We start from the raw sequence: 72,089 nt of genomic DNA on the forward strand, positions 1-72,089 counted from the left end.
GTCCTTGCGCTTTGCACCATGTGTGCTTAACCCGCTGTGCTACCACCCAACTTCCTTTTTTTTTTTTTTTAACCAGAGTATTGCACAGCTCTGTCTTATAGAGGTGCAGGGACTGAACCTGAGACCTTGGAGCCTCAGGCATGGAAGTCTTTTAAAGACTCATTATGCTATTTCTCCTGCTCTTTCCTTTTGATAAGAACAGAACAAAATTAAGAGGGAAGTGAGAGATGGTGAGAAATAGAAACACCTGCAGCATTGCTTCACTGCTTGTGAAACATCCCCTCCCCCGCAGGTGGGGATGGGGGTTGAACCTAGGTCCTTGAGTATGGTAATGTGTGTTCTCTACAATGTGTGCCACTTCCTGACCCTCCCTTTTTATTATTTATTTATTTACTTATTTCCTTTTTGTTGCCCCTGTTGTTTTTATTGTGGTTGTAGTCATTATTGTTATTGATGTCGTCATTGTTGGATAGGACAGAGAGAAATGGAGAGAAGAAGGGAAGACAGAGAGGGGGAGAGAAAGACAGACACCTGCAGACCTGCTTCACCACCTGTGAAACGACCCCCCTGCAGGTGGGGAGCCGGGGACTTGAACCAGGATCCTCATGCCGGTCCTTGCGCTTTGCACCACATGTGCTTAACCCACTGTACTATCGCCTGACTCCCTATTCTTATTTATTTATTTATTTATTTGTGTCCCTCTCCCTCCCTATTCTTATATTTTTAAAGAAAGAGGCAGAGGGAATGAAAGAGACTACAATGTCAAAACTTCCTTCAGTGCAGTGGGGGCTGAGCTCAAATCTGGGCTGTGCACACAGCGAGGCAGTGCAGTATCCAAGTGAGCCATTTTGTCTGTCAGATGATAAGGTATACTTAGTGTCAAAATTTAAAAGTGGGAACCAAACACACTCATCCAAAAAGATCTGTGTTTACCTATGTTTATAGCAGCACAATTTGTAGGAGCCAAAACCTGGAAGCCACCCAGGTGTCCAACAGATGAGAAGCTGAGAAAGTTGTGGTCTATATACACAATCGAATACTACTCAGCTACTAAAGATAATGAATTCGGGGTGGGGGTAGAGAGCATAATGGCTATGCAAAGAGACTCTTTTGCCTGAAGCTCCAAAGTCCCAGGTTCAATCACCCATACCACCAAAAACCAGAGCTCAGCAGTGCTCTAGTAAAAATAAATAAATAAATAAATAAAATGAATTCATTTTCTTCACCTCATCTTGGATGGAGCTTGAAGGAATCATGTTAAGTGAGTTAAGCCAGAAAGAGAAGGTGAAAATGGGATGATCTCACCCATAGACAGAAGTTGAAAAACAAGAACAGAAAAGGAAGAGAGAGAAAGAGAAAGAGAGGGGAGAGAAAGAGAAAGAGAAACAGAGAGAGCCCACAGCACCAAAGCTTCTTTCAATGTGCTAGGAACCAGGCTTAAACCTGGGTCACCCCCATGGACTGTGAACACATTCTGATAGGGACTTGGAGGTTATACAGGCTCCTGTGCTTAATATGAATAGATAATGGGCCCTGGGTCAGATTGATGTGATCAATAGTTAACTGGGTTTATGTATTTTCTTCAAGTTTGGGAGAGACTCTCAGGCCTGATTCAACTTTCTAGTTCTATTCTCAACTCAACTCTGACACTGTCTTTCCAAACAGTATTTTTACCTTCAGTAAAATGATCATAGTCATGAACCCCTAGAAACCTACCTAAAATAAACTTCCTAGCTTCTACCAGTCCTAAAACTGCTATTCCCATCTGCTCTATTCTTAGTTTATGGTTCTTGTTTACTAAACATTTTGTCCTGCTTTACATCTTACTGCCTTTGAGACACCAAGTTGCAGATGCTACTATGATTCTGCCCTGACCTCACCAAGGTGTCCTAGAATCTCACCTCTCCATAGCCTAAGGGAAAGATAGAAACAGGCTGCGGGTATGGATATACCTGTCAATAACCATGTCCAGTGGAGAAGCAGTTACAGAAGCCAGAACTCTCTGTATCTCAAAAAGATTTTTTGATCCATATTCTCAGACAGGGAGATATGTTAGGTGAATATGACCAAAGGGCTCTGAATCCCACCCAGTTCCATCTCCAGCTAACAAAAAACAAACAAAAGAATGCAGGGGAGCCTGGCAGTGGGTCTCCTTGTTGAGTGCACACACTGCATGCATAAGGACCCAGGTTTGAGCCCCCCACTTCCCACCTTCTGGGGAGATGCTTCAAGAGTGGTAAAGCAGTGCTGCAGGTGTTTTTATCTCCCTCCCCCCACTAAATTTCTCTCTGTCCTATTACAAAAAAAAAGACCTGGGAGAAAGAAAGATAATTGGTTAGAAAGGGACCCTGGGAACCTTGGAAGAGAGAGTAGCTTGTCAGAAAGGCTAATTCCCAAAGTTTTATACTGTAATCACTTGAGGAATTTGTCAGACTTCACATTCCTGGCCTCTACCTCAGATCTACTTAATCAGAATCTCTAAGGGTGGGCTCAAGATGTTTAAACAAGCTTTTAAATGACTTTTTCAGAGTCTGAGACAATTACATTTGACTAGTGGTTTCTAAACTGAGTTCTAGGTTCCTAGGGGATTGTGGAGTTGTGAGGAGAGAATCTTCGTCTCCATAAACAGAAGTTTGCCTGTAAGAAAATATGTAAATAACATGCTTTGGATGTGGGCTATCAGTCTTTTTAAAGTCAGAGGAATAAAAAATGGCTCACCTCCTGTTACAAAGAAGAAAAAAATAAGGGGGTCGGGTAGTAGCACAGTGAGTTAAGCGCACGTGACACAAAGCGCAAGGACCGGCTCGAACCCTCAGCTCCCCACCTACAGGGGAGTTGCTTCACAGGCAGTGAAGCAGGTCTGCAGGTATCTGTCTTTCTCTCCCCCTCTCTGTCTTCCCCTCCTCTCTCCATTTCTTTTTGTCCTGTCCAACAACGACATCAATAACAGTGATAATAATAACCACAACAATGATAAAACAACCAGGGCAACAAAAGGGAAAAAATGGCCTCCAGGAGCAGTGGATTCATGGTGCAGACACCAAGCCCCAGCAATAACCCTGGAGGCAAAAGAAAAAAGCTGAAGAACTCTGTTCATTGAGTCACTAGAGGACCGGTGCCAGCACTGGGCTCTCTGGCTGAGAGCACTGGGTAGGGTTGTTGCTATTGTTTTAATGTAGCTATTTTATTTTCATTTTTTTCTTTATTGGGGGAATTAATGGGCTACAGTTGACAGTAAAAATACAAAAGTTGGTTAAGCACACACATTACAGTACACAAGGACCCAATTTCAAGCTCCTTCATGAGTGGTGAAGCAGAGCCGCAGGTGTCTCTCTGTCTCTTTCCTTCTCTACCTCCTCCTACTTCCCTCTCAGTTTCTCTGTCTCTGGCCAACAATAAATAAAAAAATAATTTAAAAAGAGTATCTTTCCACTTCTTTGTGTCCTTTTCTATTTCCTTGAATTGTGACTCATAATTTTCAGTATACAAATTTTTCACTTCTTTTGTTAGGCTTATTCTTAGATACTTTATTGTTTTAGTTGCTGTAGTAAGAGGGACTGATTTTAGATTTCTTTTTCTTTGGGGACTCAGTGTTTGCATAAAGGATTATCACTGGCTTTTGTATGTTAACACCTTACTGTATTGTCTGATAATTTCTAGGAGTTACCTGCTAGATTATTTAGGTTTTTCTTTTTCTTTTTCTTTCTTCTCCTTCTCCTCCTTCTTTTTATTGCTTCCAGGGTTATTGCTGGGGCTCAGTGCCTGCACTACAAATCTAATGCTCCTGGAGGCCATTTTCCCCATTTTTGTTGCCCTTGTTACTGTTGTCATTGCTGCTATTATTGTTGTTGGACAGAACAGAGAGAAATGGAGAGAGGAGAGGAGACAGAGAGGAGAGGAAGACAGACACCTGCAGACCTGCTTCACCACTTGTGAAGTGACCCTCCTGCAGGTGGGGAGCCGGGGGCTCCAACCAGGACCCTTGCATGGGTCCTTGCACTTTGCGCCACGTGTGTTTAACACGCTACACTACCGCCCTACCCCCTTTTTAAAAAAGACTTTCTTTTTCTTTTCTTACCTTTTTAAAATTTGTTAGAACAGAGAAAAACTGAGAGGGGGAGGGGATGGAGAAGGAGAGAGACAGACAGACACCTGCAGTACTGCTTCACCACTCTTCCTTCCCCTGCAGGTGGGGACCAGGGGTTTAGGCCTGAGTCCTTGTGTATGGTAACACATGCACTCAGCTAGGTGTACCACCACCAGATACCTCTTTAGGTTCTTCATATCATCTGCAAATAGAGACAGTTCTGACTCCTTCTCTTGCAGTCTGTATCTCTTTAATTACTTGCCCTTGCCTGATTGCTATGGCAAGAACATTCACCACTGTGTTGAATAGTAATGGTGATAGTGGGCAGCCCTGTCTAGTACCTGATCTGAGGGGAAATGCTTTCAGTTTCTTATCATTGATTGTGATGTTGGCTGTATATGGACTCCATTAGGTTAAAGAATTTTCCATCTCTTCTCATTTTTTGTAGTGCTTTGATCAAGAAAGAGAATGCTGGATTTTTGTCAAAAGCTTTCTCTACGTATTAAGATAATCATGTGGTTTTCGGTTTTTCTTTTTATTGATATGGTGGATCACATTGATTGATTTACATATATTGAACGAGCCTTGCATCCCTGGGATAAATCCCACCTGGTTATGATGTACAATCTTTTTAATATACTGCTATATCCAGTTGTCTAGAATTTTGTTCAGTATTTTAGTTTCTATGTTCATCAGAGATATTGGTCTGTGGTTTTCTTTTTTGTGTTGTGTCTCTCCTTTTGTTATCAGGGTGATGTTGGCTTCATAGATGGTAGAAGAGAATATTTCTGTGTCTTCAATATTTTGGAAGAGCTTTAAAAAGTAGAGGTATTAACTCTTCCTTGAAAGTTTTGTAGAATTCATTTGTAAAACCATCTGATCCAGGACTTTTATTGTTGAGAAGGTTCTTGATAACTGTTTCAATTTTTTTTTTTGGCCGTGATTGGCGTGTTCATATTTTCTAGTAAAATATAGAAATGACACACATTTTAGTATATTGATTTTGTAACTTGTTACTTACTGTGTTGGCTTATTTTTTCTTCTCTTTCTTTTCTTTTTTACAGCTCAGCTCTGGCTTACAGTGTTGTGAGGGATTGAACCTAGGACTTTGGAGCCTCAGGCATGAGTCTCTTTGCATAACCATTATGCTATCTACCCCTACCCTCTTTCTTTCTTTTTAAAGATTTATTATTTATTGTAGGAGAGTGTGGTGTGTGCAAATTAGATACTGAACAGAGAGTGGTGATTAATCGGAGCAATAAGAGAGCAAGTGGAGGAGGGTAAGGAGTTAAGAAGGAAGATTTGGCTTACCTCTAGGCAGGAGACTGTGCATATGGAGATCTGCCGCTAACACTGAATGGATGTGGAAATGCAAATACTCTTAGCATCTGCGGCAATTAGTAATGCAAATATGAAAAACCCCTGATTGAAGCAGAACAAAGAACACCCTAGTCAATCTCTAAATTAATCAATCTGTCAGTGAAGACATTCACACTCTCCTGGTTCTGATGACAAAAAATAAACTAGGTTTCTTTGCTCTTATTTTGTCTTAGCTCAAGTAAGACCTAATTAAAATCAGTGAAGGCCACCCTAGTCTTTTGCTTCCTTGTTTATTCATTTAATTAACATGAATTTTACTGAGAGTTTACTATATGCTACTATGCCATTCCTGGGGAACAAATAAGCTTGTTCGGCATGGTGGTGCTGTTAGGAACAGAAGGGCATTCTGGGCTATCCCTATGTATATCCTTAATGGTCTATTTACATTTTTTTGGATAGAGATGGGAGAAGACCTCATATATACAGGGACCAGAGTGTGTTCTGAAAAATATTCTGGATTGAAGATTTTTTTTCCCCACTAGGGTTATCACTGGGGTCAGTGTCAGCACACAAATTCACTGCTCCTGGTAGACACCTCCCCTGCCCCCACTTTTTCCTCCTCTCTCTCCTCCCCTCTATTTTTCTTTCATTTCTTTTATTTGATCAGCCAGAGAGAAATTGAGAGGGGAGGGGAGATAGAGAGGGTTACGGTTAGAGCCTGCAGACCTGGTGGTAGTGCAGCGGGTTAAGTGCAGGTGACACAAAGTGCAAGGATCCGGGTTCAAGCCCCCGGTTTGAGCTCACCTGCAGGGGAGCTGCTTCACAGGTCTGCAGGTGTCTATCTTTCTCTCCCCCTCTCTGTCTTCCCCTCCTCTCTCCATTTCTTTCTGTCCTGTCCAACAACAATAACAACATAGTGGTGGCCGCAACACCACAATGATAAAGCAAGGGCAGCAAAAGGGAAAAAAATGGCCTCCAGGAGCAGTGGATTCATGGTGCAGGCACCGAGCCCCGGCAATAACCCTGGAGGCAAAAAAGGGGAAAAAAAAAGAGAGAAAAGAAACAAAGTCCATAAAAATGCAGACAGTAAAGGGCAGAGCCGGTTGGCTACCATCAGAGCCCACCACTGGGATGCTGGAATGTAGAAGTAGGTGTCCACCAGGAGCTTATAGATTTTTCCATTTCACCCCCAGTGCCATAGTTCTCCCTTATGGTGTACCAGGGCTCAAACCTGGGTCCTACTCACCCAGATGAAGTTTCTTGCCCACCCCCTCCCCACGTTTTAGCAGAACATACCTCTTCAAAATGTGTCCCTATAACCACAGCCACAATCAAAGCACCACTCCCCATTCTCCAAGATTACTGGGCCCCACCACCCTTGCAGACCACACCCTAGTTCTGTAGTCTGAGTCCAAGGCTTATTGAAGAATTTTTGAAAGATATTTGAATTACCCCCCCCCCCATTTGAACTAAAAGTTCTGCCTTTCTTACTCCTCTGTGCATTCTGTTCTACTGTCTACAATATCACCCCTTTTCCCTCTGTACCTGTCTTCATCTTTTGTTACCCAGTTTTATTAAATAAATCTTTCTTCCGCCCATTCCAACTCCTGCTGTTTTTCACAGTCAGTCTCTGGGCTCAGCCCAAACCTAGAGGGGCAGTAAATGGATTCAGGGTTGCTGCTCAAACAGAGATTCCCATGGAAACCAGAGAACTAAGAAAACAAAAAGGAGAGGAAGAGGCAGCCACTGCCTGACCTTTCATGCTCACTCTCCAAATTCTTTTCGCTCTTGGGCATGAAGGCAAGTGCTTATTTGTTTAACTAGTGGAAGAAAAGAACCTGTCCCCCACCCCCACCCCCACCCCAATTGTTAAGAGCCTCGCTTCTCTTTGACAGTAAGTGAAGGGAAGTGGGACATTGCCACCTGGTGGTAGAAGGACCAAATTACCTCCAAGGAGAGAGGACAAGAACGGTGAGAAGATGCGTTCATTGCAGGCTGTTAGGCAGTTGCAAAAGGAAAAGGAAGCTGCAAAGATAGAATAATCAGGAACCATTTTCTGGAATGAATTTAAATGGGATACACTTAGTATTTTACCTTTCTCACATGTATATTCATTTATTAATTTTAATATATTTATTTATTTATTTTAATTTTTAAAAAATATTTATTTTATTTATTCCCTTTTGTTGCCCTTGTTGTTTTATTGTTGTAGTTATTATTGTTGTTGTCGTTGTTGGATAGGACAGAGAGAAATGGAGAGAGGAGGGGAAGACAGAGAGGAGGAGAGAAAGATAGACACCTGCAGACCTGCTTCACCGCCTGTGAAGCGACTCCCCTGCAGGTGGGGAGCTGGGGTTCGAACTGGGATCCTTATGCCAGTCCTTGTGCTTTGCACCACCTGCGCTTAACCCGCTGTGCTACAGCCCGACTCCCATATTTATTTATTTTTAAAATTTCTTTATTGGGGGATTAATGTTTTACATTCCACAGTAAATACAATAGTTTGTACATGCATAACATTTCTCATTTTCCCACACAACAATACACCCCCCACTAGGTCCTCTATCATCCTCTTCCAGGACCTGTACTCTTATTTATTTATTTTTTAAAAGATTTAAAAAATTTTATTCATGAGAAATGATAGGAGAAAGAGAAAGAACCAGACATTACTCTGGTACATGTGTTGCTGGGGATGGGACGTGAGACCTCAAATTTGAGGGTTCAATGCCTTATCCACTGTGCCACCTCCAGACCTCTCTTACATGTTTATTTAAAATATTTAACTCAGGAAGTGGCACAGTGGATAAACCATTGAACCCTCAAATTTGAGGTCTCAGGTTCCATCCCTAGGATCACATGTGGCAGAGTGGTGCCCTAGTTCTCTCTTTATTCTCATTTATTCTCTCTTTATCCTCCTCACTTACTACTAGATAAACAAATATTTATTTTAAGTGTTTAATATAATTTTTATGTTAACAAAGTCTTTTTTGCAACCAATTCAAATATGGATATACAAGGTTTAGTCTCTCATCTCTCATTTTTATTTCTTTATAGTTTTATTTATTATTTATTGGCTAGAAACAGAAATTGAGGGTGGGGGTAGATAGCATAGTGGTTATACAAAGAGACTCTCATGCCTGGGGCTCCAAAGTCCCAGGTCCAATCCTTTATACTACCATCAGCCAGAACTGAGCAGTGCTCTGTTAAGAGAGAGAGAGAGAGAGAGAAAGAGATTAGAATCAAGAGGGAAGGGTAGATAGAGAGGGGGAGTGAGAATGATCACTGCTTTATTGTTCCAAAGTTATTCCGCTATAGGTGGGGTCCAGGGGCTTGGCCTTTGCTCATTGTGACATTTACACTGAACCAGGCGTACCACAACCTGGCCCCAAAGATTTATTTATTTACTTATTAGAACCAGAATATTTATTGCCAGGACTTCATGCTTTTAAGTCCCATGTTCTAGTCACTTTGCCAACTCCTGGGGCCACTGACATGTCTCTCTCTCTCTTTTAAGATTTACTAATTTATTAATGAGAAAGATAGGAGGAGAGAGAAAGAACCAGACATCACTCTGGTACATGTGAACTCAGGACCTCATGTTTGAGAATCTAATGCTTTATCCACGGTGCCATATCCCAGACCATGCCACTAACATCTCTTAACTACATAGTAGATATTTACTACCAAAGTGTGTGTGTGTGTGTGTGTGTGTGTGTGTGTGTGTGTGTGTGTGTGTGTGTGTGTTTCATTACTGGGGCTTTACCACTCTGGGTCAACTTTTTCATAGAGGGAGTCAGGCAGTAGCGCAGTGGGTTAAGCGCATGTGGCGCAAAGCACAAGGACCGGCTTAAGGATCCCAGTTCAATCCCCTGGCTCCCCACCTGCAGGGAAGTCCCTTCACAGGTGGTGAAGCAGGTCTGCAGGTGTCTGTCTTTCTCTTCCCCTCTCTGTCTTCCCCTCCTCTCTCCATTTCTCTCTGTCCTATCTAACAATGACAACAATAAAAGCAACAAGGACAACAAAAGGGAAAGTAAATAAATAAAAATTAAAAAAAAAAACCAAAAACTTTTTCATAGAGAGAGAGAGGTGGGGGCCCGGCAGTGGCACACCTGGTTAAGTGCACACACTACAGTTCACAAAGATCCAGGTTCAAGCTCCTGGTACCCACCTGCAGGGAGAAAGCTTCAGAAGCAGTGAAGCAGGGGCAGGTCTGCAGGTGTCTCTCTGCCTCTCTCCTTCTCTATCTTCTCCTCTCTCAATTTCTCTCTGTCTCTATCCAATAATAAACAAACAAACAAACAAACAAATAAGGGAGAGAGAGAGAGACAGACAGACAGACAGACAGACTAGACTATAGCAGTGACCCAGAAGGTGGCGCAGTGGATAAAGCACTGAACTTTTGAGCATGAGATCCTGAGAGTTCAATCTCTAGCATCATATGTGCCAGAGTGATGCTCTGGTTCTCTGTCTCCCCCCTCCTTTCTCATAAGTAAATAAATATTAAGAAAGAAAGGAAGAGAGAAAGAACTAAAGACCACAGCAAGAAATCTCTCAGTGCTGTAGTACTCCCATGTGGTAGACAAGAAAGGCTTGAATCTGAGTTGCGTAAGGCAAAGCAGGCAGCCTCTCAGGTGAAGTCTTTTACCTCCAACTCTCAATGTCTTGTCACTGCAGACTTAGTGGAATCCCAGAACAGAATGCCGTGCTTCTTGTCTTTCTTTTTTAAAATTTTATTTATTATTGGATAGAGACAGAGAGAAATTGAGAGGGGAGGGGGAAGATGGAGAGGGAGAGACACAGAGAGACAGACACCTGCAACTCTACTTCCCCACTCATGAAGCTCTTCCCTTGCAGGTGGGGACCAGGGGCTTGAACCTGGGTCCTTGTGCACTGCAGTATGTGTGTGCTTAACCAGGTGTGCCACTGCCTGGCCCCCTGTGCTTCTTTTCCTTTCCTCTTACTGGGCAGCCAAATCAGAAGTTTTATTCTACTGTTTGGTTTGTTTGTATCTAGTCTCTTGGTTCCTTCAAGGTTGTGATTTTTTCTAGTATCTCAGTGGTAGTCTCCCTCACCTCCCATTGTTACTTTTCCTTTTTGGAGCTGGAGGGGATAGAAGGAGGGGCACACCCATTTCCTTCTTTCCTCCACTTCTTCTTCTCCTTCTTCTTCTTCTCCTTCTCCTTCTCCTTCTCCTTCTCCTTCTCCTTCTCCTTCTCCTTCTTCTTCTTCTTCTTTTTTAAAGTATGTTAGACTTTTCCATTATTTTTTCTTTTCCCTTTTCTTGTCCTTTTTTTTAAAAATTGTTGTTGTAGTTATTGATGTCGTCATTGTTAGATAGGACAGAGAGAAATGGAGAGAGGAAGGGAAGACAGAGAAGGGGAGAGAAAGATAGACACCTGCAGACCTGCTTCACTGCTTGCGAAGTGACTCACCTGCAGGTGTGTGTGTGGGGCTCGAACCGATATCCTTACGCCAGTCCTTGCATTTTGTGCATGTGCACTTAGCCCGCTGTGTGACTGCCGACCCCCCTTAAAAAAATATTTATTGTGGCCCGGGAGGTGGCGCAATGGATAAGGCACTGGACTATCAAGCATGAGGTCTTGAGTTCAATCCTGGGCAGCACATGTACCAGAGTGATGTCTGGTTCTTTCTCTCTCCTATCATTTCTCATAAATAAATAAATAAATAAATAAATAAATAAATAAATAAAATCTAAAACAATTATTTGTTTATTCCCTTTTGTTGCCCTTGTTGTTTTATTGTTGTAGTTATTATTGTTGTCGTTGTTGTTGGATAGGACAGAGAGAAATGGAGAGAGGAGGGGAAGACAGAGAGGGGGAGAGAAAGATAGACACCTGCAGACCTGCTTCACTGCTTGTGAAGTGACTCCCCTGTAGGTGAGGGAGCCAGGAACTCGAACCGGGATCCTTATGCCGGTCCTTGCACTTTGTGATTTTTTTTTTTGCCTCCAAGGTTATTGCTGGGGCTCGGTGCCTGCACTACGAATCTACTGCTCCCATTTTGTTGCCCTTGTTGTTATTGTTGCCATAGCTGCTGCTGCTGTTGTTAAATAGGACAGAGAGAAATGGAGAGAGGAGGGGAAGACAGACAGACACCTGCAGACCTGCTTCATTGCCTGTGAAGTGACCCCCCTCTTCAGGTGGGGAGCCGGGGCTCGAACTGGGATTCTTATGCAGGTCCTTGCATTTTGTGCCACCTGCGCTACCGCCCGACTCCCCTCATCCCCTTTTTAAGACTTTATTAATTAATGAGAAAGGTAGGAAGAGAGAAAAAGCCAGACATCATTCTGGTACATGTGCTGCCAGGGATTGAACTCAGGACCTCATGCTTGAGAGTCCAGTGCTTAATCCATTGCACCACCTCTCGGACCACTCTTCTAGCTTCTTGATTTCCACTGCTTTCCTAAGAAAAAAATGCCAGAGGATTAGTGATGTTCTTACTGGAAGGTTGGTGCAATTTCAGAAGGGGATTAGAATTAGCAGATATCAAAAGCTAGAGACTGATGGGGGGGGCGCTAGCATAGTGGTTATACAAAGAGACTTTTATGTCTGAGGCTCCAGAGCCCCAGATTCAGTCCCAAGCACCACCATAAACCAGAGCTGAGCAGTGCTCTGGCAATATAACAACAACAACAACTATTACTACTACTACTGGCTGGAGACAGAGGCAGAAACCTAACAGGACAAGGTTGGAGAGGCTAAGGTATTGAAACCAGAGCCATTGTCTAAAAATTTTCCCACCTTAATGAAAATTTAGCAGCTTCATAAGTCTCAATTTTTTAAAACACTAATTTGGGGCTGCAGGGATAATCCAGCCTATTTGAGAATCAACTTGTATGTCTGAGATCCCAGAAGCCAAAGGTTCAATCTCTGGCTCCACCTTTTGCCAGAGATGAGCAGTGCTCTGGGCGCCACCTTTTCCCCTTATTCTTTCTCTCTCATAAAACAGACATACATATTAAAAACATTTATTTATTTTTGCCACCAGTGTTATCACTGGGGCTCAGTGCCTGGTCAACTCATCCACTTCTGTTTTCCTGATGTTCTTTTCCTTCTTTTTCTCTTTCTTTCTTTCTTATTAAAAATTTTTTTAAATATTTATTTATTTTTAAATATTTTATTTTATTTATTTATTCCCTTTTGTTGTCCTTGTTGTTTTATTGTTGTAGTTGCTATTGATGTTGTTGTTGGATAGGACAGAGAGAAATGGAGAGAGGAGGGGAAGACAGAGAGGGGGAATGAAAGACAGACACCTGCAGACCTGCTTCACCGCCTGTGAAGCGACTCCCCTGCAGGTGGGGAGCCGGGGCTCAAACCGGGATCCTTATGCCGGTCCTTGTGCTTTGCGCCACCTGCGCTTAACCCGCTGCGCTACAGCCCGACTCCCTCTTTCTTTCTTTCTTTCTTTCTTTCTTTCTTTCTTTCTTTCTTTCTTTCTTTCCTTCCTTCCTTCCTTCCTTCCTTCCTTCCTTCCTTCCTTCCTTCCTTCTTTCTTTCTTTCTTTCTTTCTTTCTTTCTTTCTTTTTCTGTTTTGATAGAAGGAGGGAGGGAGGGAGGGGGAGAGAGAGAGAGAGAACTACAGCATTGCTCCACTACTCAGGATTTCCATTGCAGGTGGTGACCTAGGGTTTGAACCTGGGCTGCCCAGCACTGTAAATATTTGCTCTCTACCAGGTGCACCACCACTGAGTTCTTCTTAAAATTTTTTGAACAGTTTATGAGAGGCTGAGTGGTGGTGCAACTAGTAGAAAACCTAAGTTACATGCAAGAGGATCCAGGTTCAAGCCCCTTGTCCCCACCTACAGGGAGGAAGCTTTGTGAGTGGTGAAGCAGGCTGCGGGCGTTTCTCTTTCTCTCCTTTTCTCTCTCCCTCTCTCATGCTATTTTTTTCTCTGTCTCTGTCATGATACAATAAACAAATAAAGTGCTTATTTATGGGCTGGGGACATAGCATAATGGTTATGCAAAAGACTTTTCATATTAGCAAGAGGAAGAGAACAAGAGCGTCACTTTGGCACATGTGATACCTGGAATTAAACTCCACACTATCATGTCTGAGAGGCTAGTGCTTTTCCCACTGTGTCACCTGCAGGACTGAAAATAAGTGGTAATAAAAGTTTTTTGAAATACATTTTTTTTGGAGAACGGGAAGTAGCACAGCAGCAGGTTAAGTGCAAGGACCAGCGCAAGGACCAGCACAAGGACTGGCTTCGGGATCTGGGTTTGAGCCCCGGGTTCGAGCCCCCTACTTCCCACCTGCAGGGGGAGGGTTGCTTTACAAGCAGTGAAGCAGGTCTGCAGGTGTCTATCTTTCTCTTCCCCTCTTTGTCTTCCCCTCCTCTCTCCATTTCTCTGTCCTATCAAAAAAAAAAAAAAAAAAGCAAGTCGGATGGTGGCGCAAGGTGCAAGGAATGGCTTAAGGACCTGGGTTCGAGCCCCCGCTCCCCACCTGCAGGGGAGTCGCTTCACAAGCGGTGAAGCAGATCTGCAGGTGTCTGTCTTTCTCTCCCCCTCTCTGTCTTCCCCTCCTGTCTCTATTTCTCTCTGTCCTATCCAACAACAACGACATCAATAACCACAACAATGTTAAACAGCAAGGGCAACAAAAGGGAAAATAAATAAATAAAAAATAAATTAAAAAAAATAAAAAGAAGAAAGAAAGAAAGAAAGAAAGAAAAAGAAAAATATTTTTCATGGTAACTTGTTCTCTTTACCAGTTGTGCCACCTATAAAGATAGAAAAAACAGGGCTGGGTGGTGGTGCACCTGGTTGAACATATGTGTTACAGTGAGCAAGGACCCCGGTTCAAGCCCCCAGTCCCCACCTGCGGGAGGAAAGCTTTGCAGGTGGTGAAGCAGTGCTGCAGGTGTCTCTCTGTCTCTCTCCTGCTCTATCTTCTCCTTTCCCTCTCAATTTCTGGCTGTCTTTATCTAACAAATAAAGATTAAAAACCAAAAAACAAGCAAACAAACAAAAAAGAAAGAGAAATGGGCATCTGGAGAAGAAAGGTGAAGCTTTTACAGGCACTGAGCCCCAGTGATAACACGGGTGGCAAAAATAAACTAAAAAGGGTGGAGATACCATAATGGTTATGCAAAGAGACTTTCATGCCTGAGGCTCTTAAGTCCCAGGTTCAATCCCCCACATCGCCATAAGCCAGAGCTGAGCAGTGCTCTGTTAAAACAAACAAACAAACAAACAAACAAACAAACAAAAAATGTTTTTGTCATGTGTGTATGTCTGTATTCTGAGAGAAACAGAATGGCAAGGGAAGGCCAGAGCACTGCTCAGTTCTGCCATAAGGTGGTGCCAGAGAGTGAGCCTTTGGCTCTGGGGTCTCAGGCATGCAAGTAAATTCTCAAATAGACTGAATTATCTCCCCAACCCTAAATTTGTAGTTGAATAAATTTAGATTCATGAATTAAAAAAAAATTATTTATTTTCTTTTTGTTGCCCTCATTGTTTTTATTGTTGTTGTAGTTATTGTTGTTGTTGATGTTGTCATTGTTGGATAGGACAGAGAAAAATGGAGAGAGGAAGGGAAGACAGAGAGGGGGAGAGAAAGATAAACACCTGCAGACCTGCTTCACCGCCTGTGAAGTGACTCCCCTGCAGGTGGGGAGCTGGAGGCTCGAACCGGGATTCATATGCCGGTCCTTGTGCTTTGCACCACATGCGCTAACCCGCTGCACTACCTCCTAACTCCCTGATTTATGAATTTTTATGAATGTGTATTTATTTATGATTGGAGAAGGAGGAGTTTGAGAAGCAGAGTGTCACTGTGGCAAAGGTGCCTCTGGGGATCAAACTCGGGGCTTGATGATTTTGAGTCTAGTGTTCCATCATTCTGCCACTACTCAGACCTCTATCTATCTATCTATCTATCTATCTATCTATCTATCTATCTATCTATCTATTCCCTTTTGTTGCCCTTGTTTTATTGCTGTAATTATTACTGTTGTTATTGATATCGTCGTTGTTGGATAGGCAGAGAGAAATGGAGAGAGGAGAGGAAGACAGAGGGGGAGAGAAAGACAGACACCTGCAGACCTGCTTCACCGCTTTTGAAGCGACCCCTTGTAGGTGGGGAGCGGGAGGCTCGAACCCGGATTCTTACGCCGGTCCTTGTGCTTTGCGCCACCTGTGCTTAACCCATTGTGCTGCCTCCCGACTCCCTAATTATTTATTTTTTATGAAAGAATTACAAAGGGAGAAAAAAAAATCTCAGTTCTGACATAGGATGACTAGAAATTGAACCTGGGATTTCTGGTCCCCCAGATAGGATTACCTGGCACATAATCATTATACTATCTCCTTGGCTCAAATAAATCTTATTTTATTAAAATTTTCAAAAATTAATTATTATTATTATTATTTTGCCTCCAGGGTTATTGCCAGGGCTCAGTGCCTGCACCAGGAATCCACTGCTCCTGGAGATCATTTTTCCCCTTTTATTACCCTGGTTGTTTTATCACTATTGTGGTTATTATTATCATTGTTATTGATGTCGTTGTTGTTGGATAGGACAGAGAGAAATGGAGAGAGGAGGGGAAGACAGAGAGGGGGAGAGAAAGGGAGACACTTGCAGACCTGCTTCACCGCCTTTGAAACAACTCCCCTGCAGGTGGGGAGCCGGGGGCTCGAACCGGGATCCTTCTGCTGGTCCTTGCGCTTTGCACCGCGTCCGCTTAACCCACTGTGCTACCGCCCGACACCCAAAAATTTATTTAATTTAATTTTTTACTGCCACTAGGGTTGTTGCAGGGGCTTAGTGCCTGCTTGACAAATGATAGGCATTTCCCCTCTGCTTTGTTTTCTTTCTTTAATAGACAGAAATTAAGAAGGAAGGGAAAGCCAGGAGGTGGCGCACCTGGTTAAGCTCACACATGAGAAGGAAGCAGATAGGGAAGAGAGAAGGTGAAACCCAGGGCGCCAGGTGGAGGGCGGTAGCGCAGTGGGTTAAGTGCACATGGTGAGAAGCACAGGACCCGTAAGCATCCGGGTTTGAGCCCCTGGCTTCCCACCTGCGGCGGAGGGGGGAGTTGCTTTACAAGCCGTGAAGCAGGTCTGCAGGTGTCTTTCTCTCCCCCTCTCTATTCCCCTCCTTTCTTGATTTTTCTCAGTCCTATCTAACAGCAATAGTAATAACAACAACAAGGGTAACAAGAAAAGAAAAAAAAGGTGAGACCCTACTCTGATGATTGGGAACAGAGCTCGACTCTGATCCTTCCATCTGGTGAGGTGAGCTCTACTGGTATGCCATCACCCAGGCCCTTCAAATAAATCCTTTTCTTTTCTTTTCTTTTCTTTTCTTTTCTTTTCTTTTCTTTTCTTTTCTTTTCTTTTCTTTTCTTTTCTTTTTTCTTTCCTTTCCTTTTCTTTTCAATATTTATTTATTCCCTTTTGTTGCCCTTGTTGTTTTATTGTTGTAGATATTATTGTTGTCATTGTTGGATAGGACAAAGAGAAATGGAGAGAGGAGGGGAAGACAGAGAGAGAGAGAAACACAGACAGCTGCAGACCTGCTTCACCGCCTGTGAAGGGACTCCACTGCAGTTGGGGAGCCGGGGGCTCGAACTGGGATTCTTACGCAGGTCCTTGTGCTTTGCGCCGCTTGCGCTTAACCCACTACTATACCGCCTGACTCCCTAAATAAATCTTAAATAAAAGGAAAATAGTAATTTGTTCTAATGTCCTGATTTTATTTATTTATTTATTTATTTATTTGCCTCCAGGGTTATAGCTGGGGCTCGGTGCCTGCACTGCGAATCCACTGCTCCTGGAGGCAGATTTTTCCTCCTTTCACCCACCCACCCCCTTAAATTGTTGTTGCTGTCTTCGTTGTTGGATAAGACAGAGAGAAGTGGAGAGAGGAGGGGAAGACAGAGATGGAGAGAAAGAAAGACACCTGCAGACCTGCTTCACCGCCTGTGAAGAGACTCCCCTGCAGGTGGGGAGCCGGGGCTGGATCTGGGTTCCTTATGCCGGTCCTTGCTCTTTGCACCACGTGCCCTTAACTCGCTGCAGTACAGCCTGACCCCCTGTATTTATTTTTCATGAGAGTGCATAGAGAAATAGAGATGGATAGAAGAGAGAGAGAAGAAAAGGGAGAGGGAGAGGGAGAGGGAGAGGGAGAGAGAGAGGGAGAGGGAGAGGGAGAAAATAACGAAAGAGACCAGAGCGTGATTTAGCTACTTGTGGTGCAGGAGCTAGACTGCAGGACCTCTCACACCACTGAGCCATCTCCATGACCCCATCCAATTTTCTAGTAAAGGGAAATTTCATAGTAAGCTTTATGAAGACAATATGAAATCAAAATTAAAATTATTTTTTCATGCAAATAATATTGACTTATAACATCATGTAGGTGTCTGATGTACTATATCATAACTACACATCTGTATGTACTACAATATGTTTAGCACCAAAAGTCTACTTTCCAGGGCCAGGTGGTGGTGCACCTGGTGAAGCACTCACACTACATACAGTGCACAAGGATCCAGGTTCAAGCCCCTAGTCCCCACGTGCAGGGGGAAAGTTTCACAAATGGTGAAATAGAGCTTCAGGTGTCTGTGTCTCTCTCCCCCTCCCCCTCAATTTCTCTGTCTCTAATCAATAATAAATAATTAATTTTAAGAAGTCTACTTTCCATCTTTTACCACATAACTGACTCCTTTTAATCAGTTTTTATCTACCTCCCCCTTTGCCATTCCCTTCTGGTTATCACTATTTTGTTCTTCTAGCCTAAAAGTTTGCTTTTCTTTCATTTATTAATTACTACTACCACCACACACACACACACACACACACACATATGTGTGTGTGTATATATATATATATATATATATATTTTTTTTTTTTTTTACCAGAGCGCCGCTCAGCTCTGGCTCATGCTGGTGCAGGACCCATGTGAGCAAGCCAGGTTCAAGCCCTGAAACTGCTTCACTGGAGACATCTTTTGTGGTCTCTTTCCCTCTCTCCTTCTGCCTTTTCCCCACTCCCCTTCTTCGTGTCTATCTAAAAATAAAGGGGGAGTCAGAGGGGGGGTAGAGCAGTGGGTTAAGCGCAGGTGGCACAAAGAGCAAAAATTGGAGTAAGGATCCCTGTTCGAGCCTCCGGCTCCCCGCCTGCCGGGGAGTCGCTTCACAGGTGGTGAAGCAGGTCTGCAGGTGTCTGTCTTTCTCTCCCCCTCTCTGTCTTCCCCTCCTCTCTCCATTTCTCTCTGTTCTAACGACAACATCAATAACAATAATAACTACAACAACAATAAAAAAACAAGGGCAACAAAAGGGAAAATAAATACATATAAAAAAGAAAAAAGAAAGGAAGAGAGGAAGAAAGAAAATTAGACTTGCCAAATGCATCTTTGATTATCCTTCTTAATTTTTTAATTATCTTTATTTATTGGATAGAGACAGCCACAAATCAAGAGGGAAAGGGGAGATAGGGAGAGAGGAGACAGAGACCTGTAGCCCTGCTTCACCACTCCTAAAACTATTCCCCCTGTAGGTGGGGACTGGGGGCTTGAACCCAAGTCTTTGTGCATTGTAACATGTGCTCAACTAACTAGGCGTGCCCCTTGATTATCCTTTTTTCTTTCTTTCTTTCTCTCTCTTTCTTTCTTCCTTTCTTTTATTTTTGCCTCTAGGGTTATTGCTGGGGCTCGGTGCCTGCACTAAGAATCCACTGCTCCTGGAGGCCATTTTTCCCCCTTTCTGTTGCCCTTGTTGTTTATCTTGTTGCCTTGTTGTTTATCTTCTGTTGCCTTTTTGTTTTCCCCCTTTCTGTTGCCCTTGTTGTTATTATTACTGTTGTCATTGCTGCCATTGTTGTTGGAGAGAACAGAGAGAAATGGAGAGAGGAGGGGAAGACAGAGAGGGGAAGAGAAAGATACACACCTGCAGACCTGCTTCACCGCTTATGAAGTGACCCTCCTGCAGGTGGGGAGCCGGGGGCTCGAACCGGGATCCTTTCGTCAGAACTTGTGCTCTGCACCATGTGCGCTTAACTGGCTGTGCTACCGCCCGAACTCCCTGTTTTTTGAGTCATGCTGTGGTCTCAGTTCACTCTCTCTGCCTTTTATGATTCTATTGAAAAAAAAAAAAAGCAGCTTTGCTGTCTGTAAGATCTGCTCATGGCAGAGATCAGGATTTGCCTGGGTCCACATTGGATCTGAGGCTCTGGGCGCTCAGACAAGCTCCCTGCCTCTCTGCAATAGAAGCTATGATGGTCCTTAGCCCACGGGTCCGTACTTTGTTCCTTTCTTTTATTGGGCCCTCCTCAATCGCTATCAAACAGGCCATGGCCGGTGCGCCGCTATGTTCCATCGCTGGGGAGCCAGAGACGAACTGAACTGCCCCTGCAGCTCCAGACAGACTATGACCCACATAGTCAACGACTGCCACCTCTCCAGATTCAAAGGAGGTCTCGAAACTTGACATCAGGCTCAACCTGACGCTGTTGACTGGCTACGGAAGAAGGGCAAACGCTAGAAGAAGAAGAAATTAAAAAAAAACAACAACAACAACATGGCTCCTGTGAGGCACAGGCACTTTCAAACCTCAGTCTTACTTCAGGGGCCTCTTATCAGTCTCTTCAGGGCCAGTTTCACGTCTTGGTTCCGCAGAGTGTAGATAAGGGGGTTGAGGAAAGGGGTGATGGCTGTGGGAAACAGGGCAGCTGCCCCATCCAGGGGGCTGTTGGTTTCAGGCCTCAAGTAGATGAAGGCGCAGGGCACGTAGTACACTGTGACTACAGTTACGTGGGCACCACAGGTTGAGAAGGCTCGGCGCCGCCCATCAGCTGTTTGGATTCTCAGAATGGCCCGAATGATCTGTACGTAGGAGAGCAGGATCAGGGAGAAGCAACTGGCAACCACCACCCCAATGTCTACAAAGGTCACCATCTCGTTGACCGCTGTGTCGGCACAGGCCAGTCTTAGAACTGCAGGGATATCACAGAAGAAGTAATTTACCTGGTTGGGTCCACAGTAGGGCAGGCGGAAGGTTAGAATGACCTGGATGGTCCCATGGATGGATCCTGCCAACCAAGCTCCAGCTACAAGCATGGTACTCAGCTTAGCATTCATGAGAACAGGGTAGCGCAGGGGCTGGCAGATGGCCAGGTACCTGTCATAGGCCATCAGGGTGTACAGGAAGCACTGCGTGCTGCCCAGGAAGTGATAAAAATACAGCTGAGCAGCACAGCCACCAAATGGGATGGGTTTTATGCCTACGGTGAAGTTCATGATGAGGCGAGGAACAATGATGGAGGAGATGCCCATGTCAATGATGGAGAGGACACCAAGAAAGATGTACATGGGGCGGGCGTGGAGCTGGGGGTCAACCCAGACAGTGATCAGAATCAGCAGGTTCCCCAGCTGTGTCAGGATGTAGACGAACAAAAAGAACATGAAAAGGAATGTCCTTAGCCGGAGTGGGTGGGGAATGCCTGTCAGGATGAACTCGGTCAGCAGTGTGCTGTTGACTCTTTCCATCTCTGAAGAGAGACTACCTAGAGAATGGGAAAATCGGGAGTTGGTATGGAGGTGAGAGAACAGTGAGGAGGGAGTGGCAAAGACAGGTAGAGAGAAAGTATATTCTATCACAGGGGTTGGCATGTTTATAACATAGGTGTTTGTAAATTATAAATATTTATTTACTATTGAGAGAGAGAGAGAGAGAGAGAGAGAGAGAGAGAGAGATCCAGAGCATCATTCTGGCATAAGTGATGCTGGGGTCTGAACTTGGGACATCATACTTGAGAGTCCAACACCTTACTCACTGCATGCACTACCTCCCAGGCTGTCATAAAGTTTTGTTTTTTTTTGCCTCCAGGGTTGTTGTGGACCTCTGTGCCTGCACTATGAATCCACTACTCCTGGAGGCCATTTTCCCCCATTTTTGTTGCCCTTGTTGTTGTATTTATTGTTATTGTTGTCACTGCTGTTGTTGTTTTTATTGGATAGGTCAGAGAGAAATGGAGAAGGGGAAGATCCTTGTTTTTAAGCTGTCTCTTTACATTGTCACTTTTTTGTTTTAATAAAGACATATATATTGGGGAGTTGGGCAGTAGCGCTGGGAGAGACAGACACCTGCAGACCTGCTTCACTGCTTGTGAAGTGACCCCCCTGCAAGTGGGGGGGGGCTCGAACTGGGATCCTCACCCTGGTCCTTGAGCTTTGTGTCATGTGCGCATAAAGTTTTGCTGAAAGATAACTATAATATTTATACAGTATATGTTAACGTTTTGGTGATTTGAATGCAGAGTTGAATCGTTGCATTTGTACTGAAAATTCTACAATATTTACTCTCTGATCCTTTACAGAAAAACTTCACACTTAGGAGTTTGCACTTATTTTTTGCCAAAGATTAAGGACTTACTAGAAACAACATGTGTGAGAAAGGACATTTGTTTTGCTAGATACTTTGCCATTTTAGAAACTTCCAGATGCCACTGGCTCGTTCTTATCACTGCTAGGACATAAATCATGCAGAGTGGGAGTATGCAGAAAGGAAATGAGAATGAAACAGACTTTGATTCCTGGCTAGTTGTGTGTGATAGTGCTGGACGTTGTTCAATTCTATTTGTATTTTTTACAACTAGAGGAGGAGAGGGAGTTGGGGAGACTGAACAGTGATTCTGCAAAAGACTTTAATGCCTTGTGAAGTGACCCTCCCCTCCCCCTCTCCCTTCCCCCTTCCTGTTTCCCCTCCCCCTCCCCCCTGGCAGGTGGAGAGCCGGTGGCTGGAACCCGGATCCTGAAGCAGATTTGGCGCTTTGTACTTACTAGGTACACTTAACCTGGTGCACTACTGCCTGGCCCTCTCCACATTGCTTTTCTAACTGCAGATACAGGCTTTGTCTCATCTCTTCCTACTTTCAGAGAATGCAAGGGGACTGAAGTTCCTACATAAGTTTCTTGAGAAAGTCATGAGTACTCAGTCGCAGCACTGCCTTGCTCTGCTCTGGCTGGACCATGCAACGGGGTAAATTTTCTGGTGCTGCAAAGGTTTGGTGTTAAACTCTATATTTAGAAACTAGTTTGGACAGGTCTCTCTAGACTAATGAAGCTTTGGGAAACCAGTTCTATGATTCAAATACCTGAAAGAATGACTCATAAGTCAATTTGCTATGTTTATTTATTTAGCCTCCAGGGTTGTCGCTGGGGCTCTGTGCCTGTACCACAAATGCACTGCTCCTGGCAGCCATCTTTTCCCATTTTTCTTGTTGTATAGGACAGAGAGAAATTGAGGGAGGAGGGGAAGACAGAAAGGGGGAGAGAAAGATTCCTGCAGACCTGCTTCACTGCTTGCGAAGCGAGCCCCCGCAGGTGGGGAGCGGGGGACTGGAACCTGGATCCTTGCGCAGGTCCTTGTGCTTTGTACTATGTGAGCTTAACCAGGTGCGCTAGTGCCCAGCCCCCTCAATTTGATAATTTACAGTGGGAATTGTCATCCCTGTGACTGAAATGGACTCTGGAAATCAAATAGGAATTACGTACATGTGAGTATGAGTTTCAAATCAGAGCAAAGGGAACTTGATAGAACACAGCCTAGTCAGCAGTGGGTCCTCTTTAAATGAAACCTGGCAAGTCACTTGGAAAAGAAAATTAACAAGAAATCTTTTACTTCTGATCTCTCATGATCCTGTTCCTTATAACACTTCTAGAATCATAGCTCTCTGGTCAAGAAGTTTGATGTTCACAAGGTTGGTATTCACAAGAAGCTTTGTATTCAAGCTCTTCTACTTACCATGATGCACTAGTATCTCAGATGTGACTCTGAGATGACTGAATGCAATAGCAAATGGAAGAGGGAAGAAAAGAGTGAAGGAAGGAAGGAAAGAAGGAAGGAAGGAAAGAAGGAAGGAAGGAAGGAAGGAAGGAAGGAAGGAAGGAAGGAAGGAAGGAAGAACAATAATCATGAAAATGGGAATTTGGGTGGTAGTGCAGCCGGTTAAGCGTACATAGTGCGAAGCGCAAGGACCGGCTTAAAGATCCGGGTTGGAGCCCCTGGCTCCCCAGCTGCAGGTGGGTCGCTTCACAAGCTTCCGGTGAAGCAGGTCTGCAGGTAGAAGTCTATCTTTCTCTCCCCTTCTCTGTCTTCCCCTCCTCTCTCCATTTCTTTCTGTCCTATCCAACAACAACAATAATAACTACAACAACAATAAAAAACAAGGGCAACAAAAGGGAAAATAAATAAATATAAATAATATATAAAAAGTAATAATGAAAAGTGCAAAAAGGGCAACAAAAATGGGGGAAAAAAAAAAGGCTCCCAGAGCACTGGATTCATAGTGGAGGCACTGAGCCCAGTGATAATGCTGGAAGAAAAAAAAAAAAAAAAAGGAAGGCAAGAAGGGCCTGAGAGAGAGGAGAAAGAGAGAGAGAGAGAGAAAACACACCACATACACAGAGAAAGAAATGTGGCACTGATGAAGTCTCAGTGGAGTACAGTGACGAGACTCACAGAATAACGGTGACATTTCACACCTGTGTAATGCTCTCATGATCCTTAGAGGAGTTAAATGACAGAATCCTATGGCTTTATGGTGCTGGATTAAGGACTCCAGCCTAACTTTTATGGGTCCCAGCTTAGTGTTCTTTCTTCATTTTACTTAACATTCTGTCCTACAGAAAGTCAAAATAATTTGGTTAATCATATTATTTCAGGCCGTCAAATTGTTCTAAGCTAAAAAATAATTAGTTACATGAATCCTGAGTGTTCTGAGGCACATCTCTGTGATCTGAATAACTACGTTGAGTTTGATTTATTACAATTATTCTGCTATAGAAGCTAACATAGTGATACTGTCCTATTTCTACATCTGGAAGTAGGAGAACTAAGAGTAAGTTCTAAAATCAGACAAGTGTCAAATTTAGATTCCATAAATCTGTGAAATTGATCATCTCTCTTTTTTCTCTCTCTATTCTCTATCTCTTGGTCTCTTTTCTTTTCTTTCTTTTTTTTTCTACCTTTCTTCCTTCCTTTCTTATTATCACCAGACTTCACTGGTATATTCCAGCTCTTTCAGACAGAAAGGGAGAGACAAAGACAGAAAGAGACAGAGAGGAAGAGACACCACAGCACTGAAGCGCCTCAGGAGCTGGGGCCTTGAACCTGGGTTGTATGACTAGCTAAGTAGCCACCTTGCCAGGGGTGTGTCTATTGCTTGTCAACACAGCATTTATTTTAAAAAATGTAGGTCATTGCTCGGGATTTAGCAGTATTTTTAATTTACAGGAGCTGAGATTGTGAAAGTACTAACACTTAAAGGGTCACCCAGTACAAATGTGTGAAAAAGCTGTGGGAGTCACTAGATGACAGATTGCCTGTGAATGTGTAGTGAGATCACTAACAAAGCTGTCAGTAGCTGGCTTTCCTAGGAGATTAGGCCCCATCTTTAATGTAAAAGACAAAGACTTGACACACTTCATAACATGAGTTTTGTTTAAGTTGGGTCCCAAGTTGCAGATCTAAGTGTCAAATGGATACATGGCACAAAGAAAGCTTAAAATCTTTACATTTGGGAGCCACGTGGTGGCACACCTGGTTAAGTGCTCACATTACAATGGGCAAGGACCCAGGTTCAAGCCCCCCGGTCTCTACCTGCAGGGGGAAAGTTTCATGAGTGATAAAAGCAGGACTGCAGGTGTCTCTCTGTCTCTTTCCCTCTCCATTGCTTCCTCCCCTCTCAATTTCTGTCTCTATGAAAAAAATAAACAGGGGGCCAGAAGGTGGCTCACCTAGTTGAGCGCACATGTTAGAATGTGCAAGGGCCCAGGTTCAAGCCCCCGGTCTCCACTTGCAGGAGGAAAGCTTTGCGAGTGGTGAAGCAGGGCTGCAGGTGTCTCTTTGTCTCTCTCCCTCTCTATCACCTTCCCTCTCGATTTCTGACAGCCTCTATCCAATAAATAAAGGTAATAAAAATTTAAATAAATAAATAAATAACCATTAAAATCATAACATTTTTGAAAATTCACTCAAAGTACATATTATTTTATTTATTTTTTAAAGATATTTTTATTAATGAGAGTGATAGGAGGAGAAAAAGGACCAGACATCACTCAGGCACGTGTGCTCCCGGGGATGGAACTCAGGACCTCATGCTTGAGAGTCCAACCCTTTATCTACTGTGCCACCTCCTGGGCCACCATAGTATTTTATAGTTAGAAAACATTACTCAGATATTTAGAAAAATATACTACCACCTTCTGAATTACATGAGAAGAAATGTAAAACAAAATGACCTAGAAAGTAAATGTTAAATGAACATGTATGTAAATATATGCAATGAGATCAAAACAAACCACTGAATTTCTCAGCCTGAAACATTAGATCAAAAATTTATTATTTATTTGTTTTCCCTTTTGTTGCCCTTGTTGTCTTTTTATTGTTGTTGTAGTTGTTGTTGTTGTTATTGATGTTGTCATTGTTGGATAGGTCAGAGAGAAATGGAGAGAGGAGGGGAAGACAGAGGGGGAGAGAAAGACAGACACCTGCAAACCTGCTTCACCACCTGTGAAGTGACTCTCCTGCAGGTGGGGAGCCGGGGCTCAAACTGGGATCCTTCCGAGGGTCCTTGAGCTTTGCATCAAGCACGCTTAACCCGCTGCGCTACTGCCGGACTCCCTAAAAATTTTTTCTTTTTTTTTAAGATTTTATTTTCTTTTTTATGAGAAAGATAGGAAGAGAAAGAACCAGACATCACTCTGGCACATGTGCTGCCAGGGATCAAACTCGGGACCTCATGCTTGAGAGTCCAAAGCTTTACCACTGCGCCACCTCCCCGACCACAGATTAAAAATTTCTATTCAAAATAGGAAACCCTATTAACAATGAAGTTAAACTATTGGCACAGGTAAGATTACCCCTTCACATTTTAGTCAGAGAACCTGCTTTACAGATGGGATAAGAGACCTGACAAAAGACCAACAACAGAGAGTCAAGATGGGAGCCAACTAGGACTTGATATTGTCTTACCTTCTTTGGTTGGCATTGAAGTCAGGCAGTGACTAAACTTCTGAAGAAGGTAGCTTTGGAGACAGATGTAGTCAATGAAAGACTTGAGAGAGTACCATTCTGATACAAAATGACTAAATGGTAGCTTCACAGTTAGACTCAGTAGAGCAGTTAGGAAAATGTCTCTGAAAGCAGTAAGAGAACTAACCTTGAATGACTAAACAAGGAAAGATAATGAGAGACGAAGTGATTGAGAGTGAAGAAACCCCTTTTACAGTGTTTGGACCCAACATTTGTCTACAATCTGAAACTTACTCCATGATCATTTATTTTTGGGTATATCGTCCTCTTTATTCAGCACTCTTTTACATCCGTGATCAAATCTTGTGGGTGGTAACTCTGGAAAATGAGATTGGACCAAGGCAAGTGCCAGCATCTGCAAAATACGCTTTTCCTATCTGAGAGAAAGTATATAAATCTGCTCCTGGAGAGCTCTCAATGGCTTAGATCCCATGGGGTTAGCAGTCGTTATTGTGAAGAATTTATGACTGGAAACTTAGTTAAACATTTCTGGCTGGAGCAAAAGACGGAACAAAATGATTGACATACGTCATTTATCTGCTTACGTGTAGATGTTCTGTTACAACTTCCTTATGAACTAGGGGCAAGAGGTGTAACTGCCATTCTAGTAATTGTTTACTTTGATCTTTTGTGTTCTGTTACTTCTTTTACTTTTCCCAGAGGCAATTACAGTTTGTGAAACCTTTAGTTTGGGGAATTACAGTTTGTGAAACCTTTAGTTTGGGGAATACTGTAATAGCACCCATATGGTAAGACAAGGTTGATAGTCATGATTTGTTTTCGAATCCACTGCTCCTGGAGGCTATTTTCCCCCTTTTGTTGCCCTTGTTGTTTATTGTTGTTGTTGTTGCTATTATTGTTGTTGTTGTCATTGCTGTCATTGTTGTTGGATAGGACAGAGAGAAATGGAAAGAGGAGGGGAAGACAGAGGGGGAGAGAAAGTGACTCCCCTGCAGGTGGGGATCCGGGAGCTTGAACCAGGATCCTTACATCAGTTCTTGCACTTTGCGCCATGTGCGCTTAAACCGTTACACTACGGCCCCTTAGTTTCTAGCTGTTCCTACTTTGTAGCATCAGGTGGGACAGTCTGTGAGGTTAGCAAGAATTGTTGGTGAAGTCATGATTGCTTTGTTTCTATTCTAAAAAAAAAGTTGAGAAAAATTGATGTGACTTTTATTCATCAGAAGATGCTTTCTTATTTGTATCTTCACAGTTTATTACACTTGTACTTCTTAGAATTACTGTGATTCTCAGGGTTAGAGAGACATGAAAATCCATCCAAGTCAACAAATGATATTTTAAATCATGGTCCCTAAACAGTGACTTTTATTAGTACTTTTTGGCTCCATTACTTTGAATATTTTTTCTATTTATTTATTTATTTATTTTCCTTTTTTGTTGCCCTTGTTGTTTTTATGATTGTTGTAGTTATTATTATTGTTGTTATTGATGTTGTTGCTGGATAGGACAGAGAGAAATGGAGAAAGGTGGGGAAGACAGAGATGAGGAGAGAAAGACTGCAGACCTGCAGACCTGCTTCACCGCTTGTGAAGTGACTCCCTGCAAGTGGGAAGCTGGGGGCTGGAAGCAGGATCCTTAACGCTGGTCCTCTAGTTTCATGCAATGTGCGCTTAACCCGCTGCACTACCACTCGATCCCTGTATTTATTTATTGACTTAATAATGACTGACAGGACCATAGAATAAGAGGGGTACAATTCTACTTTGTATACTTTGAGACAGGTTTGATTAATTTTCTTCTAGTGCTGTTTTCTGAACTGCATGAATCTTTCTCTAAAGTTTCTTCAGGCATCAAGGCATGTTCTATGTTTTGGGAAAATACCTTTAAAAGTAGTTGGGTTGGACTCAGGGTAGATAGCATAATGGTTACGCAAACAGACTCTCATACCTGAGGCTCCAGAGTCCCAGGTTCAATCCCTCACACCACCATAAGCCAGGGCTGAACAGTGCTCTGGTTAAAAATAAATAAATTAATTAATTAAAAAAAAAGTAGTTGGGTTGTTTGGATTAAATATATATCTGTTTCCAAGCTCCATAGCCCTCACAGCATTTCCTCTGATGAGAATAATGAGGTCCTAAGACTACATGTTTTATAAAAGCTAAGTTGATGAATTCTGTTTCATATCTAACATCATTTCATTCATGTAGTAATTGGCATTTTAGAAATGTTTTGTTGTTAATGCATTACTGTGAACACGGAGGTTGTTTTGAATGTCTTCCATGTATATTGTGACCCCACTATTACAATTTTTCTTCTTATAAAAGTTTTTAAAGTTTTATTAATTTAGTCATTTTTTTGACTCTAATTTTTTTATTGGGGAATTAATGTTTTACATTCAACAGTAAGTACAATAGTTTGTATATGCATAACCTTCCCCAGTTTCCTATATAACAATACAACCCCCACTAGGTCCTCTGAATCCTTCTTGGACCTGTATTCTCCCTACCCACCCACCCCAGAGTTTTTTACTTTAGTGCAATATGCCAATTCCATTTCAGGTTCTACTTGTGTTTTTTTTTTTTTTAATTTCTTTATTGGGGAATTAATGTTTTACATTCAACAGTAAATACAATAGTTTGTACATGCATAACATTCCCCAGATTCCCATTTAACAATACAACCCCCACTATGTCATTCATCATCTTTCATGGACCTGTATTCTCCCCACCCACACACCCACACACCCCAGAGTCTTTTACTTTGGTGCAATACGCCAATTCCATTTCAGGTTCGACTTGTGTTTTCTTTTCTAATCTTGTTTTTCAACTTCGGCCTGAGAGTGAGATCATCCCATATTCATCCTCCTGTTTCTGACTTATTTCACTCAACATGATTTTTTCAAGGTCCACCCAAGATCGGCTGAAAACGGTGAAGTCATCATTTTTTACAGTTGAGTATTATTCCATTGTGTATATATACCACAACTTGCTCAGCCACTCATCTGTTGTTGGACACCTGGGTTGCTTCCAGGTTTTGGCTATTACCAATTGTGCTGCCAAGAACATATGTGTACACAGATCTTTTTGGATGGATATGTTGGGTTCCTTAGGATATATCCCCAGGAGAGAAATCGCAGGATCACAGGGTAGGTCCATTTCTAGCCTTCTGAGAGTTCTCCAGACTGTTCTCCATAGAGGCTGGACCGATTTACATTCTCACCAGCATGTAGGAGGGTTCCTTTGAACCCACACCCTCTCCAGCATTTGCTGCTGTTACCTTTTCTGATGTATGACATTCTCACAGGAGTGAAGTGGTATCTCATTGTTGTCTTTATTTGCATTTCTCTGACAATCAGAGACTTGGAGCATTTTTTCATGTGTTTCTCAGCCTTTTGGATCTCTTCTGTGGTGAATATTCTGTCTATGTCCTCCCCCCATTTTTGGATGGGGTTATTTGTTGTTTTGTTGTTGAGTTTGGCAAGCTCTTTATATATCTTGGTTATTAAACTCTTGTCTGATGTATGACATGTAAAGATCTTCTCCCATTCTGTGAGGGGTCTCTTGGTTTGGGTAGTGGTTTCTTTTGCTGTGAAGAAGTTTTTTAATTTGATGTAGTCCCATAGGTTTATACTTGCCTTAGTCTTCTTTGTAATTAGATTTGTTTTATTGAAGATGCCTTTGAAATTTATGTGGAAAAGAGTTCTGCCAATATTTTCTTTTAAGTATCTGATAGTCTGTGGTCTAATATCCAAGTCCTCGATCCACTTGGAATTTACTTTTGTATTTGGTTAAATACAGTGATTCAGTTTCATTCTTCTGCATGTTTCAACCCATTGTTTTCAACACCATTTGTTGAAGAGACTCTGCTTTCCCCATTTAATAGTCTGAGCCCCTTTGTCAAAGATTAGATGTCCATAGGTGTGGGGGCTCACTTCTGGGCTCTCAATTCTATTCCACTGGTCAGCGTGTCTATTCATGTTTCAGTACCAAGCAGTTTTGATGACAATGGCCCTATAATACAGTTTGAGATCTGGGATTGTGATGCCTCCAGTTCTGTTCTTTTTTCTCAAGATTGTTTTGGCAATTCTAGGTCTTTTCTGGTTCCAGATAAACATATGTAGCATTTGTTCTATTTTCCAATTTAGTCATGTTTATTAAAGTCATATCATGTCTTTACATTCTTTTTTTCCTAAAGAAACAGATTCAACTTCATTATTTTCTTTTTTCTTTTTAATAAATATTTTATTTATTAATTAGTGAGAAGGAAAGGAGGAGAGAAAGAGAGAGAGAGAGAGAAAGAACCAGACATCACTCTGGTACATGTGCTGCCAGAGATTGAACTTGGGACCTCATGCTTGTGAGTCCAGTGCTTTATCCACTGCACCATATGCCTGACCACACTATTTTTACTAAACCCCTTCCCCAACACACACACACACACACACACACACACACACACACACACACACACACACACACTCACTGACTCTGTTAGGGTGTATTTCCCTTGTAATAACTTGTCTGAGTGCCTACTATAAAGTGAACTTATACTATAAAGTGAACGCAGTCTTACTTCTGTGTATTTTACTCAAGGAATAATGCCCACATACTTGTTTCATCAGTAAGTATGGGCATAGGTTACTCAACTATAGTCTGTTAGCTCAGTGTCTAGATCTTGGGCATTAATTCCATGCCTGGAGAGCATGAAACTATACATAGGTCCAGTGGTTTATCAACTTTTTATTATTATTATTTTTTAAATTTTATTTATTTTATTTATTTATTCCCTTTTGTTGCCCTTGTTTTTTTTTATTGTTGTAGGTATTATTGTTGTTGTCGTTGTTGGATAGGACAGAGAGAAATGGAGAGAGGAGGGGAAGACAGAGAGGAGGAGAGAAAGAGAGACACCTGCAGACCTGCTTCACCGCCTGTGAAGTGACTCCCCTGCAGGTGGGGAGCCGGGGTTCGAACTGGGATCCTTATGCCAGTCCTTGTGCTTTGCGCCACCTGCGCTTAACCCGCTGCGCTACAGCCTGACTCCCGGTTTATCAACTTTTTACAAGAGAATATATCTGTATTAGTAAACTGGAGGGAACATTTTAGATAACCTAAATTTATAAGGTATTCTGTTGGCTACCTTATTTCACCATTACCCTTTTCTTCTTCTAGCGTTTGCCCTTCTTCTGTAGCCAGTCAACAGCGTCAGGTTGAGCCTGATGTAAAGTTTCGAGACCTCCTTTGAATCTGGAGAGGTGGCAGTCGTTGACTATGTGGGTCATAGTCTGTCTGTAGCCGCAGGGGCAGTTCGGGTCGTCTCTGGCTCCCCAGCGATGGAACATAGCGGCGCACCGGCCATGGCCTGTTCCATAGCGATTGAGGAGGGCCCGATCATAACGTGCTAGGTCAAAGCCGGGTTGACGCTTGCAGGGGTCTGCGATGAGGGGTTTGTTCTTTACCTCAGCTGACTGCCAACTCTGTTTCCAAGAGACTGGAACAGAGAAGTTCAGTGTAGGCGTAGGGGACCAGATTGGATGACGAGACGTCAAGCGTTGGACAGGGTGGGCGAAGATCTCTGCGTATATTGGCAGGTCCGGTCGAGCGTAGATGTGGGAAATGAACTTAGATGATGCCGCATCCCGACGAATATCTGGCGGGGCGATGTTGCTGAGAACTGGCAGCCATGGAACCGGGGTGGAACGGATGGTTCCAGAAATTATCCTCATGGAGGAATATAATTTGGAATCGACCAAGTGGACATGGGGGCTACGGAACCATACTGGGGCACAGTATTCTGCAGTGGAATAGCATAATGCCAGAGAGGATGATCGGAGTGTGGAAGCGCTCGCGCCCCATGAGGAGCTGGCCAGTCTTGCAATGATGTGATTCCTCGCGCCCACCTTTGCTGCAGTTTTTATGAGATGTTCGTGAAATGACAGTGCGATCGAGAGTAACGCCAAGATAGACTGGCTGGGCTTCATGCCGGATTCTCGTACCGCCAAGCTGCACATTAAGCTCACGCGAGGCCGAGGCATGGTGTAGATGGAAAACAGATGATACCGTTTTTGCAGTGCTAGGGATTAGTCGCCATTTTTTACAGTAATCAGATATCAGAGACATGTCTTTCGTGAGTGTTTCCTCGAGGATGTCGAACTTGGATGCCTGAGTTGCACAGCAGATGTCATCGGTGTAGATGAACTTCCTTGAAGAAGTTTCTGGGAGGTCTCATTGATGTAAATATTAAATAGCGTAGGAGCCAGAACAGAGCCCTGGGGGAGGCCACTTGAGACAAGTCTCCATCTGCTAGACTTGTCACCCAGATGCACCCGGAATCTTCTGTTTTGGAGAAGAAACGATATAGTGTTGGCCATCCATGGAGGCAGGCATCTTGAGATCTTGACTAGGAGACCACGGTGTCAGACCGTGTCATAAGCTGCTGTGAGATCAACAAAGACAGCACCTGTCTTTAAATTCTTCTGGACGTGGTCCGGGAGGTGGCGCAGTGATAAAGCTTTGGACTCTCAAGCATGAGGTCCCAAGTTCAATCCCCGGTAGCACATGTGCCAGAGTGATGTCTGGTTATTTCTCTCTCCTCCTATCTTTCTCAGAAAGAAATAAAATATTAAAAAAAAATTCTTCTGGAATCTATTTTCAGTGTAAGTTGAGAGGGCCAGGACTTGTTCGCAGATAGATCTTCCTGGGCGGAAACCAGCTTGGGCGGGTGATAGGAATTTCTCTGTAAGAGGAGAAATACGTGACAGAAGCAGCCTCTCAAGGAGTTTGTAACACACGGAGAGGAGAGAAATTGGTCTATAGCTGGCGGCCAGTGTTGGGTCTTTCTTTGGTTACAAAACTGCTATTATCTTCGCATGACGCCAGATTTTGGGCATAGATTCGGATTCCAAGATGTGGGACAGGAATGTAGTGAGCCACTTCTTTGCCATGGGGCCCAAGTTAAGAATGAGTTCTGGGGTGATGTTATCATAGCCAGCAGCCGTTCCCGGTTTAACCCTCTTCAAAGCGTCTTCCAGTTCAGTCAGTGTAAAGGGAGAGAGTTTTGGAGATGGACAAGATAACCGGAAGTGGGATGACTACTCATGGGAAATTTCTCTTTTCCAGACTGGGTCGATCTTAGCATGTCCACCTTGAATTAGGTGACTGGCCACTGAGTTTGGAGATACGGGAGGATGGGAGATTACCCCTAAAGACCATTCTCTCACATCACTCTGTATTCTTCCATTGCTAAGTTAGCTAGTCCCAACTGTTTAAATTTATGAATTAGAAGTGCAGATTCTTAGTAATGCATAAATCCCATTTGCACCTTTTTTGAAATGTCTGGCTGTGGGAAATTTTACATTTAATAGCATTTAGTCGCAGTAGCATTTTTATAGCACAAAGTACTACATAGAATATGTCTTTTTTATTATTTATTTATTTATTTATTTATTTATTTTTTTATTTATAAAAAGGAAGCATTGACAAAACCATAGGATAAGAGGGGTACAACTCTGTTGGTTTGTTTCTAAATTCTGCTTCTAAGACCTCTTCTGTTGCACTGCTTACGCTGTGGTCTATTTACATAATCACTGTGTTACCTGGGAACCACCCTGCCGCAGGGCATTGGTTTAATCCCCACTGGTTCGCCAGCTTTTTCCTTCTCCCCACCCCCTATCCTACATACTTCCTCTTCCTGACACTTCCACCTGAGGATATATATATATATATATATATATATATATATATATATATATATATACAGGATTGTGATTAGAGATAGCTAGATCAAATTGCATCCCTGCTCATCAATAAAGATTGAACTGCATTCCCACCTCAGCCATGAGTTCCTGGTCGTCTCTCTCCCGTCTGTGAAGCTAGCCCTGCCTGGCACAACTCCACACAATTCCCACCACCAGATCTCCATATCCCATCCCCTCCCCTGATAGCTTTCCTATTCTTTATCCCTCTGGGAGTATGGACCCACGGTCACTGTGGGATGCAGAAGGTGGAAGGTCTGGCTTCTGTAATTGCTTCTCCACTGAACATGAGTGTTGACAGGTCTATCCATAGTCCCAGCCTGTCTCTCTCTTTCCCTAGTAGGGTGGGGCTCTGGGGAAGCTGAGCTCCAGGACACATTGGTGGGGCTGTCTGTCCAGGGAAGTCTGGTCGGCATCATGCTAGCATCTGGAACCTGGTGGCTGAAAAGAGTGTTAACAAACAAACTGTTGACCAATCATGAACCTAAAGGCTGGAATAGTGCAGATGAAGAGTTGGGGGGGGTGGTTTTCTCCATTTTGTAGATAGCTAGTAGGCATATTTTAATTATATTCCAAAGGGCCTGTGGCTATACTTTTTTTTTTTCTTTCCCTGAGCCTGAAATCTGATGTACAGGTGGATCCAAGTTCTTGTCTGGGGAGATGATGTCATGGCTGGAAAAGGAACAGAAAGCTGGGTCAGGGAAGAGAGTAGCTCCCTAATATGGGAAAGGGGTATATATATTATTGACTGTAAGTCCCATCGATTTGATTTGATCTGGGGCCCATATTCAGTTTAGGAGCCTATGTGACCTCTGCATCCCTGTAGATCTGAGCTCACATTCTGTGGTCCTGAGTAGGTACATTCCAAGCTGCCCCAATATCGACCCATCATCCTCAGGTGTAGCGTAGAGTATGTTGTCCAGCCTCTCTTCGGAGGATGGAAATTCTCTACCATTGTTGATCCAAGTTGAGGGCAAGGTCACATAGAATATATTTTAACGGGAGTCAGGTGGTAGCACAGCGGGTTAAGCGCACGTGGCTTGAAGCGTTTAAGGATTCTGGTTCAAGCCCCCGGCTCCCCACCTGCAATGGCGTCGCTTCACAGGTAGTGAAGCAGCTTTGCAGGTATCTATCTTTCTGTCCCCCTCTCTGTCTTCCCCTCCTCTCTGCATTTCTCTCTGTTCTAACCAACAATGACGTCATCGATACCAACAATAACTACAACAACAATAAAAAACAAGGGAAACAAAAAGGAAAATAAATAAATACAAATAAAATAAAATAAAATAAAAGAATATATCTTAACTAGTGGTCCGGGAGGTGGCGCAGTGATAGGGCTTTGGAATCTCAAACATGAGGTCCTGAGTTTGATCCCTGGCAGTACATGTGCCAGGGTGATGTTTAGTTCTTTCTCTATCCTCCTATCTTTCTCATTAACAGATAAATAAAATCTTTTTTTTTTTTAAAAAGAATGTATCTTAACTAAATAAAGTGGGCATTTTATATGAAAAAGTATTTTGCTTTTCTTGCTATTTTTTTCTTGTCCTTGACCATTCACTTTCTCAGGTTTTATAAGAGTAAGTTATTTTATATGATATATTGGGTTGTTGGAAAAGGCATGACATATTTTTTGTTTTTCTCTGCAAAAATGCTTCATGACTTATCCAACAGCCCAATGTTTATACTTTCCCCAGAGTTCTATATTTTAGTAAATACATAAAGTATCTTAAGTTTTCATGTATGCTATAATTTCATTTTGATTTTATATCTGTTAAGTTTTTTAAAATTTCTTTATTGGGGGATTAATGTTTTACAACTGACAGTAGATACAATAGTTTGTACATGTGTAACATTTCTCACTTTTCCACATAACAATACAACCCCTGCCATCCTGTTCCAGGACCTGAACTCTCCCCTACCCACCCCAGAGACTTTTATTTTGGTGCAACACACCAACTCCAGTCCAGTCTGCTCAGTGTTGTCTCTTCTGATCCTGTTTTTCAACTTCTGCCTGTGAGTGACATCATCCCATATTCACTCTTCTGTTTCTGACTTATTTCACTTAACATAATTTCTTCAAGCTTCATCCAAGATGGGCTGAAAATAGAACTCTAGGGAGTTGGGTGGTAGCGCAGCGGGTTAAGTGCATATGGCACAAAACACAAGGACGGGCATAAGGATCCCAGTTTGAGCCCCCGGCTCCCCACCTGCAGGGGAGTCGCTTCACAGGTGGTGAAGCAGCTCTACAGGTGTCTATCTTTCTCTCCCCCTCTCTGTCTTCCCCTCCTCTCTCCATTTCTCTCTGTCCTATCCAACAATGACATCAATAACAACAACAATAATAACTACCACAATAAAACAACAAGGGCAACAAAAGGGAATAAATAAGTAAATATTAAAAAAAAGAAAATAGAACTCATATGCTAGTGGTGGAAGTTTAATATGGTGCAGATGCTATGGAAAACAATATGAGAGCTCTTAAAAGATTAAAATTAGAATTAGTAAGTGAAGTTGCAGTTCCACTCCTAGATATATATGGCAAAGAATTCAAAGCAAAGTTTCAGAGAGAGATGAGCCCTCATACTCATGGTAGCGTTATGCATAGTAGCTTTATTATCTGAGTAGTATTCCATTGTGTATATAGACCACAGCTTGCTCAGCCACTCATCTGTTGTTGGACACCTGGGTTGTTTCCAGGTTTTGGCTATTACAATTTGTGCTGCTATGAACATAGGTGTACACAGATCTTTTTGGATGGGTGTGTTTGGTTCCTTAGGATATATACATTCTTATACTTTTAAAAAATATTTATTTATTTATTTATTCCCTTTTGTTGCCCTTGTTGTTTTATTGTTGTAGTAATTATTGTTATTGATGTTGTTGTTGTTGGATAGGACAGAGAGAAATGGAGAGAGGGAGGGGAAGACAGAGAGGGGGAGAGAAAGATAGACACCTGCAGACCTGCTTCACCGCCTGTGAAGCGACTCCCCTGCAGGTGAGGAGCCAGGGGCTCGAACCAGGATCCTTATGCTGGTCCTTGTGCTTTGCACCGCCTGCACTTAACCCGCTGTGCTACCGCCTTACTCCCCTAGAAAGGATTTTATTAAAATCATCATTGGTTTAGAATGTGCTATCTCTTGAAAGAGAAGTAGTAGAGTTTAAAAGAGGTCAAGATCAACCTGAGGTCAAATATAATGCCAGAAGATTCTTCCTTGTAGGACTAGATCCAATTCAGCTTACAGCAGCTTTGTTTGCTGAAAGTTTGCTGAGTGAAGCAGAAACTGGAATGAGTGGCAAGAAGAGTGAGGGAGACAGCCCGTGAGCCTTTAGTCACTTGTGTTCACTTGTGGCTCCTCTCCCCATGGTTATTCTCTTCAGGGCTGACTTCACATCCTGATTCCTCAGAGTGTAGATGATGGGGTTCAGCAGTGGAGTGACAACAGTGTAAAACACAGCCACGGCCCCATCCAGGGGACTCTTGGAGCCAGCACGAAGGTAGATGAAGATGCAGGGGACATAGTAGACTGTGACCACAGTCAGGTGGGAGCCACAGGTGGAGAAGGCCCGGCGCCTGCCATCAGCCGTGCTCATCTTCAGGACGGCGTGCACAATGTTGGCATAGGAGAGCAGAATTAACATGAAGCAGCTGGCAGCCACCACCCCAATGTCCACAAAGGTCACCAGCTCGTTGACAGTCGTGTCAGCACAGGCCAGTCTCAGTACAGCAGGGATGTCACAAAAGAAATAGTCCACCTCATTGGGTCCACAGTAGGGCAGGCGGAAGGTCAGGATGACCTGGATAGACCCGTGGATGGAGCCGGCCACCCAAGCTCCAGTTACAAGGATGGTGCATAACCTCCCATTCATGAGCACTGGGTAGTGCAGGGGCCGGCAGATGGCCAGGTACCTGTCATAGGCCATCAAGGTGTACAGGAAGCACTGCGTGCTGCCCAGGAAGTGAAAGAAATACAGCTGAGCCACACAGCCACCAAATGGCATTGCCTTGCTGGCGGGAGTGAAGCTTAGAATAATTCGAGGGACAGTGACGGAGAAGAGCCACATGTCCAGGAAGGAGAGCACGGCCAGGAGAATGTACATGGGGCGGGCGTGGAGCTTGGGGTCGGCCCACACAGTGAGCAGGATGAGCAGGTTCCCCAGCTGAGTCAGGATGTAGATGGTGAAGAAGACCAGGGAGAGGAGGACCCTCAGATTCCGGGGGTGAGCTAAGCCCAGGAGGATGAACTCTGTCACCACGGTGTCCAGGGATACGTTTCTGGTCTTTCCCATGTCTGTCTGTCTCCTGTTAGGATGAAGTGGTAGAGTTAGACAAAGGAATACCACACAGGGAGGTGAGAAGAGAAAGCTCAAAGACAGAGGATGTATATATTTTCAACAGAAAGCATTTGCCATCAACCATTTGTGTTTGGGTGTGTTTGGAAAGACAGAGTTGCTGACTCTGGTTGTTTCCTTCCCTCCCTCCTTCCTTCCTTCCTTCCTTCCTTCCTTCCTTCCTTCCTTCCTTCCTCCCTCCCTCCCTCCCTCCCTCCCTCCCTCCCTCCCTTCCTCCCTTCCTTCCTTCCTTCCTTCCTTCCTTCCTTCCTTTCTTTCTTTCTTGCCTCCAGGGTTATCACTGGGGCTGGGTGTCTGTACCACGAAACCGCTGCTCCTGGTGGCCATCTTTTCCAGTTGTTGTTATTATTGTTAGTGTTAGATAGGACAGAGAGAAATTGAGAGAAGAGGCAAAGACAGAGAGGGGGAGAGAAAGATAGACACCTGCAAACCTGCTTCACTCCTTGTGAAGCACACACCTGCAGGTGGGGAGCCAGGGGCTGGAACCGGGATCCTTCAGCTCGTCATTGTGATCGGTACTATGTGCGCGTAACCCGCTGCCCTAATACCCGGCCTCCTCTGGTTGTTTCTTGGTAACTTGCTATTCTCCTTTGGTTACAAACACTACAAAGACGTGTTAACACCATTACACAAGGTTGTGTGTGAATTATAACGTGTGTGTGTGTTTGTGTTTGTATTCAGGATCTTTGCTCCACAAAACAGTAAGTGAATTATGACCATACGGAGCAGTGTGGAATAATCACTAAGCAATCGATTTCTCAGTTGTTTGTGCCTCACTTAATACTCCCCCAAAGTCTCCACGCAATGATCTGTTAGAACTGTTGACATCTGACCCTTGCATCTTTTTGCAATCCTGTGTTCTTCTGTTCCTTCAGAATACCCCCCACATCCACACACTCCCACTCTCTTTTCCTCCATAACACCATTTGGGACCTACCTCTGCAGGGATATACTGATTTACTTTACTTATTTATTTAAGTATTATTATTATTTAGCCGGATTACCGCTTAGCTCCGACTTAGAGTGGTGCTGGGGACTGAAACTGGGACCTTGGAGCCTCAGGCATGCAAGTGTTTTGCATAACCACTATGCTATCTCCCTGGTCCTTTACTTACTTACTTTATTTATTTTTTAAATCTTTTTTTATCTTTATTTATTCCCTATTGTTGCCCTTGTCTTATTGTTGTAGTTATTATTGTTGTTGTTATTGATGTTATTGTTGGATAGGACATAGAGAAATGGAGAGAGCAGGGGAAGACAGAGAGGGGGGAGAGAAAGAGAGACACCTGCAGACCTGCTTCACCGCCTGTGAAGCGACTCCCCTGCAGGTGGGGAGCCGGGGTTCGAACCGGGATCCTCATGCCGGTCCTTGGGCTTCGCGCCATGTGCGTTTAACCCGCTGCGCCGCCGCTGACTCCCTACTGACTTACTTTAATGTAACTCTATTTCTTTCTTCCTTCCTTCCTACCTTCTTTCCTCTTTCTTTCATTCATCTTTTTTTGCATCCAGGGCTATTGCTGGAGCTTGCTGTGGGGCAGTACTAGGAATCTACTGCTCCTGGCGGACATTTTTCCTTTTAACTTTATTTGATAAGGCAGAGAGAAATTGGAGGGGGAGATAGAAAAGGAAAAAGAAAGACACCTGTGACCTACTTCACTGCTCAGGAGGCGTCCCCCCTGCAGGGCGCACAGCCCTACTTCTCAGGATTCACTTTAGCTCTCATTCCCTTTGGGAAGAATTCTTTCCCTTAGAAGACAATTTCCTGGGAAATAAGAGTTCATGTTACAAATATGTAAATATATATGATGCTTCAAGGTGTTATATTGGAAAAGGCAATTATAGTAGAGAATAATAAAGAGTTACTAGCTTCAGTGTTCACTGGTTGCTTCTACTAGATTAGAAACACCCTCAGAGCAAAAACCAAGTCAATATTTTCTCTTCTCCTGTTTCTTTTTTTTTTTTAATATTTATTTACACCCTTTTTCTTGCCCTTGTTTTATTGTTGTAGTTATTGATGTCGTTGTTGTTAGATAGGTCAGAAAGAAATGTAGAGAGGAAGGGAAGATAGAGAAGGGGAGAGAAAGACACCTGCAGACCTGCTTCACCACCTGTGAAGCGACTCCCCTATAGGTAGGGAGCCTGGGACTCGAACCGGGATCCTTATGCTGATCCTTGTGCTTTGCGCCACCTGCGCTTAACCTGTGCGCTACTGCCCGACTCTCGACCCTTTTCCTATTTCTATGGTACTTGTTTCATTCTTGACAACAATAAGTTAGGAGATATGTATGATGAAGCCCACGAATGAATGCAAAGGATAAAGTAATAGACTTGGGCTGGGGAGACAGCATAATAGTTATGCAAAAAACTTTCAACCTGAAACTCTGAGTTCCCAGGTTCAAGCCCCAGCACCATCATACATCGCAGCAAATCAGTGTTCTGTCCACCCTCCCTTCCCTCCTCATTCAAACAAAATAAAATAAATGAAATACAAAAAACTAAATTATAAAAAAATGTAAAGCGGTAAGACTCTCAGGCTTGAGGTCCCAAGTTCAATTCCTGGCTTTGTGTATACCAGAGTCATTCTCTGGTTCTCTCCCTCTCATTTATATAAACCATAATTAAAAGTGAAACACGTGTGGACTAAGTGGCTGCCTAAATGGGTATTACCAGCTCTTGTTAACTCTGTATTCCATTTCCCTACACAATTGTAGCTCTTGCTTTAAGTCATATAGACATGACTATAGGAAGAGGAACTAGTCTCACACTTCAGCTGTATGAGTCTGTGCCCAGCCTATATGGACACCTCAGCTATCATGTATTATTATTTTTAAAGATTTATTTATTTATTTATTAGAAAGATAGGAGGAGAGAGAGAAAGAACCAGGCATCAATCTGGTACATGTGCTGCCGGGGAATTGAACTCAGAACCTCATGCTTGAGAGTGTAGTGCTTTAGCCACTGCACCACCTCACAGACCATGGCTATCATTTTTAATTTCTTTTTGCTCTAGAAGTTTTTGAATTGCCTAATTGTTCACTGTTTTAGATGACTTAGATTATAAGAGGACTGGTATGTGACTTAGTGTGCTGTTATTTGTGGATTCATTTATTGGGTGGGGATAGATAGCGTAATGGTTATACAGTGAGATTCTCATGCCAGAGGCTCAAGAATCCCAGGTTCAATCCCCCATACCACCGTAAGCTGAGATAAGTAGTACTCTGATAAAAAATAATTAAAAAATTATAAGAATTAAGTTATAATATTAATAAAAGAGACAGAATCAGAGCATCTCTCTGGCATATACAATGTCAGGATCAAACTTGGGATCTTATGCATACAAAGCCAGTGCTCTACCAGCTGTACCACTTCCCCGGCCATTATTCAGATACCTTATTTTAATTAAAGTTTTTCAAAATTGCCATGGGGGGAGTCGGGCGGTAGCACAGCAGGTTAAACGCAGGTGGCGCAAAACACAAGGATCGGCGTAAGGATCCCGGTTCGAGCCCCCGGCTCCCCACCTGTAGGGGAGTCACTTCACAGGCGGTGAAGCAGGTCTGCAGGTGTCTATCCATCTCTCCCCCTCTCTGTCTTCCCCTCCTCTCTCCATTTCTCTCTGTCCTATCCAACAACGAAGACATCGATAACAACAATAATAACTACAAAAATAAAACAACAAAAAGGGAAAATGAATAAATAAATATTAAAATTTTTTTAATTTTAATTTTTTTTAAAGTACAGTCACCTCCTCAGTGTTTTATTTTATTTTATTTATTTATTCCCTTTTGTTGCCCTTGTTGTTTTATTGTGGTAGTTATCATTGCTGTTGTTGTTGTTGGATAGGAGAGAGAGAAATTGAGAGAAGAGGGGAAGACAGAGAGGGAGGAGAGAAAGATAGACACCTGCAGACCTGCTTCATCGCTTGTGAAGCGACTCCCCTGCAGGTGGGGAGCCGGGGCTCCAACCGGGATCCTTATGCCGGTGCTTGTGCTTTGCGCCACCCGCTGCGCTACAGCCTGACTCCCCAAATTTTTTTTAAAATCCCATCAGGGTTATCACTGGGCTTGGTGCCAGAAAGATAAAACCACTATTCCCTAGGATTATTTCCCTTCTCTTGCTCCTTCCCTCCCTCCCTTTCTCCCTCCTTCCCTTCCTCCCTCCCTTTCTTCTTTTTCCTCCCTTCTTCCTTTTATGACAGGGAGAAATTGAGAGGGGAAGTAGAGGTAGAGAGTGATAGCTAAATGGAGACACCTGCAGCACTGCTTCACCGCTTTTGAAGCTAATGCCTTGAAAGTGGGCGTCTGGGGCTTGAATCTGGGGCTTTGGGCCTGGTAACATGAGCACTCAACCAGGTGAACTACCTCTTAGTCCATTGTTAAAAGCATAGAATTCTTTAGAAACAACAAGAAACTAAACAAGCAACTGATTAATTAATTGTATAGAGATGTGAATGTTGACAGCTGTAACTACGGGAAGCAGTTAGTAATAGCATTTCATAAACAGCAATCTGAAAAATATGGGTCTTAATTATTATTGATGATAATTCAATGATTGACTATTAAGAAATTATTACTAATGGTGAATGAATCTTGCTATATAGGCTACAGGAAATAGTAATATTTTTAAAAATATTTTTTTGTAAATATTTATTTATGTATTCCCTTTTGTTGCCCTTGTTTTTTTTATTGTTGTAGTTATTATTGTTGTCATTGTTGTTGGATAGGACAGAGAAAAATGGAGAGAGGAGGGGGAAGACAGAGAGGGGAGAGAAAGACAGACACCTGCAGACCTGCTTCTCCACTGGTGAAGCGACTTCCCAGCAGGTGGGGAGTTGGGGGCTTAAACCATATGCGCTTAACGTGCTGCGCCACCGCCCGGCTCCCAGGAAATAGCAATCTTTATTTATACTGCACCAAAGTAAAAGACTCTGGGGTAGGTAGAATACAGGTCCAAGAAGGATGACAGAGGACCTAGTAGGGGTTGTATTGTTATATGGAAAACTGATAAATGTTATGCATGTATAAACTATTGTATTTACTGTTGAATGTAAAACATTGATTCCCCAGTAAAGAACTTTAAAAAAAGTAACCTCTATCTAAACTAGGAAAGAAGTCCATTGAATTTCTGTTACCCGGTTTTAATAGTAGAAACACCTCGATTTCTTTGAGGACGATGGAAATGGGCTGCACTTTCTTTACTAAAACAGAAAGAGATGGACGGTAAAGTTTGAGAGGCTGCTTATGATGCCAATTATGAAAGCTTATTTTCAGAGGAGCTACAAACTTTGAACCTTTATATGCAAATGATGTGTTCCTAAAATATCTAAAAAAAATTTCATAAATCAAGTCGTAAGAGGATAAACCAGAAGATGACTATAAGGAGGACATCTGTATTGAATCCTTAGGAACAGCAGGAAACCCTTCCTGGTCTATCTTCCTTCAGCATCTTCACTCAAAAGAGCCCCTGGGAAAATGTGGTGTGCTGCGATATGAGGAATCACAAATAGGTGCAGGGACCTTGGAGATTCAAGAGAGAGGCTCCAAGGATAGACTGGAAGTGTGGCAATGAGAGAGTAAAGGAGTGAGGAAGGAACCCCACTGATAACCCTGGAGGTAAAAAAAAAAAAAGCAAAGCAAAGCAGACTCAGCTGTTTTAGGTCATCACATATCCAGGGCAGAAAGATGGAGCAAGGAGAGGGAACAGAATTGGGGTATTGTGAGGCCACCATCATCTGGGGTTCCCACATAAATATGATGAGCTTAGACCTCTAGCAGATCCCTCTCTCCGCCATCACTGGGCATCTCCATCAGAAACAACATCATAAACCCTCTTGTGGGCCTCTGCAGGACCTTGACCTCAATGCAGAACAATGGTAGAAACTGCCCCTCTCTCAGAAGGGGAGGCTGGGTCATCCTACTCTGCCACTCTAGGAAGACTGGTCCTGAAAGGGGTGCAGCCTAGAATGTTTCCAGCTGTGACCATGGACTGTGAGCTCAGACTGACAGGGATCCACAGGTTACACAGAATCCTGTGCTCAATATGAATAGTCAGATTGATGGGGTTTACAGTTAATGGTATTTATATAATTTTCCCAAATTTGGGAGCTACTGTCTGTCCTGATCCAGCTTTCTATGACTTGGTCTCAGCAGTGCTCCCCTGGTTAGACTCACATGGTGGCAGCAGCAAAATCTTGGAAGAGGCTGGACTTTCTTTCTCAAGCAGACCTCCCAGCAGGTGAGGACACCGGCCTTCAGAGCCTCGCTCTGCACCTGCTCAGATGGGCTACTGCATCTCTGCTCTGGGTGCAGCCACAGTCTTCCAGGAGATCAGCAAAGAGACTTTCAGACTCCACATGGCTGTTTGCCCTTGGAGGCTTTTTATACAGTGTGACTTCTTTACCTACGTGTCCTGAGTTTTACATCAGTTATGCTAGTTATTAGCTAGATAGCATTTGACTGAGTTATGAAAATATATAAACACAATCAAGAGATTTCTTTCTTTCTTTCTTTCTTTCTTTCTTTCTTTTTTAAAGAGATTTCTAGAAAGCCATTGACCTCTTGGGAATGCTGCCTTCAAATCTTGGCCTCTCCCTAAGAGAACTACATTCCCCAGATCCTCATTACTTTTTGTTTTGACAATAAGCAGAAATTATTTCTCCATTAAGCTAGAATTTGAGCTGTGGAGAACACTGGGATCTGTTGGGCGACCTCTATTCTCTGTGACTCGTTTCTCCTAATTGGTGTGGAATAACACCTTGACTACACTCAGAAGCACATTGCAAATACACCTAGCTTTGAATAATTGACATACTCTTCCTTATATGTTCTATTTCTTTGGTCACTGAGAGAAAAAAACTCTCCTAAATCTACATTTGTTGAGTAAATGTATTTGCCGGCACTGCAGGTCTTGAGAGACTCCACTGTCCTGATGGCAGTGCAGCAACAGTGAGGAGAAAGACACTGGCTTCAAATTGTTCCAGTGCTTGAATATGTGCTCTCCTTTGTTTGGATGTGGCAGGTTCGGTATGCGCCTTTGACCATGCAGGTGAGGGTGGTGTCATCCAGGATTGTGGGGTGACTTGCTCCCCTCAACCTGCTTTCGGATCAGTTGGATATGGGAGTTGACTTGCACTCACTTACAAGAGCTCATGCTGCATTTCCAGAAATGTAACCTATCTGTCAAGCTTGCAGTTACAGTTAACTATAAACGTGCATTTAATGTACATAATAAATGAAAAATTATACATATACAATCCTAATCAAAGCCTATCGTTGTCGAATAGTTTCACTGGTTTATTGATATGTACGTGGTCTTCCAGGTGCCGTGCTGCGTGACGGTGTGCTGCCTTCACCAGGTGCTTCACATGCAGGGATGTCATTGCATGAAGGAGCTTGACACCGCAGAGGAGCGCGTAAACCATGGACACCGGAAGTGAGTGGTTTGAGTGAGTGGAGCCAGTTTTAAACATCAGCAACATACTACCAGTGATTCTAAATCTCTGACTGCTAGGAGGAACAAAGTATGCTCCCTCCCTCTCCCTCTACCCCTCGCTCCCCCTCCCCCTCCCCCCACCTTTCTCCTCCTACTTATTTGTACTTCCAATAATGTGACCTTAATGGTGGAAAATAGAATGTGCTTGGGTTGGGGCAGGGCGGTGGATTGCATAATGATTATGCAAAGAAATTCTCATTCCTGAGTCTCTGACTTCCCAGGTTCAATCCCTGGCACCATCATAAACCAGAGCTGATGATCATTGCATTGGCATAACAGAGAGGAGAAAAAAAGTGCAAGAGCGTGACAAGAGATAGGGCGGCATTTTTCCATTTATATTCCCTTTCAGACTCTCTGATGTAATGATCAAAGAAGTTGACTCATTCTTGGACAAACACTGGGCAACCTCCCTTCTTGGTGGGATATAGAGAAACAAAGTCAAAGGGAACAAGCTTGTGGATCCCACCTGCAGAACCGAGGTCGCCAAAGCAGAGTTGTAAGGTTGCAGGGACGCAGTCAACTGGGGAGGAAGGTGCTGGTACCGAGATGGTGGGGATGAGGTGGTCACACAGCTGGGGAGAGGCATGAGAGTGTACCCATGGAAAAGTCAGTTTTAATGTGTCTATCCTGGCAAATCAGATAAGTGGACCTTCACAACATTTCCCAAGTTATACGTTATATTTGATGGTATTAAAACCATCATGTATAATGACTGAAATTTACATAACAAAAGATCACAAAAATAGCAAAAAGTTTAAAATCCAATGTAAAGAAAAATCTGAAAATAAGGACCTAGTGACATTAGAAAATAGGAGATATGACCCAACACACCCATCCAAAAAGATCTGTGTACACATATGTTCTTAGCAGCACAATGTGTAATAGCCAAAACCTGGAAGCAACCCAGGTGTCCAACCACAGATGAGTGGCTGAGCAAGTTGTGGTCTATATACACAATGGAATACTACTCAGCTGTAAAAAATGGTGACTTCACCGTTTTCAGCCGATTTTGGATGGACCTTGAAAAATTCATGTTGAGTGAAATAAGTCAGAAACAGAAGGATGAATATGGGATGATCTCACTCTCAGGCAGAAGTTGATAAATAAGATCAGGAAAGAAAACCCAAGTCGAACCTGAACTGGAATTGGCGTATTGCACCCAAGTAAAAGACTCTGGGGTGGGTGGGTGGGGAGAACAAAGATCCAAGGAGAATGAATGACAGAGGACCCAGTGGGGGCTGTATTGTTATGTGGAAACTGGGGAATGTTATGCATGTGCAGACTATTGTATTTACTGTTGACTGTAAAACATGAATTCCCCAATAAAGACATTTAAAAACAAAAAGAAAAAAGAAAATAGGAGACAGGAAATGAAGAGTAGCTATCCGGGTGCTGGGAGATAGCTCAGCAGGTAAAGGTGCACACCTTGCCATGCATGAGGGCATCACCGGGCATTCCATGAATGTTCTCTTTCCCTCTTTGTAAAAGGCACTTAACCTGGAACGTCTCGGGAGAGACAAGGGAACAGGGTGAGAGAGTGAGAACATAAGCAAATCACCTTCTCAAGAATTCTGAGTCTCGGGATGGGACTGTGCCCTTTGCTTCCTGTGTAATGTGAGCATGTCTCCCGCAGAGCTCTTCCTCTTAGAGACTCAGATGAGGGCAGCCTGTCTCCTGTAGTGGAGATGTGACCAAAAATAGACAAGAAAGCAGACTGAAAATAGATTAAACACTTCTGGGAGGTGTGTTTTATGGAATAGCAGTGATCAGATTGGCGCTCTCCCCCAAACAAGAAATAAATACAACACGAGACCCAATTGGACCCATATTCTACAGCTCAAAGATCTACAGCCTCAAACACCAAGTTGTAGATGCTACCATGATACCAACTTGACTTTCCTGGGCAGATGATCTCACCATTCTGTCTTGGAACCCCTCCTCTCCAGGGCCCCTACCCTACTTGGGAAAGATAGAAACAGGCTGGGGGTATGGATTGACCTGCCAGTGCCCATGTTCAGTGGAGAAGCAATTACAGAAGCCAGACCTCCTACCTTCTGCACCCCCAAAACAAACTTGATTCATATTCCCAGTGGGGGAGAAGTGATAGGAGGAAGAAGATAAGAGGGCTCTGGGGAGCCGGGTGGTAGTGCAGCAGGTTAAGCGCAGGTGGCGCAAAGCGCAAGGACCGGCGTAAGGATCCTGGTTTAAGGACCCGGGTTCAAGCCCCTGTCTCCTCACTTGGAGGGGAGTTGCTTCACAAGTGGTGAAGCAGATCTGCAGGTGTCTATCTTTCTCTCCCTCTCTCTGTATTCCCCTCCTCTCTCCATTTCTCTCTGTCCTATCCAACAATGACAACACCAATAATAAAAACAACAAGGGCAACAAAAGGGAATAACTAAATATTTTTTTAAAATTAAAAAAAAAAGAGCGCTCTGAATGAACTCCAGCTCCATCAGCACCCGGAGAGAAAAGAGGAAAAGTAGAGGGACATGCGGAGATAGCAATATGGTCATGAGTGGCTTGGTGGAAAAGAGAGGATTGGGTCTGGAAGGAAAAGGGGGGCAATTATGTATAAATGTGGACAGGTAGTTGTAGAGGTGATGGTTGGCCCATGTCTACATTGTAGCTGGACTACGGTGGCTTACAGTGGGGAGACTGAAGATTCAGAACTCATGGTGGGAATGGTGTGGATTCAAACCCCTGTTGACATGCGATTTTGTAAATCAATATTAAATCACTAATATAATTAAAAAGGAAAATAGATTAAGCAAATGAAATAAGGAGAAAGCAAAAAAGCACTGAAATGTCTAAAAACAAATTAGGTCAGAACTAGGTCAGACTACTCTGCCATATGTAGAGTGAAATATTCCATCCCTGAACAGTGCACCTGATAATTGAAAATGACTTTGTTATTGATGGTGGTGGGTTGAAAACCCCCCTGTAATTGCAATTACAAGGGCTAACTGCTTTGACTTTTTGCTTCTGTGCTTTCTGGCTTGCTTGGTTGTGCTTATAGACTTGGAATAGACTATAAAAGGCAGTTTAGCCTGAGGTGTGGGGCCGCGCATTTTCTCTGGAGCATTCCAGGCTCTGCCCCCGTGAAATAAACTCCTGTTTCTACTCACGTTGGTCTCCATCTCCTTATTGGTTGTAACACTCCTATCACTGAAACTTTGGAGTTTTACAATAAACTTTGGGATTGAGCTGTGAGGGAGCAAATACATAGTTGGGCGTGACTAAGATATATTTTTCTCTACTCCTTCAAGAGTAGATTGGTTAATGAGCCCATGAAATGGCTCCCGTGGGGCTACTGTGCTGTTTTGCCATGTACATGACCCTGGTTCAGGCTCAGCACCTGTCTCATTGAAGGAAGCTTCAGTGCTGTGGTCACTTTCACTGTGTCTCTGCCCTCTCTATCTCTTAAAAAAAAGTAGATTTTGCCTTTCTACTAAATGAAATGAACTTGCTTAAAGACAAAGACTTACTGCTTCTGTTTATTGGAGAAAAGAGAGGGTAGGTACGCGCCCTCTCTGTGGTTGCTTAGCTAGCGAATAATCTTCATGACTTCTTTTTTAAAAAAAATTTTTATATTTATTTGTTTCCCCTTTTGTTTTCCTTATTTTTTTATTCTTGTAGTAGTTATTATTGTTGTGGTTATAGATGTTGTTGTTGTTGGATAGGACAGAGAGAAACGGAGAGAGGAGGGGAAGACGGGGGGGGGGAGAAAGACACCTGCAGACCTGCTTCACTGCTTGTGAAGCGACTCCCCTGCAGGTGGGGAGCTGGGAGCTCAAACTGGGATCCTTAAGCCAGTCCTTGCTTTGTGCCACCTGCTCTTAACACGCTGTGCTACCACCCGACTCCCTTCTTCATGACTTCTTATGGTTGCTCTGTCTGCTCTTTATTGGTGTCCTAGATGCAAGAGAGAAAAATGAAAAGAAAATCGTGTTAATGTTTTCTTTTTAAAAAAAGAATTTATTTATTCATGAGAAAGACAGGAGGAAAGAAAGAACCAGACATCACTCTGGTACATGCGTTGCTGGGGATTGAACTTGGGACTTCATGGCTGAGAATCCAGTGCTTTATCCACTGCGCCACCTCCCAGACCACACGTGTTAATATTTTCTTTTTTCATTTATTTATTTATTCCCTTTTGTTGCCCTTGTTGTTTTATTGTTGTATTCTTGTTGTCGTCATTGTTGGATAAGACAGAGTGAAATAGAGAGAGGTGGGGGAAGACAGAGAGGGGGAGAGAAAGATAGACACCTGCAGACCGGCTTCACCACTTGTGAAGCAACTCCTCTGCAGGTGGGGAGCCAGTGCTCGAACCAGGATCCTTACGCTAGTCCTTGCGCTTTGTGCCACCTGCACTTAACCCACTGCGCTACAGCCCGACTCCCGTTAATATTTTCTTAATCTTTTTTCCATTCAGAAAAATTCCTATTTGGAAAGTAACTTAATCTTAAATTTTCGAAACAGTTGAAGAAGATGATAGAGAAGAGGCTGATTAAATGAAATTTTGAACACTATACTATGAAATATTTATTACCAGAATACTGCTTAGCTTTGGCTTATAGTGGTGCTGGGAACTGAATCTGGCACCTTGGCGCCTCAGGCATGAAAGTCTTTTGGTATGACCATAAAACAGAAAAATCTGCTCCCATACTTGTTTGTGGCCTTAATCCGAGTGGCCCTTATCTTTGGACAACTTCCCCAGGCGCTTAGACTCCCATGTGTGGAGCAGCAAAATATGGGAGGAAGCTGGCTGCCCTTGGAGGGAAGGTCTGGAAGAAGGAAGCTATCTGAGTTTCAGAGACTCACGCCAGCAGAGTGCCAGAGCCTCCTACCTCTGCTTTGCAAAGGCTGGAGAATTCCTTCAGGAGTTTTACACGGCAAATAAATGTTCAGAATCTCCGACAGCGTTCAGAGCTCTGTGACAACTGTGACTGTGGTATCTCCTGAGTTACATTTCACACTGAGTTTCATCTGCTATTGACGCCATAGTTCTGATTAAGAGAAATGCGCGCGCGTACACACACACACACACACACACACACACACACACACACACACACACACACACACACACACTCAAGAGTTCTGAAGAAAACTTTTAACCTTAAGGGATGCAATCAACTCTAAACTAGATCCCTAATGAGCTTGTCCCTCATCCCTTCCCAAATCCTCATTATTTTGTTTTGAGAGAGAGTGGGGAATGTTTCTAGATCTGTGGCAAAGGGGGCCATGGGGAATAACCTCATCAGTGTAGTTTTGGATGGACTGTTTCTGAGAGGAGTTACAAGGTTCTAATTACTTCTCTCTGCAAACATGCACCAGGGATGCTGTCACCGGGCCTGGTTTCTGTGCAGAGGCAGCCTCATCTCTAACTCTCCAGACAAGGGAGTGCAGCTCCCTGTGGCATCTGGCATCTGTGCTGCCAGGCACCTGCTGGGCTCTCTCTCACAAACAGGCTGGAAGAGAACCCAACGCACACACAGAATGGATATGTGCACAAAACAAAAACCATGCTTTCCAGCTTGAGCTTCAGATGTAAAGTTATCAGTAGTCACTGACAGGAGGTACAACTCCCAGCAGAGCACACACTTTACCTGGTGGGAGGACCTGGATTTGAGCCTGCCAGTCACCACATGGGAGCACCGGCACAGGGGGAGGAGGGAACTTCAGCAGTGGGGCAGTGCTGGGCAGTCTCTCCCTTCTGTCTCTCTCTTCCTCTAAATCGCTCTTCCTCTCTGTCTCTCACCCTCTGGCAAGAAAAGGAAGAAAGGAAGGAATGAGGGTGTCGGCACAACCAGTTAAGCATACATAGTATACAGTGCAAGAATCTGGGTATGAGCCCCCTGCTCCCCACCTGCAAAGGGGAAAGCTTTGCAAGTGGTGAAGCAGGTCTGCAGGTGTCTATCTTTCTCTCTTCTCCTGTATCTCCTGCTTCCCTTTCAACTTTTCTCTGTCTATTAAACAAACAAAAAAAAAAGGGAGTCGGGTGGTAGCGCAGTGGGTTAAGCACACATGGTGCAAAGTGCAAGGACTAGCATAAGGATCCCGGTTCGAGCCCCCGGCTCCCCACCTGCAGGGGAGTCACTTCACAGGCAGTGAAGCAGGTCTGCAGGTGTCTCTCTTTCTCTCCCCGTCTCTGTCTTCCCTTCCTCTCTCCATTTCTCTCTGTCCTATCCGACAATAATAACTACAACAATAAAACAAGGGCAACAAAAGGGAATAATCAAATAAATATTTTTTAAAAATCATGGAACAGTGGCAGAGCTCCAGGGACAATCTTGGTAGCAAAACAAATGCTAATAGTAAAAAAAAGTTGACATCCAATCAGTCCTCATATACATGGGCATGTCAAATTGCCTTGGGTATTGATTTAGTTACTCCCAGCAATAATGGAGGACCTGCTGGAAATGACACGAAACCTGCAGTGTGACTGGAACTTCTGGACTGTCCAGTGTGAAAGGATGGAGCTGGACAAGGACTGGATGATTCCATCTGAAACAGCTGACCTGGAGTGGTGAAACCTTGACAGTGACCAAAAAAAAAAAAAATACAGTTGGTGATAATAGCATGAAATCTAGCTAGCCCAACTCTGGAACTAAAAAGGGAAATAATGATCAGAGCTTCATAATATCAAGATATTCCAGGCACCTACAGTTCTTTACTATTTGACATGCTGGAGACCCCATCAATGTCTAAGGAGCGAAGCTTGTCTTTTTTTAAAGGATTTTCTTTTTTATTATTTATTTTCCCTTTTGTTGCTCTTGTTTTATTGTTGTTGTGGTTATTATTATTGCTGTCATTGTCGTTGGATAGGACAGAGAGAAATGGAGAAAGGAGGGGAAGACAGAGAGGAGGAGAGAGAGACACCTGCAGACCTGCTTCACTGCTTCACACAAGCGACTCCCTATAGGTGGGGAGCCAGGGCTCGAACCGGGATCCTTACTCTAGTCCTTGAGCTTTGCGCCACATGCACTTAACCCACTGCGCTACTGCCCGACCCCTATCTTTTTTTTTTTGCCTCCACTTTTCTTTTTTGAATCCACTGCTCCTGGAGGCTATTTTTTCCCTTTTGTTGCCTTTGTTGTTCTTATCATTGTTGTTAGGTAGGACAGAAAGAAATGGAGAGAGGAGAGGAAGACAGAGAAGGGGAGAGAAAGACAGACACCTGCAGACCTGCTTCACCGCTTGTGAGGTGACCCCCCCCCTGCAGGTGGGGAGCCCGGGGTTCGAACCAGGATCTTTACACCAGCCTGTGAGCTTTGAGCCATGTGTGCTTAACCTGCTGTGCTACTGACCGGCTCCTGAGAAACTTGTCTTTATCTAAGTTTTCCATATCTAGAAAAGTTCTTCAGTGCACAGTACTAAAGGGGTTTCTGAAAGAGGTACCTACAGGATACACTAAGTGGAGTGTTTGTTCAAGGAGAGGAAGAAAAAAGCAAAACAAAAAACAAACAAACAACAACAACAACGAAAAAACCAGTGCCTCTGCTCAACAATAAAGTTTTTATAAACACGAATTTAAAGAACAATATTAAAAAAATTCCCTGCTTGGTACGAAACAGCGTTTTCCCTATGAAAAAAGATTTTTCTTTTTTTTCTTTTTTTTTTTAATTTTTTTTATTTAAGAAAGGATTAATTAACAAAACCATAGGGTAGGAGGGGTACAACTCCACACAATTCCCACCGCCCAATCTCCATATCCCACCCCCTCCCCCGATAGCTTTCCCATTCTCTATCCCTCTGGGAGCATGGACCCAGGGTCATTGAGGGTTGCAGAAGGTAGAAGGTCTGGCTTCTGTAATTGCTTCCCCGCTGAACATGGGCGTTGACTGGTCGGTCCATACTCCCAGTCTGCCTCTCTCTTTCCCTAGTAGGGTGGGTCTCTGGGGAAGCTGAACTCCAGGACACATTGGTGGGGTCTTCAATCCAGGGAAGCCTGGCTAGCATCCTGACGGCATCTGGAACCTGGTGACTGAAAAGAGAGTTAACATACAAAGCCAAACAAATTGTTGAGCAATCATAGATCCCAAGCTTGGAATAGTGGAGAGGAAGTGTTAGGGAGGGTACTCACTGCAAACTCTAGTATACTTCTGCTTTCTTACTTTGGTGCCATACTCCAAACTCAGTCAATTTCTGCTTTGTGATTCTACTTCTTTCTTTTTTTTTTTTTTTACATGCATAACATTCCCCAGATTCCCATTTAACAATACAACCCCCACTATTTCATTCATCATTTTTCATGGACCTGTATTCTCCCCACCCCAGAGTCTTTTACTTTGGTGTAATACTCCAATTCAATTTCAGGTTCGACTTGTGTTTTCTTTTCTAATCTTGTTTTTCAACTTCAGCCTGAGAGTGAGATCATCCCATATTCATCCTCCTGTTTCTGACTTATTTCACTCAACATGATTTTTTCAAGGTCCACCCAGGATCGGCTGAAAACGGTGAAGTCACCATTTTTTACAGCTGAGTAGTGTTCCATTGTGTATATAGACCACAACTTGCTCAGCCACTCATCTGTTGTTGGACACCTGGGTTGCTTCCAGGTTTTGGCTATTACAAATTGTGCTGCCAAGAACATATGTGTACACAGATCTTTTTGGATCGATGTGTTGGGTTCCTTAGGATATATCCCCAGGAGGGGAATTGCAGGGTCATAGGGTAGGTCCATTTCTAGCCTTCTGAGAGTTCTCCAGACTGTTCTCCACAGAGGTTGGACCCATCGACATTCCCACTAGCAGTGCAGGAGGGTTCCTTTGACCCCACACCCTCTCCAGCATTTTCTGCTGTTACCTTTTCTGATGTGTGACATTCTCACAGGAGTGAAGTGATATCTCATTGTTGTCTTGATTTGCATTTCTCTGACAATCAGAGACTTGGAGCATTTTTTCATGTGTTTCTCAGCCTTTTGGATCTCTTCTGTGGTGAATATTCTGTCCATGTCCTCCCCCCATTTTTGGATGGGGTTATTTGTTGTCTTATTGTTGAGTCTGGCAAGCTCTTTATATATGTTGGTTATTAAACTCTTATCTGATGTATGGCATGTAAAGATCTTCTCCCATTCTGTGAGGGGTCTCTTGGTTTGGGTAGTGGTTTCTTTTGCTGTGAAGAAGCTTTTTAATTTGATGTAGTCCCATAGGTTTATACTTGCCTTAGTCTTCCTGGTAATTGGATTCGTTTCATTGAAAATGTCTTTAAAATTTATGCGGAAAAAAGTTCTTCCAATATTTTCCTCTAAGTATCTGATAGTTTCTGGTCTAACATCCAAGTCCTTGATCCACTTGGAATTTACTTTTGTATTTGGTGAAATACAGTGATTCAGTTTCATTCTTCTGCATGTTTCAACCCATTGTTTCCAACACCATTTGTTGAAGAGACTCTGCTTTCCCCATATAATAGTCTGGGCCCCTTTGTCAAAGATTAGATGTCCATATGTGTGGGGCCTCATTTCTGGGCTCTCAATTCTATTCCACTGGTCAGTGTGTCTGTTCATGTTCCAGTACCAAGCAGTTTTGATGACAATGGCCCTATAATACAGTTTGAGATCTGGGAGTGTGATGCCTCCGGTTCTGTTCTTTTTTCTCAAGATTGTCTTGGCAATTCTAGGTCTTTTCTGGTTCCAGATAAACATTTGTAGCATTTTTTCTATTCTCCTAAAAAATGTGCTTGGGATCTTGATGGGGATAGCATTAAATTTGTAGATGGCTCTGGGTAATATATTCATTTTGATGATGTTAATTTTTCCAACCCATGAACATGGAATATCTTTCCACTTCTTTGTGTCTTTTTCAATTTCTTTGAGTAGTGACTCATAATTTTCAGTATACAAGTCTTTCACTTCTTTGGTTAGGTTTACTCCTAGATATTTTATTGTTTTTGTTGCTATAGAAAAAGGAACTGATTTCTGGATTTCAATTTCTTCTAACTTAGTGTTTGCATAGAGGAATGCCACTGACTTTTGAATGTTAATTTTATAGCCTGACACATTACTGTATTGCCTGATGATTTCCAAAAGCTTCTTGCTGGATTCCTTAGGTTTTTCCATGTATACTATCATGTCATCTGCAAATAAGGAGAGTTTGACTTCTTCTCTTCCAATCTGTATGCCTTTAATTCCTTGTTCCTGCCTGATTGCTATGGCAAGAACTTCCAACACTATGTTGAATAGTAATGGTGATAGTGGGCAGCCCTGTCTAGTACCTGATCTGAGTGGAAATGCTTCCAGTTTTTCACCATTGAGTATGATGTTGGCTGTAGGTTTGCTATATATAGACTCCACTATCTTCAGGGATTTTCCATCTATTCCCATTTTTTGTAGTGTTTTGATCATAAAGGGATGTTGTATTTTGTCAAAGGTTTTCTCTGCATCTATTGATATGACCATGTGGTTTTTGGTCTTGCTTTTGTTGATGTGGTGGATCACATTGATTGATTTACGTATATTAAGCCAACCTTGCATGCCTGGGATAAACCCCACTTGGTCATGATGAACAATCTTTTTGATATACTGCTGTATCCGGTTGGCTAGAATTTTGTTCAATATTTTAGCATCTATGTTCATCAGAGATATTGGTCTGTAGTTTTCTTTTTTGGTTGTGTCCCTGTCTGCTTTTGGTATCAGAGTGATGTTGGCTTCATAGAAGCTGGCAGGGAGTATTCCAGTGTCTTCAATCTTCTGGAAGACTTTTAAAAGTAGAGGTATTAGTTCTTCTTTGAAGGTTTTATAGAATTCATTTGTAAAACCATCTGGTCCAGGACTTTTATTTTTGGGAAGATTTTTGATAACTGTTTCTATTTCATTAGCTGTGATGGGCCTGTTCATGTTATCCACTTCCTCTTTACTTAGTTTTGGAAGTTGGTAGGTATCTAGGAAATCATTAATTTCTTCCAGGTTCTCTAACTTGGTGGCATATAGTTGTTCATAGAAGCCTCGCATGATATGTTGAATTTCTGCAGTGTCTGTTGTGATTTCTCCTCTTTCATTTACTATCCGATTTATTTGGGTCTTTTCCCTTTTTTGTTTTGTGAGTCTGGCTAAAGGTTTGTCGATTTTGTTTACTCTTTCGAAGAACCAACATTTACTTTCGTTGATCTTTTGTATGGTTTTCCTATTCTCAATGTTATTTATTTCTGCCCTAACTTTAGTAATTTCTGTCCTTCTGGTTGCTTTAGGATTCCTTTGTTGTTCTTCTTCTAGGTCTTTGAGATGTGCAATCAGGCTGTTTATTTGTGCCTTTTCTTGTTTCCTAATGTGTGCTTGTATAGCTATGAACTTCCCTCTTAGGACTGCTTTAGCTGTGTCCCAAATATTTTGATAGCTTGTGTCTTCATTTTCATTGAACTCTTGAAACATTTTGATTTCTTCCTTGATTTCCTCTTTGACCCAGAAGTTGTTAAGAAGAGTACTGTTGAGCTTCCACATTTTGGGACTGTTACTAATCTTTTGTTGATTGTTAAGTGTTAGTTTAATTCCACTGTGGTCTGAGAAGATGCTTGGGATGATTTCAGTGCTCTTGAATAGGCTGATGCTGTCTTTGTGGCCTAACATATGGTCTATCCTTGAGAATGATCCATGTGGATTTGAGTAAAATGTGTATTCCAGTTTCTTGGGATGAATGACTCTGAAAATGTCCAATAGTTCTAGTTTATCTATCTCTTCATTTAGCTCCCTTATGTCTTTACTGATTTTCTTCCTGGATGATCTGTCAAGTTGAGATAGTGGGGTGTTGAAGTCCCCTACTATGATTGTGTTACTGTTAATATATTGCTGTAGCTCTTTCAGTAGAAGTTTGATGTATTTAGATGGCTTCTCATTGGGTGCATAGAGGTTAATAATTGTTAAGTCCTCTTGATTGACTGATCCTCTGAACATTAAGTAGTGTCCATTCCTATCTTTTTTAATCTTATCTATTTTGAAGTCTATCATGTCAGATATGAGAATAGCTGTTCCTGCCCTTTTTTGTGGGTCATTGACTTGAATGATAGTTTTCCATCCTTTCACTTTAAGTCTGTGTTTGTCTTATTGTGTTAGGTGAGTTTCCTGTAGACAACATATTGTTGGGTTGTGTTTTCTGATCCATCTTCCTACTCTGTGTCTTTTAATAGGTGAATTCAGGCCATTGACATTTATTGATATCAAAGATTGAAGATATTTTAACGCCATTCTTGTAGAGTTTTAGAGTGTTCTGATATATGTCCTATTTGTGGTGGTCTGGTTGTTTATAGGAGACCTTTCAGAACTTCTTTCAGGGCAGGCTTGGTGATGGTTGCTTCCTTCAACTGTTGCTTGTCTGAGAAGGTTTTGATGCTTCCATCTAGTCTGAATGACAATCTAGCAGGATATAGTATTCTTGGCTGAAAGCCTTTCTCATTGAGCACTCAATAAATATCTTGCCATTCTCTTCTGGCCTGTAGTGTTTGTATGGAGAAGTCTGCTGCTAATCTTATGGGTTTTCCTTTGTAGATGACTCTTTGTTTTTCTCTTGCAGTCTTGAGGATCCTTTCTTAATCCTTATTCCTTTCCAATCTAAGTATGACATGTCTTGGTGTCTTTAGGTCTGGGTTAATTCTGTTTGGGACCCTCTGGGCTTCTTGAATCTTTATGTCTTTGGTATTGTCTAGACTAGAGAAATTTTCAGCTATTATGGCCTAGAAAATGCATTCTCCCTCTCCTTCTCTTTCTTCCTCTGGTAAGCCAATAATGCGTATATTGTTTCTTTTGAAGTCATCCCATAGGACTCTGTTGTTGTTTTCAGCATCTCTTAATCTCTTTTTGAGATCTCTTACTTCTTTTTTAGTTGTCTCTAATTCATCCTCAATCTTGCTAATTCTGTCTTCAGCCTCATAGATTCTATTCTCTCTGCCCTCTACTGCTTTCTGGAGTTCATCTATTTTGTTGCCCTGCTCTGATACTGTTTTAGCTTGTTCAGCTAGTTGCCTTCTTAGCTCAGAGATTTCAGCTTTCAGCTCTCTAATAACCATGAGATTATTAGAATTTTCTTCCATATTCTCATTTGTTGTTCCTGCATTTCTGATTACAATTTTTTCAAATTCTTTACTCACTCCTGTTATTATTTCCTTAGCTAATGTTTGGATGTTGAACTCATTGTTTTGTGCTTCACCCTCTGGAGGACTTTTAGCTGGACTCTTGTCCTGGTTCGAGTCTCCAATATTTTTTCTTGTTGTTTTAACCATTTTATATATTATGTTATGAGTTCCCTTTATCAGTACTTTTCAAATTATTGATCACTATTGCCTGGATTGACTTGTGTCTAAGTAATTTAATTAAAGGGTTTACCGTGGTGGAAGTGAACAGTTTTTTTTCAATCCCTGAGTTGGAGCTCAGTGGTGTAAAAGCCTCTTTTTTTTCTTCCCTGTAGGCTATGGGTGCCTGAGGGCTTTTAAACTATCAATAGGCTTCTTAGCTTAATCACTGACTCCTGACCAAGAGATAAAGCAGGGTGTGGCAGAGATAATCCAGTGGTTATGCAAAGAGACTTTCACAGCCCCTCAGCTATGCCACGGAGGTATAGGTCTTCTCCTGAGTTTCCCGGTTAGATCTCTGTCCCCTGGTGTCCCTCCCTGTTGCTGCTCCAGATTCTGAGGGTAGTAGCAATGGAGACTCAGAGTTGCACTTGGTGAGTCTCTGGGGAGTCCTTTCCTCCCTTCAGCTGTCCCCTTGTTGGTGGAGCAGACTGGAGGTGGTGTCTCCACTGATAAACTGTTGCACTGTTAGCAGTCACTTAATCTCTCCTTAGGCCCCTCTCTCCTCTCTGTCACCAGCCACGCGTGTTTGTACTCACGGGTGATTTACTGGGTTCCTGTGGTCATTGGAGTCCTGTCTTGTTTCGGTCCGGGTGGTCTCCTTTGGTATTCCTAGTTGATCCGGGAGAGGAGAGGAGAGGAGAGGAGAGAAAGCTATCTGCTGCTCGTAGCTCCGCCTCCGGAAGTCTGAAAAAAGATTTTTCTCAAAAAAAAAAAAAATGAATGTAACCAGGGAAATAGCTAACCTGGAAAGCACTAGACTTACATGCCTGAGGTTCAGATTCCAGACACTGCATGTTCCAGCGTGATCCTCTGGTTTGTCTTCTTCTTTCTTTCTTTTTAATATTTTAAAATTTATTTATTAATGAGAAAGATAGGAGGACAGAGAGAAAGAACCAGACATCACTCTGGTACATGTACTGCTGGGGATTGAACTCAGGACCTCATGCTTGAGAGCCCAAGGTTTTATCCACTGCACCACCTCCCAGACCACTGTCTCTTTCTTTTTCTTTCTGTCTCCTGTAACTGTCTTTCCTACCTCTTTTTCATATATAATTTATATATAATATTATTTAATATATAATAAATAATTATATATTATTTAATATATAATATAATTAAAATATAAATTTTCATATAAAATTCAATTTTATAAAATACTTCAAAAATACAAAACAGGGGGTCAGGCGGTAGCACAGCGGGTTAAGCGCAGGTGGCGCAAAGTGCCGGCATAAGAATCCCATTCGAGCCCCAGGCTCCCCACCTGCAGGAGGTTGCTTCACAAGCGGTGAAGCAGGTCTGCAGTTGTCTATCTTTCTCTTCCCCTCACTGTCTTCCCCTCCTCTCTTCATTTCTCTCTGTCCTATCCAAACAATGACTACATCAATAACAACAACAACAATAATAATTACAACAATAAAAAAGGGCAACTAAAGGGAAAATAAATAAATATTAAAAAATAAAAAACATCTAGAAATAATAAAGTCACTTTCAGAAGTAACAAAGTTTAATGCAATATAAGTAAAGGCTAAGTAACTTGAAGATATGTCAATACTTGAGGCTAGAACAACAGTGAAGTGTGAAATTCAGACACGATGCTTATATTTCCAGAGGAAATAACAAATTAAGAAAGTAGGCCTCTGTGCCCCATGCTTTGTTCTTTGACTGCTGAAATCAGAAATCTTCCTTAAACTATTCTAGAGTCTTCTTCCCAAGATCATGTTCCAACGTGAGCTTCTCCAATAATGAATAGTAAATTCCTCTACTTAATTGTCTATTTTTCTATGCCATTTTATCTAATGATATCTACTTTCTTCTATATTTCACAAAACAAAGACAGGAAAACAGTCACTCTGCAACATGAAATGTGGGTGTGTGTCAAACTCAGCACTGCTTAAAGCACGTCCAGTTCTCTGGCCACGGTCTCCAATGCAATTGTCTCTTATTATCCAGCTACTTTTTTTTTTAAATTTATTATGTAATTTCCCTTTTGTTGCCCTTGTTGTTTATTGTCATTGTTGTTGTTATTGCTGTCGTTCTCTTTTGCTGCCCTTGTTTTATTGTTGTCGTTGTTGGATATGCCAGAGAGAAATGGAAAGAGGAGGGGAAGACAGAAAGGGGGAGAGAAAGACAGACACCTGCAGACCTGCTTCACCGCCTGTGAAAGGGACCCCCTGCAGGTGGGGAGCCGGGGGTTTGAACCTGGATTCTTATTCTGGTCTTTGCACTTTGCGCCACCTGCACTTAACCCGCTGCTCCACCGCCCGGCTCCCTAGCCAGCTACTTTTAAGGATATAAATCTTTATTTTGACCCTGATCAGATAACATGGTGGCTACAAGTTATTTTGTAAGCTTCCCCTTAAATATGTGCCCTAAGGGAGTCGGGCTGTAGTGCAGCGGGCTAAGCGCAGGTGGCGCAAAGCACAAGGACTGGCATAAGGATCCCGGTTCGAACCCCGGCTCCCCACCTGCAGGGGAGTCGCTTCACAGGCGGTGAAGCAGGTCTGCAGGTGTCTTTCTCTCCTCCTCTCTGTCTTCCCCTCCCTCTCTCCATTTCTCTCTGTCCTATCCAACAACGACAACAACAATAATAACTACAACAATAAACAACAAGGGCAACAAAAGGGAATAAATAAAAAAAAAATACGTGACCTATTTACATGTTTATCTAGTTGGAGAGGGCAAGAGAGGGAACAGGAAAATCTAAATCAAGCTTAGGGCATGAGTGTGATGCATATTGTGGTGCTTTGTCGCCGTCTTGTGGTCATGGAGTAGAATGCATTCCAAGATAGAAGATTTCATAAAAGTCTAACGTAGTCTTTGATGTTAGTTAATATGTATGTAAATTCCTTGAACAGCAAGAGTAGCCTACCCAGGAGATAGCTCAGTGTTGGAAAGAAAGACTTGCATGCTTGAGGTCCCAGGTTCAGTCCCCATGTCTCCTAAGTCGGATTGCTCTAGGACCTCTATTTCCTTTGATAAAATCATAAATAACTGAGAAGCAGTTACAGAAGCCAGACCTTCTACCTTCTGCACGCCATAATGATCCTTGGTCCATGCTTCCAAAGGGATAAAGAATAGGAAAGCTTTCAAAGGAAGGGATGAGATAGGGAACTCTGGTAGTGGGAATTGTGTGGAACTGTACCCCTCTTATCCTATGTCTCATCGATATTTTTTATTTTATAAATAAATTTAAAAAAACCTTAAAAATTGTAAATAGCTTTTGAAAAGAAAGAATACATGCCCAGGAAGAGTAGATTCCCTGTTTATGTAGGGAAGAAAGGAGAAGATGGCACACCTCATTTTGCCACGGGTTCTTGATTCAGAGGTGCTGAGCAGGTCAGTACAAAGCACAAAGAGTAGCGACCCTCGCCTCTGGCAGCTTTACTGCACTTGGTTGGGGGGTTGGGTGTGGGGGGAGGGAACTTTGCAACAGGTTGCAAAGACCACACCTGAAACCTATATATTGTTTTACAGCCAGAGCCTATAACGTATATTATATGTTAAGCTAGAGCCATGAGCAAATGGAATTGTTTCACGCAGGCTTGGTTCTTGTTTTTTTTTTTTTTTTTTTTGCCTAAAGCAATACACTTGATTTCTCAGTGCTCTTGAACCTGGGAAATTGACCGTCCTAATCACCTGCTCGATCTCAGACTTTTTTTCTTTTTTTTTTTTTTTATTTATTTTATTTATTTATTCCCTTTTGTTGCCCTTGTTGTTTTATTGTTGTAGTTATTATTGTTGTTGTCATTGTTGGATAGGACAGAGAGAAATGGAGAGAGGAGGGGAAGACAGAGAGGAGGAGAGAAAGACAGACACCTGCAGACCTGCTTCACCGCCTGTGAAGCGACTCCCTTGCAGGTGGGGAGCCGGGGCTCGAACCGGGATCCTTATGCCGGTCCTTGTGCTTTGCGCCACCTGCGCTTAACCCGCTGCGCTACAGCCCGACTCCCCGATCTCAGACTTTCTACACATTCTTAACCCTTTCTTTTCTTTTTAAAAAATATTTATTTATTTATTTATTTATTCCCTTTTGTTGCCCTTGTTGTTTTATTGTTGTAGCTATTACTTTTGTTGTTATTGATGTTGTTGTTGGGTAGGACAGAGAGAAATGGAGAGAGGAGGGGAAGACAGAAAGTGGAGAGAAAGAGAGACACCTGCAGACCTGCTTCACCACTTGTGAAGTGAGGTCCCTGCAGGAAGGGAGTCAGGGGCTCGAACTCGGATCCTTACTCCCGTCCTTGCGCTTTGCCCTTGCGCTTTGCCCATGCACTTAACCCACTGTGCTGCTGCCCGGCTTCCTCTTAACCCTTTCTTATATTTTCAGTCTTTCTGTCCTGGGTTGAGGCCTACTTACAAATGCCTCATAATCAGATGATGAGCACATACGATAAGCATATCCAGGGGCTAGTATCTGGAGATTTCCTGTCAATGGCGGGTAACAGTTGAGAAGTCGGCTGAGTCAGGAGAACACATGATGGAATCCTGGGTGGTCCTGGCGCTGGCTAGTAGTTTGCAACCCGCCCTGCCCCCAGCAGACTGCAGGCAGCCCTCAAGCTGTGCACAGTTTTGATACTTGAAGTAGAGACCACACACACACACACACACACACACACACACACACACACATTAATGCATTCCGGAGGAGACAAAAGGACAGATAAGTCAGTGCACCCGTTGAGGGAAAATCCAGGACACAGGCAGCCCTGCAGAGTACATTCTGCTTTCACTAGGTTTGCACACATGGGATGGGATACGCGCTGGTGTATTTCTAGCATATTTTGTTTTCAGTGGGTTTCTCCATGTCGAACAGAGACTCACTCGGTGAATCTTTTTCCTTTCGCACTACACGAAGGGGGAGGAGTTTACTCCATCGGACCAATGAAAAGTGGGCCTGGGTGTGATGTAAGGGGTGTTATAAAAGAGCAGATCTAGGGGGCCGGGGCTGTAGTGCCCCAGGTTAAGCGCACACGGCGCAAAACCCAAGGACTGGCGTAAGGACCCGGGTTCTAGCCCCCGGCCCCTCACCTGAAGGATCCTGGTTTGAGCCCCTGGCTCTCCATCTGCAGGGGGAGGGGTCGCTTCACTGGCGGTGAAGCAGGTCTGCAGGTCTTTCTCTCCTCTCTGTCTTCCCCTCTCTCCATTTCTCTCGGTCCTATCCAACGACATCAATAGTAACAATAATGTTAACAACGATAAATAACAAGGGCAACAAAAGGGAAAATATAGCCTCCAAGAGCAGTGGATTCACAGTGCAGGCACCGAGCCCCAGCGATAACCCTGGAAGCAAAAAAAAAAAAAAAAAAGGAGCAGATCTTGAACAAGGAAGGGTCTTGGGCCTTGGTCACTGAGCTTTTTAACATGGGAAATCTATCCCCCAAACCTTTTCTCTTAACTTTACTTTGCACATCTAATAAAGAATTTAGAAACCACACACCTGAATGTATGTCCTTTGTAATTCTTTTTCATCAGAGTAGCAATGAACCAGAGCGGACTCCACCCGACCCCAGGGACCCCAGGTACCCCCAGCACACCCACAGTAGCCCCCGGGGTGGAGTGGGGAGCATGGAACTCTGTGCTCTCTAAGTTGAGCCATTTCACCTGTCTCCCTCCAGCTCTTGAGATGAAGGGGAGCCCTAAAAATGTTAGTAAATTGTCTCCAGAAGAATAGAAGTAAAGCAACACCACCTGTTTCACCAGTTGTGAAGCGACTCCCCTGCAGGTGGGGAGCCAGGGGCTCGACTCAGGATCCTTAAGCCAGTCCTTGCCCTCTGCACCACCTGCGCTTAACCCACTGCACTACTGCCCAACTCTGCCTTGTGAGGACTTTCCATCCTTACAGAGCAGTGAGGAAACATGGAGACAAGGGCAGAGAGTGTGAGGTACGCAGGGTCTGGTATGTGGTTAAGGAGAGAACAGTGTCTCAAGGGAAGAAAATGCAAATACCCCACTTTGGGTGGTCTTTCCCTATTCTAGGATCTAGACAAGACTTGGTTTATGGGCTCTGTACTTATCTTCTGCACAAGAATGTCTTCTACTAGAAGATGCTCAAAAATGTGGGCATCCAGCCCTTCACATGCTAACGTTTAAGTTGTTGGCATGGACGTAAGAATCTGCCAGTTTCAGGGGACAGGCAGTGACACACCTGAGCGCGAGTGTTACTATGTGAAAGGACCCAGGGTGAAGATCCCTCATCCCACCTGCAGGGGGGGCATTTCATCAGCCGTAAAGCAAGTGTTGAAGGTGTCTCTCTGTCTCTCTTCATCTCTATCATAACTTTCCTTCTCAATTTATCTGTTCTCTCAAAGAAAGGAAAAAAGAAAAAGAGAAAAAGAAAAAAATTGTCTGCCAGGAGCTATGGTGGATTCATCATTTAGGTACTGATCCCCGGCAACTAAACAAACAAACAAATAAATAAAGAATGTACACAGTTCAAGCAGTCTGGAGAATTCTCAGAATGCTAGAAATGTCCACTGTTTCCCCTGTGGCCTTACAATTCCTCTCTTGGGGATATATCCAAAGGAAGCAAATACTCTCATCCAGAGAGATCTATGTGCATCTGTGTTCACAATAACATGACTTGGAATAGCCCAGACTTGGAAGCAACACAAAGTGGAATATTACTCGGTTGTTAAGGACAATGAAGTCATCTCCTTTGCCTCATCTTGGATGGAACTTGAGAGAATAATGCTAAGTGAAATGAGAAAAAAGAAAAAAAAAAGGGTGAATGCCAGATGATCACACTCATAGAACTAAAAAAATTTTAAACAATATTTACTTATTCATTTTCCCTTTTTGTTGCCCTTGTTGTTTTATTGTTGTAGTTATTGTTGTTGTTATTGATGTCGTCATTGTTGTATAGGACAGAGAGAAATGTTGAGAGGAGGGGAAGACAAAGATGGGGAGAGAAAGATAGACACCTGCAAACCTGCTTCACTACCTGTGAAGCGACTCCCCTGCAGGTAGGGGAGCCAGGGACTCGAATCAGGATCCTTATGCCGGTCCTTGTGCTTTGTGCCACCTGCACTTAACTGCTGTGCTACCGCCCGACTCCCCTCATAGTCAGAATTTAAGAAACAAGGAGGGGCCTGGCAGTGGCACACTGGGTCAAGCGGACCTAGTGCAAAGTGCAAGGACTGGTGCAAGGATCCCGGCTCAAGACCCCGACTCCCCCACCTCGCAGGCAGCGAAGTAAGGCTGTATATATAGCCCCCAGGGTTATTGCTGGGGCTCGGTGCCTACACTATGAATTCCACTGCTCCTGGAAGCTATTTTTTCCCCTTTTGTTGCCCTTGTTGTTTATTGTTGTTGGTCTTATTATTATTGTTGTATTGCTGTCATTGTTGTTGGATAGGACAGAGAGAAATGGAGAGAGGAGGGGAAGACAGAGAGGGGGAGAGAAAGAGAGACACCTGCAGATCTGCTTTACCGCTTGTGAAGTGACTCCCCTGCAGGTGGGGAGCCAGGGGCTCAAACCCAGATCCTTACACCGGTTCTTGTCCTTTGCCATGTGCACTTTACCAGCTGTGCTACAGCCCGCCCCCCAGGCTGCAGGTATTTATCTTTTTCTCCCCCTCTCTATCTCCCCTCCTCTCTCAATCTCTCTGTCCTTTCCAACAACAAAAATGGAAAATTGGCCACCAAGAGCAGTGGATTTGTAGTGCAGGCACTGACCCCCAGCCTGGAAGCGGGGGGTGGGGGGGTGGGTGAAGAAAAAAGGAAAAACACAAAATAAAACTTGGACTGGGCTTAGTGTATTGTGCCAAAGCAAAGGACTCTGAGGAAGGAGGACAGGTGGGGAAGAGGGGGCACTTCAGGATCCTAGTGCTTGAGAGTGGAAATGGCTCAAATTTGGGGAGAGAGTCTTTGCAGAGAGACCCATTAGGAGAGATGAGAAATTGTCCCTGTGAGTTAACAGCTGCACTGTAACCGCTCACCACAACAAAATGATAAAAGGAAACAAGCAAACAAAACTGGGGCAACTTTTGAAATAACTCCCCAGACACCCCAACTTCATCCCTGGGATTCAAGTAGTGGGGTGGGAGGTAGGGGGGTGGGGAGAGGGGTCTACATTTGGAGTCAAACACAAATTCACACTCCCCTGGCAGGACTTTCTGTGTTCAGCTTTTGTGGTGAGTGCACTGTGAAACTATATTCTGTAATCTTATAATCTTGTAAACCACTGTTAATCACAATTTAAAAAAACGGCTTGGAAAAAAAAAGAAAAATGCAAGTGTTTAGATACAATCTAACTTCACAAACTTCACACATTTCAAAACAAATCCTGTGCCAGCCTTTGTCTTTCTTCCTTACTTATTGTGAGCTTCATTCTGGACAAAGAGGAGATTAGTAATGTGTTGTTTAGAAGAGTCTTTCATGATAAACATTTTGACATCAGCAGCAAATAATTCTCTGGCATATTCCTTGAAATGACAACAGCAGCAGCAACAAATTGTGTTAAGCACGGATAAATATGGTACAAACATCAATTTACCATAAGTAATGTGAATAGAAAAAAAGTTAACCAAATTTAAAGATCTGATAGATTTTTTTTAATAAACACTTTTTTTAAAAGAATATATCTTTATTTATTATTGAATAGAGACAGAGATAAATTGAGAAGGGAGGGGGAGGGAAAAAGTGAGAGAGACAGACACCTACAGCCTTGCTTCACCACTCATGAAGCTTTCCCCCTGCAGGTGGGAGCCAGGAGCTTGAACCCAGGTCCTTGCGCACTGTAATGTGTGCACTTAAACGGGTGTGTCACCACCTGGCACCAGATCTGACAGATTTAAGACAAGGAGGTAGGGCAGTAGGGCACCTGGTTAAGTGTACATGTTACCACTTGTGAAACGTCCCTCCTTACAGGTGAGGAGTGTGGTCCTTGCCTATGGTAATGTGTGCACTCAAGCCTGTGTACCACCACCCAGCCCTGGGCATTATAAACTTTTATTTAGAAAAATGAAAATACGTTATTATAGCCAGTGACGAGATGGAGACCAAGAGAGGTAGAAAGAAGAGAAGTTTATTTCACAGGTGGACCAGAGCCTGGAGTACTCGAGAGAAAGTGCTTGGCCCCAAACCTCAGGTTAAACTGCAATGTGTGTGCTAAACCAGGTGCACCACCACCTGGCCCCTCTTATCTATTTTCTTTTCTCTTTATTTTTTAAAAATATTTATTTATTTATTTTTACTTTTTGTTGCCCGTGGGTTTTTTTTTATTGTTGTTGTAGTTATTATTGTTGTTGTTATCGATGTCTTCATTGTTGGATAGGACAGAGGGAAATGGAGAGAGGAGGGGAAGACAGAGAGGGGGAGAGAAAGACAGACACCTGCAGACCTGCTTCACCACCTGTGAAGTGACTGCCTGGCAGGTGGGGAGCTGGGGGCTGGAACCGGGATCTTTATGCTGGTCCTTGTGCTTCTTGCTATGTGTGCTTAAGCCACTGCGCCTGACTCGCCTTAATCTATTTTCTAATCTACTTTTAATCCTATTCCTTGTCCATTTTTGGCTACATCTCCACTACAGCATATGTGGATTCACAGATCCTTCAGGCAAAATGGCATGTACTGGTTCAAGCGTAGCTCTTTCTTGCACTACCTAAGAAAAAGGAAGAGAACCAGAAGTAGTAATAGGCATAGGCCTGGCTTAGAAAGGGAGACAAGCATAGCTCTTTCTTGCACTACCTAAGGTTCCTGCCTTGTCTCCCTTTCTAAGCCAGGCCTATGCCTATTACTACTTCTGGTTCTCTTCCTTTTTCTTCCCTCTAGGTAAAAGAAAGAAAGAGTTTGACTTCCTCCTCAGGTATTCTCCAAATTCTCCTCTCAGTGACAAGGCGATCAACAAAGGCTTTTGGTCTCAAAAGTTCAGGGTTCTACTCCTTCTCGAACATCCCTCCCTGAATTAGCATCATGCGCTGTGGTCTGATTATCCTGTCCATATAGAGCACTGACAGTCTGTCCTCACTGTGTGCGTGACTTTGTGCGTGGCTTGCCCCAGTGCTTGACAGCTTGTTCTCAAGGTGGGATCACTGTATTCTTTTCAGCTCACAGACTGTCTAATGATTCATGAATATCGATGCTTCTTCCTCATTTTTCTGCCTGTGGCAAACCCTGAAGCCTTATCTGCCCCATCCTGGCTCCTCCTGTAAGATATTAGAGTGACAAAGATCACGCGGAGAGATGGACAGACAAGAGCAGACCTTATTAGAGAAAGCCCGTGAGGGACAACTCTTAGCACAGTAGAGGCAAGAGAGTCAGTCCTGGCTGGAGACAGTGCAGGTATAAACGGGAGTAACAAGTTCCAGGTATATTTGGGGTGTGGGGGGAAGAATATGGGAAGGAGTGGATTCTTTAGTCATGGATTGGGAAAGGAGGGTGGTGATCTTTCCTTTATTGTTTGATTTTACTGCATCGGGTGATGGTGGTCGCAGGTTCAGGAATTCATCCTTTACCTCTTGTTGAAAGAAATGGTGGTAAGGTCACCAAAGTCCTCTTCCCTTTCTTGTGCATTCCAGCTGCAGGGGATACCTGGAGGCGCCGGCCTGGAAGTCACACTGATGCCTTTTATGTGTCACTTATGCTCTCAGCTGTGTGCTGCTTTAGGACTTATCCCATGGTTCCCTGTCCTCCTGGCATATACCTCTCTTTCAAGTCTCCACTTAAATGTCAGTAACTCCATAGGGCCTTTCCATGAAACTGTAGCACCTTTGTTGAAGAAGCTTTCTCATTTCTCAGACTTCAAGATACTTGTTACTAGAATTCTTACTGAATTGTAACCTTGCCTTATGCTCACAAAATATATGTTTTGCTTGTTACTTGTCTACAAGGTACATTCTTGGGACTAATAATATGCCATGAGGCCTGTATTTCAGGCTCTGTCCTATTATCACAAAATCCTGCGCTAAGGTGAAGCCTGGAGATTTTGGAGATTCCTGTCCACAGGCAACAGAAGGGCTGGATTGCCGCAATGATCACCCATAAATCTGAATGTCTGGCAGCTGCCCTAGGGTCTGGAGACTGTGCATGGGATAACTGGAATAAACTCAATATCTTACAGCATCAAAAGAATGTACCTAACATCATGACACTGGGATTGTAATGATAGTTTTTTTTTATCTTTTTTTTTAAAATTAGATAGAGACAGAGAGAAATTGATAGAAGAGAGGGAGATAGAGAGATACCTGAAGCCCTGCACCACTCGTGAAGCTTTCCCCCTGCAGGTAGGGACGAGGGGCTTGAACCTGGGTCTTTGTGCACTGTAATATGTGTGCTTAATAAGGTGCACCACTGGGGGTCGGGCGGTGGCGCAGTGGGTTAAGCGCACGTGGCGCAAAGCGCAGGGACCGGCGTAAGGATCCCGGTTCGAGCCCCCGGCTCCCCACTCCCCTTCTCTGTCTTCCCCTCCTCTCTCCATTTCTCTCTGTCCTATCCAACAACAAAGCAACGTCAACAATGGCAATAATAATCGCAACGAGGCTGCAACAACTAGGGCAACAAAAAAAGGGAAAAATGACCTCCAGGAGCGGTGGATTCATGGTGCAGGCACGGAGCCCAGCAATAACCCTGGAGGAAAAAAAAAAAAGGTGCACCACTGCCTGGCTCCTGGATAGTGATAGTTTTAAGCACCCTTACCTTAATATTTTCGCCCTTAGAAATATATTCTGGTCTTTGTCTTTGTAATGTACAACCACCTGTTGTTTTGTCTGAACAATGTTTATAATGCATACGTTTTACAAATTATACTCCTTGAAGCTGGGGGTGAGGGGCACACACTTGACACTATCCTAGCTAGGAAGGTCTTATGTGTGTGTTCCCACATGACCTTTTCTAATCAACTGTGTGATGTCCAGCTGTGGCGACTTTCCCTTCACCCTGGGACATGGCTAATCTCATGGCCCCGGCTAATGGCTAATGTTCTCCACCTGCGTATTTCTCTTATTTTATTTATTTGTTTATTTTTATTTATTTATTTTTCCTTCAGGGTTATTGCTGGGACCCAGTGCCTGCACTGCGAATCCACTGCTCCTAGAGGCCATTTTCCCCATTTTGTTGCCCTTCTTGTTATTGCTGTCATGGCTGTTGGATAGGACAGAGAGATATTGAGAGAGGAGGGGGAGACAGAGAGGGGAGAGAAAGACACCTGCAGACCTGTTTCACTTCTTGTGAATTGACTCCTTGCAGGTGGGGAGCCAGGGGCTCAAACCTAGATAAACCCAGATCCTGAAGCTGTTCCTTGTGCTTCAAGCCATATGCCCTTAATCCCTCTGAGCTACCGCTCTGCCCCCCCCCATTCCTCTGTATACATTTATGTATTAGAATCTTGTAGGGAGGGGGTCAGGTGTTAGCACAGCAGCTTGGCAGGTTAAGTGCATGTGGCGCAAAGCACAAGGACCTGCATAAGGATCCCAGTTCGATTTACATATATATAAAGAATCTTGTAGGGCAATGAAAATGGGGAATAGTCTAGTTGTAATAGCATAAATGCTTGTAGCAAAACTGTGATTATTTATTTTTATTTTTACATGCATAACATTCCCCAGTTTCCCATATAACAATACAACCCCCACTAGGTCCTCTGTCATCCTTCTTGGTCTCCCCACCCACCCACCCCCACCCCAGAGTCTTTTACTTTGGTGCAATACGCCAATTCCATTTTAGGTTCTACTTTTTTTTTTTTTTTCCTCCTCCAGGGTTATTGCTGGGCTCGGTGCCTGCACCATGAATCCACCGCTCCTGGAGGCCATTTTTTTTCCCCTTTTGTTGCCCTTGTTGTAGCTTCGTTGTGGTTA

At 43.2% G+C, this 72,089-nt stretch overlaps 2 protein-coding genes across 2 annotated transcripts; both read right to left on the bottom strand.

The window, feature by feature from the left end:
• Positions 1-19,999: 19,999 nt before the first annotated feature.
• Positions 20,000-20,923, bottom strand: LOC103126184 (olfactory receptor 10G3). The gene has a single exon (XM_007537071.1). The coding sequence runs from the start codon at positions 20,921-20,923 to the stop codon at positions 20,000-20,002; it is 924 nt and encodes a 307-aa protein (XP_007537133.1).
• Positions 20,924-37,512: 16,589 nt separating this feature from the next.
• Positions 37,513-38,469, bottom strand: LOC103126892 (olfactory receptor 10G2). Its single transcript, XM_007537824.2, has one exon. The coding sequence runs from the start codon at positions 38,467-38,469 to the stop codon at positions 37,513-37,515; it is 957 nt and encodes a 318-aa protein (XP_007537886.2).
• Positions 38,470-72,089: the final 33,620 nt, after the last annotated feature.

This window comes from Erinaceus europaeus, chromosome 16 (assembly GCF_950295315.1).
Source record: "Erinaceus europaeus chromosome 16, mEriEur2.1, whole genome shotgun sequence".
In the NCBI taxonomy this organism is placed as follows: Eukaryota; Metazoa; Chordata; class Mammalia; order Eulipotyphla; family Erinaceidae; genus Erinaceus; species Erinaceus europaeus.

Bases quoted from the DNA above. Each gene is read 5' to 3' on its own strand.
- LOC103126184 (XM_007537071.1), bottom strand. From the start codon at position 20,923: ATGGAAAGAGTCAACAGCACACTGCTGACCGAGTTCATCCTGACAGGC.
- LOC103126892 (XM_007537824.2), bottom strand. From the start codon at position 38,469: ATGGGAAAGACCAGAAACGTATCCCTGGACACCGTGGTGACAGAGTTC.